Raw genomic sequence first — 70,375 nt, forward strand, 5'->3', positions numbered from 1 at the left:
AAATTTAAAAAAATATGGAAGCCTGGGCCCTCCCTAGACCACTTAAACAGCGATGGCTTAAGCTCCTCTGAGTCTGGGCGGCGCAGTTCTCTAAAAGGCTCCTGGGTCATGCTAATGCAGCGCTGGCTGCAGAACCACAGATCTGCTGAGTCACATGCTGTAATGTTATTTTATTCGTTTAAAAATATCCTCACTACTCAGACTTCTGAGTACATGTGCATAAAAGAACCTAAATTTCCCGAAAAATAATAAATTAGAGGCCATAGTGGATATATTATTTTTTTGTCCACTACAGAGCCTTTGAATGAATACATTTAAAGTTTCATAAAAGCTGTATAAAGATACTGAAAATTTAATTTTGTCCTGTTCAATTTCTGTTGAAATGGCTGGCAATAAGTGTGACCCCAAGTAGGATTCCAAAGAGAGACCGTGGCAGACCGAAGTCTGGAAGGGAAAAATTCAAGCACACTCGAAATTTGCTTTCAAACTATCTTCTCATTCACTTTAAAATCCAGAAATTACGTTCTTTAAATTATCCTTTTACCAGAAGTAAAATGGCCAGGAAATTCGTGTCATGAATCTTGGCCTCAGTCACTGCAAATGGCACACCAGACTGTGAAAGGGGGACGCGGTGGTGGTGGGGGCCAGGACGGAAGGCCTCCACAGGCTGGTGGCTCAGGCCCTGGGACGGCCCGCAGGTCCCGTGGAGGGTGCGCTTCCGTCAGGTGAGGGTGGTTTCAGTGCTCAGGCTCCTATTCCCACTTTGTAAACGCTGGTCTCCTGCGTGCACGTGCCCCCTTTACTGGCCAGAATGTTGAATTAATCAGAAGGCCCGTCTTACCGCCGGCAGCATAATGAGAGCTTGCTGGACGGCTGTGTGGGGTAGGCTGCGGTGGGAGGCCGTCGCCGTGATGAGTACCTGAGTCTGCTGATTGTCGACACGAGTGATTCACAATATCCCATCAGTCATGAGGGGAGCAGACGAGCTAATTGACCCACTTAACGGGCAGAGCTCCCGAAGAGGGCTGTCTTTCACGGCTGAAGTCCCATTAATCAACAGATGCTCCCGGGCTCCTGCTGTGCGCCTCGCAGGACGCTGGGGCTGCCGGGGGAGCCGGCATAAATCAAGACCCCTGTCCCGGAGGCTCTCTTGATCCCGCCGGGAGCGAGGGTGCCTGCGATGTCCCGGTGCCACACTGTGTTCATGAGGATGAGGAGCTGACCCGCCCAGGGCGGGGAGGAGGACGTGTGGAGGGAGCCCACGCTCCGGCAGAGCCCGCCCTGCAGGCCCGCCCGCACTCGGTGGCCGGGCCTGCAGGCTCGGAGCTCAGGGAGCAGCGCGGGCCTGGCTGCTGGCTCCTGTTACGCCCTCCTCTTAAGTTGCCTGCTTTTGTTCTGCGTTTTCTGTCCACAGGGTTCCTGCCCCTGGAGTGCAGCGGGTGCCGTCAGCACATCAGTGCCTTCAATCCGGGGAGCCGCGGGTCCACCTCAGCACACCCGCCCTGGACGCGAAGCCCCGCTTCAGAACAAGTCCCCTCCTCCGGGCGGGGTGGCTGCTCGCAGGAGCACTGGACACGGCTGTGCCTGCAAGTGGGCCCCTTTCTATGTCTGCTCGCTCACAGTTCTCAGACCGACGTCCACATAGTGACTTGTGTTCAGTGTGCACGACACCAACCAAGCACAGCCACTGTGCACCCTAGAGGTGTGACGGCAGGGTGTGTGCCCGTGACGGCATGGCAGCTGGGGGACCCGCCTGTGCCCCAGGGTCCTGTCACCTGTCTGCCACACCTGCTCCCTCATCCCAGAGCATCGTGGAGCTCAGTCTGGTCTGGTCCTTGAAGGTGGAGGAGGGACAGCTGCAGAATGCCTCTCTGACATCCCCTGAATAACTATGCATTGGTGTTTTGAAAGCACTTTTTTCAGAGAAATATTTTTCAAGGAAATTCTCTTTAGTGTGCACATGGGTGATGTGAGCATTCGTTCAAATGAGTAGCTATGAGCCATCCGCGTTGTTAGTGGGTGTGTGTGGTTGCGGTGTACACAGTTCCAGCTACTTTGGAGCAGGCAGAAGAAGTCACAGCAGGTCCGGGGAGGCAGGTGCCCCTGACCTCTTCTGGTCACATGCGCCCGGATTGCTCTGACTGTGCTGCAGAGGAGGGAGGTGGGCCCAGCCCATGGCAGGCTTGACACAGACAGATGAAGACAGCAGAGGCAGGACCATTTCAGAGAGCGCCGGACGGTCCAGGGAGGAGCTTCGCTGGAGGGAGGCCGTTGTGCCAGATGAGATCAGTCGCCCCAAGACAGCCTCCCTCTAGAGCTCAGCACCAAAATGTGTCAGGTTTCCTCCTCTTTTGTTTCATCCTGCTTCGTCTCCCGTGTGGGCTCATTTCAAATGCTTTTTATTTGATTTACAAATTCACTATTAGATTCTAGGTGCATTATGGACTCTAAGCTGGTGCCAAAACACCCATCAGCACTCTGCGGGAGCTCTCGGGTGACGTTCTGACTCTTCCTTGCCACCTTATGCTCCTACTGGGACACACCCTGAGCACGCTGTAATAGCAGGGACTTTGAGTTAGACCCAAGTAGTACGGTCTGACATTCTACTTGAGATATCTCATGTCCCTAAGAGTGTGTCAACACTCAGGGTGGCCCCCGGTGAAATCGGTCAGCTCTCCTAGACAGTTGAAGAATTTTGTGTGTGATTTTGTGTTCATTTAAACGCACACGTAGAAGATGCCCCACAGCAGTGAGAAAAGACAAGACGTTATCCTGGAAAGACGGAGCAAAGAGCAGGGGCTCTTCGTGGCTTGGCAGTGAGCACACTGAGGGTCAGGTGTGGACCCTCCGCCCGCGAGGCATGGGATACTTGAAGTGGCTTTACGCTCTGGATGGTGGTGTCTGTGATCCTCCTCGCTCTGCCTCCTGGGGTTCAGTGAGGGTTGGGGGGCCTCAGTGTCTGGCACGGCTGCAGCAGCCCGCAGAGAGCTGATGCAGGCCCTTGCCCTCCCCATCTGCCCGGGAGGGCCTTCTTCCCTCAGCGCTGCTCTGTCCCTGACATTTGATCTGAGCAGCGCTGCTTGTCAGGCCTCCCAGCTACCTGTCTCTCCCACACCTGGGGAGGCCCACAGGGCCCCAGGTGGCTGCCGTTGCCCTGCCATCTGCTCCAGCCTCCCACTCCCTCTCTTCTTCCTTCCCCGTGGCAGCTCAGCTTAGGGGACAGGTGCTGTGGCTATTGCGTGTGCCTCGTAGGAACATCCCAAATGATGATTCATACTGTTATTTTAATGTGGCTGGAAGAATAATTTCCGCCTCCCCTTTGTCCAGCTCTGCGGGTCCTGAGCACTGCCCACTTCCTTCTGTGCTCAGGGCTTCTGCAGCCGCCCTGGCTGTGAAATCGCCCTGTGGGCACTGCAATCCCTGCAGGCCTGCCTCCTCTCCCTCCGCCTCGCATCACTGGCCTCAGGTCTTCCACTCAGGGTCAGCTCTGGAAGGGTCCAACCCTTCGCCTGGGATGTAGGCTGTGTCGGTTGTGGTTGGTCCTACAAAGGACCCGCCACATGGACAATTTATGGTCAAGCTTGGTCTTCCCGCCCACCTCTCTCCCCAACATAATCGTCGCGTTCCGACTGTGTGAACTGCTGTTTTGGCCAACGAGCACTCCCTGAGTATCTGCACCCTCTCGCAGCATGGAGCGCCACCTCGGAGGGCGAGGATGAGTGTGTTTTGAGTATGTGTGAGTGAGTGGGTGTGAGTGCATGTGTGAGTGTGAGTGGGTGTGAATGGGTGTGTGCCCTTTTGACTGTGTGTGTGAGTGTGAGTGTGAGTACATGCCTTTGTGAGTGTGTATGTGAGTGTGTGAGTGGGTGTGAGTGCATGTGTGCATGCCTTTGTGAGTGTGAGTGGGTGTGAATGCATGCATGCCTTTGTGAGTGTGTTTGTGTGTGAGTGTGAGTGGGCGAGTGGGTGTGAGTGTGTGCATGCCTTTGTGTGCGAGTGTGTCTGCGTGCTGTGGGAGTGTGGGCTGGGTGGCGTGCAGGCTGCTGCTGACGGACGCGTCCCTGGGAGGAAGTCTTAAGGAGTGCCGGGCTTGGTCCCACTGGTCCCCTCTGGTCCGCTGCTCTGCTCTCCTCCCTCCATTATCACGCTGTTCTCGTATCTGGGCTCTGGTGGGGCAAGTTTCATCTTGAAATTTTCAGTTACATTTAAACTTTTTTCCAGATTATTATTTCACATTATTTTAGACACGATTTATCTAATTATAAAGATAGCCATCAGGCAAACAAACACAGCACTTTAAAGATACAAATGAAATCACAATAAATTCACAAGATAATTTGAGGAAAATTGATAGCATTAAGTCCCAAGGTAGCCACTGTGATATACATGCTGATTTTTTTTAGTTCTTTAATTCTTCCGTTGTGTTTCTCAGTTAAATTTTAAAATTTTCTTCATAAGTCTGACATTTTCCAACATGTGGTATATTTCCAGATATTTTGTTTTATCATAATTTCTTGCTAAGTGAGACATTTTCCATTGTATTTTTGTAAAATACAGAAAACAGAGAAATAATCCAAAATAAAAAAATGGAAATTACAAATATAAGAAGAGAAATAAAATTAAAGAACTAGCCCTAACAATAAATACAAATGGGTTAAACTCTGAATTCAATGTGACGCCTTTCATCAAGTTTCAGAGAGGTAAATGAACAGCATGCTTCTCACGAAACACACACCTGAACCAAAAAGTCACGGACGCTTAGGCAAAGATACAGCAAGCAAGCATGAGGGTCCAGGGGGCAGGCTGGATGGGTCAGAGCCTGCTGCCCAGGTGCCTCTGGAGTCGGTCAGTATGCGGAGCACTGAGCGCCCTGCTGGGGACGTCCAGCTGGGTGTTGGTGAAGGAGGAAGGAAGTCGTGGAGATGGAGGGCTGAGCCTGGAAGCCAGTGGAGCTTGGCAAAGCTGCTGCCCACACAGGTGGAAGCTGGAAGGGGTGATTGACAGCTGCAAGACCCAGCCTGCGGACTTTCGGCCAGGGCGCTGGGCTGCCACCCGACTTTTCTCACTGCAGTGGTACCACGCAAGGGGGGCCCTCCGCTGGCCAGAGAGCTGGGAAGCACCAGGCTCAGCAGCTGGGGACAAGGCTAAAACCAAGCAGCGTGCTGTCGGGAGAACCACCCAGGGTGGACGCCGGGGGCGGGGGAGGCCTCTGAGCAAACAGCAGGATGTGAGGTGACTCCTCCGGTTGAAGTCTCCCTGTGAATCTCTAGCACATTCCAGCTGCCTTTCAGGGTTCTCAAGGCAGAGGGGGGCTTGCTCAGTGGAATGGTGGCTGCTTCCGTCCAGCGGGGTGGATAACCTCCCCCCTCCGCGGTACTTGAGGAGGCAGGGAGGCCCTCTGCATCCCAATCCCATGTGCACAGAGGGTTCCTGGACCTCAGTCCTGGGCCCACGGCCGTGACAGAGGAGACGTGTGCAGGCACGCGCGAGTGGCGTATTTTGTAGAGGGGATGGCGTAAACAATCTGTGGCCAGGTCACCGTGAGGGTTAAGGCCACAGTCTTTGACAGCCTCCGGGCAGTGGGGCTGGTGGCCCTCTCAGTGTGGGTTGGGCTTAGTGAGCAGGGGGCACATGGGCTCGGCTCCTGCCTTGCTCCTTGTTGGGCGGCCACAGACCTTTGCAGGGTGTGGAGTGATCACACAGAGACAGAGGGGAAGGTTGGAAGGGAGGTTGGAGGGGGAGGCTGGAGGGGAGGCTGAGGGCTCGGGCTGACTCACCCCCACCCTTTTAGTGTTTCAGGCCAAGCACCAGAGCCGTGGGTGAAGCTCTGGTGGACTCGTCCTTGCCACCACCCGACAGCAGCCTCACCAGAGACCCTGGTCGGCGCTGCCCAGCGGAGCCACCCTGAGTTTGTGTCACAGAAGCAGCAAGTGGCGGTGACAAACCATTGTCGTAGCTCTGAGACGCTGGTTTGGAGGTGAACGGGGTGAGACTCTGGCCCAATTCCTGTTGGGCTGCGTTCCTGCTTCAGACTTCCTCGCCTGATCAGGTGGCGTCACTGTGCTGCAGACGCCCCTCCTCTCTGTGGCTCTCATCACCATGCACTAATAACGTCCTTTGAGGATTAGCTGAGACTAAGTCCATCTTACCAAAGCGTGGCTCGGTGCTGGCTTTTGGGCAGGGGAGGGGTCCTGGAGAGGAAGCGTTTCTCCCCTGCCTCATCCTTAGGAAGCCTCTCCTTTGGCTTTTCCACGGCTAGTTCTGCACTCCCTGCAGAGCTGATCTGTGCGCAGGAAGTGAGGTAGGGATTGAGTCAGTTTGAACTTACATTGTATCTAATTGTCCCAGAGCCTTCCTGTTGTTAGCGAAGTGACTAAATTGAAGGGGTGATTTCTGACTGTCAGTTCTGTCCTTTTGGTCAGATGTGCTTAGCGTTCTGCCAATGCCGCATCACATCATTTATCGTATCTTTAAAAGATCTTAATGTTTCACAATACGTCTCTTGGCTTCTTGTTTGTCTTCAAGAGTGTTTCAGCTATTCTTTGCTCTTTGAATTTTGTAAAATTTTAGAATGAGCTTGCCAAATTTCTTAAGAAAATAAACTTGGTTTTTAATTGGGCTTACATTTAGTATGCAGACAAGTTTGGAGTGAATTATTGTCTTTACCGTGTGTCTCCGAACCCACCCAGGCTGAGTCTACTTCCATTCACTTAGCTCTTTAAATTCCTATAGTGATACTTCATTTTCCACAGAGAAGTCTCACACCTCTCTTGTAAGTCACTCGCAGTTGTTGACATCGTGGATGTTGCTGTGAATGGCCTTTGTTTGTTCCTAGAAGAAGGGCCTAAGACAGACACAGGTGCAGGTAGTTTATTGAGAAGGTGACCTGGACGTGGGCCAGCGCAGGAGGGAAGTCAGCAAGGCATGCGTCACTAGACCAGCACCGAGTGGGCAGCTGAGACCCAGCCTCACACACAGAGAACAGGGCAGTCTCAGGATTTTCAGCCAAAGGCTGACAGGGCACTGCCGGTAGCCCCACGGCCGAGGGTCTCCGGCAGGGCTCTTTGTGCCAGCACCTCTGAGTGCCCGACAGACAGGGCGGACTCTGAGGCAGCAGGCAGACAGCCCACCAGTATGCAGGGTGGGCCCGCGGGCGCGGAGCTGTCCAGCAGGGCTGTGCTGAAGTTCACGGCTGCAGCTCGCAGCACGGGCTCGGCAGCACCGACACGCTGACCCTCCTGTTTGCTGCCAATGGGAAGACGTCCAGCTGCTTTTCACATTGACCACCACCCAGTAGCCCTAAGTCCAACCATGAATGCCAGCGATTTATCGAGATTCTCTTAGAGTCTAATTCCCACAGTGAAACCATCTGTGAATAGTGGGGTTTCACTTCTCCTACGGCAGTCCTCACACCATGTGTGTGCACACGTGTGTGCATGTGTGTGTGTGCACTCTCCCTCTGCAGTATCCAGACCTCCTGGTCCAGCTTGGGTGTACATGGTGAGGAAGGTGCTCTCCATGTCTCAGGAGGGATGCCCTCAGGTCTCACAGTGAGCAGGACACTTGCTGTGGGCTGCGTGGCTACAGCCCCTCAGGCTGGGAGCATCCTCTTCTACTCATGGTTGCTGGGAGGTTTGGGTTTTGTTTTTTTTTCTTTCAGCAAATTAACTTTCACTCTCAAGGAAACCAGTGGAGTGCTGATTCTACAAGGCACACACTTTCCGTCCTCTGAGAGCTGTGGTAGCGGGCAGGGTTTCCGCAGTTTCAGGCTTTTTGACCTTGAAGGAGCTCTGAAACAGTGGCCATGGTGGGTTGGGCAGGGGACATGCTTCAGTGTCATCTGGGTAAAGACTTATGGCCTGACACTCAGTTTTGTGAGCTTGTTGCTTGGAGGGTGCTTTTATCTTATGCAGCAGCCTGAACCACAGGAGGCACACACTGCGGAGTTCGCACCTCTTAAGTCTCTTGTTATGAGCATCAAAACTCTTTTGGAGCCATTTCCTCTTTGAAAAGTGTTTGAGTAGCAAGTTGTTCTTCTCTGTGGCTCCACCCCGTGCCTGAGATCAGCAGGAAGGCAGGGCCAGCATGCCCCACGTGGGACACTCTGGAGGGGAGCGTAGGGCTTGTGCATGTGAAGAGCCAGCTGTCCAAGGTTGCACATTTGAGGAGCTTCTTGAAGTCGGTGAGCCCTTGGGTGGCCTGTGTCTGCCATGTGTTAGCAGGATGTCACCTCTGAAGGCCCTGCAATGAGAAGCCTTGGCTAAAGACAAGCTCAGCCTCTTTGAAGATGTCTATTTGCTGATTTTCTCACAGGCGACTCTGACTCCCATAGTGAGCTCAGAACAAATAGACTAAGAGATGTCATTAATTTCCAGCAGTGAACAAATCCTTAAGCAATGAGGTGCCCATGTAGGTGCCCAGGCCCAGCTGGGCAGGGTGGAAGGTGCATGAGGCTCTTGTCTCCGAAGGCTTGAAAACAGAGAGGGGCGCTGCCTCTCCTCTGACTCAGAGAGTGTGCCTTGAACCTGCCTTTCCCTGGGCCCCCACCATTACCCCTGCAGCTGGCCTCCTGCCCCGCTGCCTAGAAGCTGCTCCCCACATCCCTGTTATTTCTAGCCTGTCTGGTTCCTCCTCACCTTGCGGGTACTGTTGTGGCGTCACCTGTCCCACCCCTGAGCCCCCTGGTTCTCTGTCAACGTCCTGCGGCATGTGCTGCTCGCCGACTGTGTCTTTTAGCTCCATGTGGATGTGCGTGTGGGCTACCCATCTCCCTGCTGGACTGTGAGCCTCATGGGGGAAGTGCCAGGGCTGTTTTGTGCTTGTCCACTGTGGACGTGCTGGCTTCAGGGGACCTGGTTCCTAAGTGTCTGTCGAGCTGATGAGAATTGCCCTTTTCCAGACTGCATTTCAGCTTCCGAGGCTGGGGTAGGAAGGAGCCCAGCAGCTCCTGGCTGTAGGTGCTGTCGCACCATAGTGGCCTCTGCCAGGTGCTCTCAGCTGTCTTGATGGGCACCCTCAGAGCCAATCCCATCCAGAGGGGCGGGTGCCAACTGTCCTGTGGGCCTCACGGTGCTGGCTCTGCTGTGGTGCACTGTGGCTTGAATTGCCTTTTTACTTCAGTTACTAGAAAGAATAAACCCAGATCCGCTGCCACATGTACACAGGGCTTTACAGTGTGCCATGAATGTATTAATGTGGCTCCTGCTTCTTTGTATTTTTCTGATCCTTACTCTCTTTCATTCTAATGGTAGTGTATATTTTTATGTATTGTATTTTTTCAAATGTATTTTTAATGTTGACATAAAATTACATGTGTCTATCATGAACAAAATGTTTTAAAGTGTACACACCAAAGTGGTTAAAAAGAGCTAATTATCACGTGGGTTGTCATGGTTTAAGAGCTTAAATGTCCCCAGGGGCTCATGTATTGAAGGTCCTCAGCCATGGGCACTATTGGGAGGTCTGGGAACCTGAGGAGGGAGGCCTAACAGACAGGGGAAAGCCACTGTGCTCTGGAAGGAGATGCCGGGACCCAGGGCTCCACTCTTGCTCTCTGCTCCTGTCACCTCCTCCACCGTGAGCTCCCTGCCACGGTGTCCTGCCTGGCCACAGGCGCAAAGCCATGCAGTCAGGAGTGCATGGAGGAGACCTCTGAGACCATGAGCCAGAGTAACCCTCTCCCTGTTAGGGTGATCTTCCTTAGGAGTCGGCCAGTGACAGCACACTGATGCGCATTCGATTTCCATTGCCTGGTTCTCACTGTAGCTTACTTTTTAAGTTTAATGTTCTGTGCTGTGTTCGCTGCTGGAAGCACTGTGTGCTCATTTCCTTTCTGATCAGAGTGCCTTCTGTGGCTGTGGGAGGGTGTGCAGAGTCCTCTCTGCCAGTCTCCCAGGTGCTTCCACAACAGCCGAGGGTGGACGCAAGGATGCCTCGCGCAGGTGGGTGGAGCCACAGTCCGGGTAGCAGTGGGAGGAGCGCGCGCCCTCCTGCGGCCGTCCCCGTGGGGCAGAGCAGAGCCCAGGCGCCATCTCTCCAGGCCACCTGAAGTTGACCGGGTGGGGCGGTGGCACCTCGTGCAGCCCTACAAACACCTCCCGGGTTATAAGGGAAGGTGCTTGCAGGAGTTCACCAGGACAGTCGTTGTCTGCCTGGCCTGCTCGCCCCTGTGCCTGGCGTGGGGCACGCCCCAATCATCAGCCTGCTCCGCATGAGCTCGCCCCTTCCTAAGTTCTGTGGATGGAGCCTCTGCGAAGGCTTTCTTTGGAGAAGTTTTTCTGGAGGTTCTTGGCATCTCTGTGCCTCCAGCCCTTCATGCTTCCCAACTGCAAACCAGGCTCCTCCCACCTGTTCTGGCAGATGAGGTTGGCTTCCCCTGAGGTCTAGCTAGACGTTGGCAAGGCCCCAGGAGTGTGGAGGGGCTGGAGATGGACAGGGGAGCTCTGCTCTTGGCAAAGAGGACAAATGTCAATGTAGTCTGTGGCCCTTAGAGAATTTGGCTGTCTTTCACAGAGAAGATGGAGAATTGAATTACATTTGTGTGATTTATTTTGGTAAAAAATTTACACCAATTTTTGTGGTGCTCTATAAAAAGGTATGTTACCTGTCAAGCACAGTATTGTTTTGACATAATAAATAGCATGCAAAATGTCAGGTTATATTTCCAAGGAAGCTGCTATACACACATGCACACACTACATTTCCTCCCACGCAGAGGAAAAAGAGATTTTTGCCTCTCTCTAGTACTTCATTCCATCGTGAAAGGCTTTGGGTTGGGAACGACACACATTCTGTAATCACTGTGGTCTTTAAATTCCAGACGTGCTTCTGAGCGTCCAGGTCTTCTGAACCCATGGCTCTTATCTCTGAAGTGCACCACTATTCATTCTGTCTGCAAGAACTTGAGAAGATCAGACCTTCTACTTGTCTGTTAACTTGGCCAAAATAAAATGAGACTCAGAGTAACATAGCCTCTTTCTGCTTTCCAATGGACATTTTATTGTGAGTTAAGAACTATTTCGATTTTGCAAACCCCTTTGGATTTTGGCACCTGATACTTATCTCTTGGTGTCACTATGGTCGACACCTGCTGAAAAGGGAGCATTTTTAGTCCAGACTCTGAGGGGACTGGTTGGTGGCTGGTGGGATTGCTGGGCCTCGTAAGTAAAGCTGCACATTGCTGTGTCTGTCCCCCATGGTAGGGCCCGGGCCCAAGGGACATGCATCTCCAGAGCCTGCAGGGTCACTAGTAAGGGCAGGCCCAGGATATCAGGAAGATGGCTGGTACCTGTAGCCACATCACCTTCAGGCAGGAGAATCCAAAGCAGCAAAGATCAGCTGTCTGCTGAGAAACCAGAGGTCACTGAGATGGAGGACGGGGTCCCCTGGACAGCTTCTCAGCATCACTTACACATGTCCCGAACACTGTGGAGCCACAGGCCCACCTGCCGGGCACACAAGGTCGGCCAGCTCAGAGCGCAGATCCTGGGGAGGAGGCCCCACGGTGGCCTCAGCTGCCTGTGGGATGGGTCTCTGCTCAGCACCGCTCAGGAGCCCTGGCTGCTCCAATGACAGCTGGAACCACACCTTGGACTCTGGCAAAAGCAAATCAGAGCACGGGATCAGGGTTGGCAAGGCGGGCGTCGATCCTTTTGTATAGAAAGGGGGACTGTTGGGATGACGGGTCAGGACTCACGGGTTCAGCCTTCCCAAGGCCTAGCTGGGCCACGGGCAGCAGGGCACATGAAGCTGCAGCGTGGGGCCAAGGCAGCTGCTGCTGCACTGGTGCCTTGGAAGCTGTGCTGGGCCGGCCGGCTGGGCTGCTGCCTGAGTGGGAGCCGGCCAGAGCCCACGAGAGCCCCTGGAGCCCACACTGACCGAGCGGCCTGGGCCGGGGGGCAGGCTCGGGGCAGAGCTGGGGGACCTCTCCTTTCAGGAGAGGCCAGGTGTGACGGCCACAGAGAGCAAGCCATGCACGTGCCGACACCTGCAGCCGGAGCGGGGTGTCCTTCCGTGGTGTGACGCTGCACTCAGGCCCTCCCACGGGAGGCCGCAGCTGCGGCGCTTCCACTAAGCTCCCAGCCACCTCAGCGGCAGGCTGGTGTGCGCCCTGGCCCCCAGCAGCAGCATGGCGAGGCACAGCTCCAGCTCCAAGGCTGCAAGCCCTGGGTTGGAGCCACTGTGGCTGCTGTTGAACCCCATGCTTGAGTCTTTCCGTCTACAACATGGGAATGATGACTTGGTCTTCCTGAGGCTGCGTGAGGAAGTCCACTGGGAACCCTGGGACTGGTGGTCGTCCTCCACCGGTGTGTTAGAGAATGCACAAAGTTGCGTGTCACCAGCCACACAAAGCCAGCAGGTCTGGGAGACGGGTGGTACTTCCTGTCCCAGGGCCCAGCCAGCTCTGGCAGCTGCCCTCGCCTTCAGCAGTCCATGCTTTCGATGTTGGAGCACCTGGTATTTTTGCACAATCTGAAGCTGAGTGCAAGACCAGACACAAACGTGGGTCTGGGAAGGGGTCGCTCAGGTGAGGCGCGGTGAGTGGGGGAGCACCCCAGGTTAAGCTGCCCCCTCCTCTGCTTCCTCCTCTCTGCAGCCAGGCCCCAGAGCAGGGCCTGGGGGAGGAGGGCACTGTGGCTTTCCACAGGGAGCCTTCCCATAGGACCGCGGGGCGGCAACCAGGCCGGACAGAGGCCAGACAGCTGAGGGCCATGCGCTGCAGGGTGGGAGTCCCTGGGGCTGTTCAGGGTCAGATGCTGGACAGTGAAGTGTGCGTCTCTCTGCTCTGAGCATCAGCAGCCCCCGCTTTGCCAGATGTGGCCGGGCCGTGGTGGGATCCATCAGTCTAGGTTCAGAGCTGAAAGGCTGCAGGTGGCGCAGTGTTGCCTGTGGCTGTGGACCTGACGCCAGCTGGGACATCTCAGTCCATGAACATCCTCAACTGCCTCTGTGGCACTGTGAGCCCTGGTGGTGGAGTCCAGTCCTCCAGGTTAGTAAGTGTGAGAAGCTGCCGGGACCGGGGGTGACAGAATTTGGTAACGGGGGGGTGGGGGGGTCATTGGGGCAGCCTTGCCAAGGCCGCTGTGTTTCCACCCACACACCCGGGCCACAGGGACGGCTCCACGTGGTTCAGAGCACCACACGGTTAACAGGAGCTTTATGGCCTCCTACCTCCTTCCGAAGGTGATCGAGGGCTGAAGGCTCGGGGTCGCCTCTGGTCAGAGCATGGGCAAACTGCTTGGCTTTTAGTGGTAAGGTTTCTGTGTTTTCCTTCAGAGTTCACCTTGTTCCTGGAATGCAGGACGGAAAGTTCAAGTGCTTTTTCTGTGGTCATGATTAAACAAAGCTGAGAGGCGCACAGGAAACACAAAGACGTGGGGACCCCCGGCATCGCCCTGGGCAGCCCTGGGCAGCCCTTCCCTTTGGAGCTAATGCTTCTCCTGCTTTGAAGCACGATGCTATCGCCTCAGCTTTTTCAAACGTCTGAGAGTTAAAAGCTGCCTCTTGAACCTGCGGTCCTTTAAAATTTACGGAGGAACATGCTACATCAGGCTCGACCAGGTCGCCCCACATAAAGTCAATACTTGTCTAAAAGCAAACACAGTCTTGGAATACGGGGTCAGAGCAAAAGAATGCCATCCGCTGTGCTTCCCGCCTCGCGCCGCCCTTCAAAGGCCGGACCGGGGAGCCGGCTCCCTGTGCGGGTCAAATGCGTGTCAGAGCAGACTCCGGGTTAATATTCAACCAGGCATTACTAGATTAGATGACTGTTACATGCTTTTAGTGCCAATTAATTCATAGCTGTTTTTCAGTCCTCTTTTTACAAGGCAGAAAAATATGGGGCAGCGTTTCCTGTGGCGAGTTCTCAGGTAGGTCTTTTGTGCTGTGACCGCCACCGGTGGAGTGGGCTGACACCTGTGGGCCCTGAGGCGCGGCCCCCGGCGTGATGTCAGGCAGTGGCCCTCCGAGCGGGCTATTCAAACCCACCGAGCAGGCTCCTTTTGGTGAGATTTATGCTACTTTATGCTAGAATAACAATGATGCAGTGGTATTTGTTTGAAAATGAAAGGATTATATGGTCTTTGTAAAACGAGGAATTTAGTTCTGGGGAGGGGCAGTGAGACGGTGATTTATTTTTTGTTTATGTTCCTATGAATCCTTTGATATGTCAGCTTCTGTCACTAAGTATTAGGACACTTGTAATTTCTTGAATCAACCAAGATGAAATACACACAGCCTCAAATAATTTATGTCAAAATCTCAGCTGTGCAATCTAAGTGCCAGGGCTTATTGGGAGATTAGATGGGGACGGGCTACTTGGTCTTCAAAGACTTGCACGTGAGGAGGAGCTGGGAGCCACGGTTGACCGTGTTGGCTTACAGTGAGGGTGTCGCTCCCTCTTCGAGTCTTGGTGCAGGGAGAGGACATAGGAGTCGTGCTGCCGGTCAGCCCTGGGCTCAGGGAAGCCTGGCCCTTTATTTTCCCGTGTTATTCAGTAACTAGAATATCTGAGTGGATGACACAGACTCCCTACTGCCCCTTTCCTTTGTCACACTGTCCTTTAACAAATAGACTTCAAATACACATTCTATGGAAGATAAGAAACGAAGCCACCGTTAGCTCAAAGCGCAGAAGCCGTTTGGGCCTGGGGAGGGTCTTGGCATTACTCAGTAGGGACCCGAGGTGCATGGGGTGATGGGGGTCCTGAAGGCGGTGAGGCCACCCTCGGCACCCCTCCTGGGACGCTCGCAGGGCCTGGCCTGGGCTTGTACTCACGGGAGTGGCCCTGGGCCACCGCTTCCGCGGGGGCGGCCTGACTGACTTCCTGGTGCAGGATGCCTTCCTCTGCATCGGTCACCTGCAGGGAAACCTAGACGGCAGGGTTAGCTGTTCGGGACAGCATCCATCTCAGAGATGGCTATTTTCTTTGGGAAAGAAAATTCATTATTGAGCCATCTGGGAATCAGAAATACCAGAAAATGGATTCTACATTTCCCACTATTAATTATGCATCAGGAGCGTATGGCTTGGGGAGCTGAGGCAGCAGATGAAGGCACAGATCTCATTTCCCAGCCTGAGAAGGACGATGCCGTGGCCTCGCCGAGACCCCCTCAGTTTATGCATCTCTAAAATGGAGGATGCTGATGTGATAGAGGGAGGACAAGGCGAGGAATGAGAAAAGTGGGTGATCTTCAAACTCTGAGAGTCGGGAGCCATGTTGGGCGTCTCCTCTTCAAGCTGACAGTGGAGACTCTAGGAGTCTCCCCAGACCCCTCATCCCATGTCCTGGAGCCATCCTTCCCAGAGCAGGTGTTTCAGTCATGTGTGTCCTGTCAATCAGAACAGAGGTCAGGAAGTCTGGGCAGAGAGAGCAACAGTAGAAATGGAGCAAAGCAATCTCCTTCATCTCTCTCTCGCACGTATGTGTACACAGATGTGCACACTACATGCACACAGATGTGCACACACCTGCATACAGATGTGCACGCACATACACAGATGTGCACACACATGCACCCAAGTGTGCACACACATGCATATAGATGTGCACACACATGCATATAGACATGCACACACATGCATATAGATATGCACACACATGCACACAGATGTGCACACATGTGCACACAGACATGCACAAAGATGCACACATACAAGCACTCATGTACACACAGTCATGCACTCAGATGCACATGTACATGCACACACATACACACAGATGTGCACACACGTGCAGTTGCAGGCAAGCACAAATCTCTGGGTTGTCATGTTGATTCCTTAACAAGTCATTCTCTGCTCTTCATCCTTTCCTAGCTGGCCTGACTATGGACAAAACAAAGCCCAAAGTATTTTTTTTTTTCACTCCAAGAACGCTGAGAAAGGCTGTAATTTATATCTAAAAAGAGCTTCACTAACAAGCAAAGAAATAAAATTCAAAGGAAGATTCGAAATGCAGGTACCTGCTCTCATCATGTCTGTGGGCCGCTGGGCACCAAGGACAGAAGTCCTAGAGCACTGCTTGAAGCCACCTCAGTAAGCTTGCCTTGACCCTTGGCCTCTGTCCTTGTGAGAATATGGTTCTTAGTCTCTTCAGGGTGAGATCATCACAGCACATTTTTAAATCCCTGAGCGACTGCACTTGATCCTGACAAAGCTGCTGGGGCCCTGGCTGCGCCCTAAGCCCTGGTCCCAGGGGAGAGAAGCCTTTTCCTCCACTCACCCGCCAGGCATCTGGCCCGCTGCCTGCAGGACCTGCTCCCGCCTGGCTGTCCTCCTGAAGACTCACGGCTCCAGGCCTCTGCACAGCTTCTTGTTACCCTGTGCCTATTTGCATTTAAAAATTCATCCAGAATTTATTGAATGATTCCATTTTAGAATTAACTCTGAAAAGATGGCATTTTCCATCTCATCCTGTGGAAAACCGCCCAGCAGTGAAGAGAACGAGAATGGAAATGCGAATGCTGTCTTCACACAACACCGGGAGACATCTGTAAGCCTGAAACACAATACACGAGGGAAGACTGCCAAGGAGAGAGAAGGTCAGGGAGGCCCAGCAGGACTGGGGAGGGTGCCCACAGCTGCAGATCTCGGAAGCACAGATAGAACTGTCCTCCCCAGAGTAAGTGACCCATCCCCGGGGAACACCAACAACCATTTGTTTGAAAAGAGGGAAGAAAATGATTGGGCCAAGAGCAGGTGTCCCTGGGCACAGTTTGCCATGGTCTCAAGAAGCAGAGAAGGCAGGGATAAAATAAAGACGTAGGCAGTAAGCTGTATTTCTAAAGATGCAGTTGGTGTGCAGGTGAGGCCGGGTGAAGAACTTCCACAGGAAACAGGCTTGCAGCACTGCTGGCTCAGCTGGAGCCCTGCTAGTCTAAATGAGTGAACTCGCATGAAAAACCCTGGACCCAGAATTCCCACTTGCTTGGTATATGGCTTCAGATTTTGCATGTGCAACTTCATCAAATGACATAGGAAGAAATACCCTTATTCAATAATAAATTATAATTTAAAGGCTATTTTAAAATACCAAAAGTAAGATATATTAAATTTACAAAACTAGCAGATGGCAAGTGAAAGCTCTTATTTGAAAAACAGTGCCAAATAGCACTGTTATGACCAAACAGCTCATCATGATGTTTTAAAATCAAGAGAGCAGTTTACCTCCATAAAACAAGAGTACAAAGGCAAGATATAAGAGCTTATGGAGAAATGTCTAGTGGAAGATAAAATCAACTATTGGTTGAAAGTTCAGGAACGAGCTGAGTAAATCTATAAAATCACTATAGGCGGGAAAGTCAAGTTGGAGTCTCAGAAGGAGGAAACCTCATGAAAACACCCTAAGGAACATAAAGCATAGGATCAAGAAAGAAATAAGCAAAAAGAAACCTGAAAGAAAATTTGAAAGGATAGAAAAAGGATCCATCCTATACATCACAGGATCTCTGAAGAAAATCAAAATAATTATTAAGTAAATTTAAAAATCTATAATTTAAGAAAATATTCCTGAGTGGAAAGAGCTGAACACTTCAAACAGCATATCATGACATTCCAAGAAAACTGGCAGACACTGAGAAATCTGCAACATGTCCTGCAACATCACGCACTTCAGTGGGAGGACCAGGCAGCCATGGCAGCAAGGACGGCGGGCTCCTGCTCAGCCTAGCTTTCCCTTGAGAGTCAGTGCCTGACCAGGAAGTCCTCAGGCTACTGGAGAAAGAAACCATAGGCAAAAGGTATTCTGAGTTTGAATCCACTTTAAAATGTAGCGCCAAAGTCTTGGGTACTGCCCATTGAAGGGTTGGGTGTATTCCTCCTGGAATCTGGGTGGTCACGGCTACGTTTACATCAGAGCCTGGCAGAGTGACCATGGGCAGAGCCCTGCCTGGGACAGTCACTGCTGGAGTCTGGGCCTCACTTGTCAGTCTCACTGTCTGGAGGAGCTGACAACAGGTGCTCTTGGTCAGCAGCCCCACTGAGCCAGTCACCAGCCCACCCGCCAGGACTGGCCGTGCCATGCAGGACCCACTCTGGAAGTGGATCCTCCATGGGATGTGGCAGTCCTGCCCCTGGAGTGACCCCAGTGGACATCCTGGCCTTGAAGACCAGGGCAGAGTCAACCCTGCAGACCTTTTGCAACTCCTGACTCAGGATCCAGGCAGTGATAAAGTGGAGGGGAACCCAAACACGGGGCGGCTGTGTACTCAGCACAGCGCACGAGTGAAAGGTGAGCTGAGGGTGAAAGGTCACAGTGCTCTGTGGCAGCCACACGCTCAGAGTACGCCTGTCCCCTGGGTCATTCTTAGGTACCAAGACGGGAGCCCTGACTGCGAGCACCGGGTCCAGGCAACACCGGCACTCAGTGACAAGCCACGTGGGCCCTGAGGCTGCGGAGTGTTTCATGGAATGGAGTGGCCGCCACATGGCCGCCACATGGCCGCCACATGGCCGTGAGAGCTTGAGGAGAGCAGAGGTGGGCGACACAGCAGGTGCAGGCTCGCGAAGGTCCGGAGCCTGTGCTGGGGTCAAGATGACCACTCAGAAGGAACCAGGCCTCACGCGCATGGGCACAACTGAAGGCTCGATCTCCCAAATTACAAAACCACGAGGGTAGGCCAGCGGGTGGACCAGGAAGGGTGTGGGGATGAGGGTGGTGTCCCCAATGGCTGGCAGACATGCCCTTTCTGTGCCCCTCCGCCTGCCAGGCTCGGCTCATGATTAATGGGCACTGATTCTGTACTTCCAAGACAGCAGCAGGCACATGTCTCAGACGAGGAAAACAGAAAGGCCGCGGACCCTGGCCAGTGGGGACAGAGTGGCCTGGGGTAGGCCTCTTCCCCTCCCTGCACCACAGTCCTGTCTTCAGGAGCCTGTGGAGGAAGTTCTAGTCACTGCACCTGGCTCACGGTGCTCAAGGGACACCCGTGGCCAGTGCGCCCTCTGACCGGGCGGGTGCCGGATGTTTCCTGCTGAGTGGCCGGAGCCAGGGATGGCTGGGGTAAATCAGAGCTGCCTCAAGGCCGGCACAAGTGCATGCTCATAAAGTCCACCATGAGAACGAAACCAAGGACATTTAAAATCAGAAGAAACACACTAATATAAGGAAGGCAAGACCGTCTACCGTAGGTAAGAGAGAAAAAGGGCTGATAACTAGGATCATCACAAAAAAAAACGGGAAGGAATGCGCTCCAGGCCCTGGGGTGCCGAGGGCCACCGCGCCTAGCAGAGAGACCTTCAGTCCTGCCACAGAACAGAGCCCTCCTGCAAGCCGTGTCGGGCCCTCAGGCCAAGGTCCAGAGAAAGCTGAGACTCCGCCTGGAGGCCAGGGGAGCAGCCAGGAGGCAGACCCGGCACAGCGCTGGCTGCAGAGAGGCACCTCTCGGACGCCTGGGGAATGGCCCAGCCGTGAGAGGCCGGCTGTGAGGCAGCGGGCGGAGGCAGGACAGACAGACGCTTGAGCAGACCCAGGGAAGCAGCGTGCAGCGAGGAAATGGAAGAGCCCCCCGCCCAGATCAAGGTGCCTGCTTCACAGCCTTCACGCCACAGGGGAAGTTGACGTGCCCGTGCCGTCCGTCATGGACCCTGCTCACTAGGAGGGACGGCATGGCCCCGTGGTGTCCCCCAGTTTTGGCGCTGCCTGCCTATGCCCAGCACGGTGGGGCCATAGCTGCCATGGGGCCGTGAGGAGGTGCTCGGGGTCAGTGAGCTGATGGCCTGCCAGCAGGAGGAGAGGCAGCCCACCACAGCTGTGAGAGCAGCCACGGGGCGTGCGTGAGGCGGTTGCCTCTGGGCGGGGCTGGGAGAGGGCCTGGGAGGCTGGCCCGAGGCTCCTCCACCTGGGGCCTCCAGCCTCCAGGACCGTGGCAAGTGAGCTCTGCTATTGGTGCCGCTGGTCTGCAGTCCTGTCAGTGCAGCTGAGCCAAGCAGGACGCCCCCAGCAGGGAACGGCCTTGATTCTAAGAAACAAGGGCAGGAGAGTACGTGCGATCTGCTGCCAGCTGCGTAAGAACGAACACATCTGCCTACGTGCTCGCACGCGTGGTCCTCACAATCTGTCGTTCCGCACCCGCCCGTCACCGTCAGCCACTCGTCCGCCACATCCTTCTGTTTTCCTGCCTTCCCACCGTGGGATGGCCCTGGGAAGGAGCGTTTCCTTTTCCCTAGGTGCTTTAGGACCTTCTGAGTTTGTGACCCACATATTATCTATTTAGGAAGTCTGTGTAATTAGCTTGGAGAATCCGGCAGCCTCCCTGGCTGAGGCTTGGAGGCACCATGAGCCTGGCCGAGAGTCAGGTCCTCACTCAGGTCGGCTCGGGGCTCGCAGGCGCCCCAGCCCTGCTCTGCTCTGCTGTCCTCTCTGCCAGCCGAGGCACACAGGGACCGCCTGGAGCACTCAGGGCTCCCGGGGAGCTCCGACTTCAGGTGGGGCCCTGGCCCGGTGATCCGAAGGCCATGCTGGACCCTGAAGTGGAGACTGAGTCTTTCCTGGTGCTGCCTGCCGTCTTGGAGCTGCAGATTCCGGACTCTACCATGGCTTCCATTCATCTCCTCTGCGGCCCTTTTTCCTGGAATTGACACACAAAGCAGCAGTTTTAGCAGGACATATTGCTGTGCACGTCCAGCGGCGTGAGGGCTGTGCCCTCCTCGTAGGGTGGCTCTGTCCTGACTCCCGCCTGGCGGCCCCTCTGTGTCCTGAACCCGGTGGCATGGTCTCAGCATCCCGCATCACCCTGAGCTAAGCCCGCTCACTCTGCAGCATGCGTGTTGCTTTGGGCCAGGGGCTGCCCCACACCCCACGCCAGCAGGGCCCCCTCTGCCTCTGCCTGTGCTGCTGGCACGTCCCTGTCTCCTCTCGGGGGACCCACATCTTATCCTTCTTTCCAGGACCACTGAGGCCTCACTTCCCCTCCTGAGGGTCTCTGGTAACCCCAGGGGACCCTCGTCCGGCCCGTCCAGAGCTCCGGATCTGCACAACTGCTCTTGCAATTCCTTTCTTTGGAGAGACTGCTCTCTGTCCAGTGGCAGGTGCACGGGCATCTCCTCTAACGTGTTCTGCAGGGTCCGGGAGGAGCGGGTGCAGTGAGCCGTGGTGCTGGCTGGTTGTGCGCACGCTTCGGGGGCGAGCTGGGGTGCGCCTAGCCCATCCGCAGTGCGCGGCAGTCTTGTCTCCATTGCGTTTAGTGTCCGGTGTTCTGCGGCCTGTGCGGTGTGATTCCTGAAGTGCTGTGCTGCCCATGGTTGATGTGGGGGCATTGGGTTAAGGTCTGGTAGTTGAAGAAGGGCGGCTCCGTGGTGGCGGACCCCTGAATGCGGAAGCAGTGACGGCAGAGACGGGTTTCCCTTACAAATGAAACCCTGAGCGAGGCGGAGCAGCCTGCCCCAGTATCCTCTCTGTCCCAACCCTTCATGGGTCTTCTCTAGAATACCCACCTCGTGGCAGTGCCCGCCACGTGGGCACAGCCTGTGTCCCAGAGCTGGCCTGACCTTTGCCTACGGCAGGACCTGACCTGGGAGGAGAGAGCCAGTTGGCAGTGGAAATGACCACCCAGCCGCTGATGTCCGCCCAGCCTCCCTCCTCCGCCCACCAGCTGTGCAGGGCACCCCCGAGAGGCTGACCCTGAGGAGGGATTTAAAGCAAACGTGGTAGGGTTTACACAGATTTCCTTACATTTCCAGAGAGAAAGACACGCCTGATGTTGGCGTAGATGGACCCAAAGCCTGTGTTATAGCAAAGCCCTCCCTCTTCTGCTTCTGCCTGCGTCCCGCCTGCCACCCACGTCTTCCCTGAGACCACCAGGAGCAGCGCAGTAAGGAGTCAGAGCCCCTGAGTTCACACAGGACGGAATTAGGGCCTGGGGGGGTTCCTGGGTTGACAGTCACCTGCAGCTCGTTTCTGGTGTTCCTGACTGGTCCCCTCTGTGGGTAGGGTGGGCCATCTGAGGCTTTACCATCCCGTCTTGCTTCTGCCTGCTGCCTTGTCCTCTGGAGGTGTGGACGGCTGGTGCGGGGATACTCCTATGCAGTTTTATCCGCCTAGTTTTTCCCTTGGCACTTGGTGCTGGTTGAACTTCTGTGAACACAAATGTCCTCAGTTGCCCTTGGTGGGGACTCTCCCAGTGGCCCAGTTATGCCTCCAGGCTGCTCCTTCCAGGTCATGCCTGTCTTCCGTTCTTCACTTTCGTATCGACGGACTTTCTCTTTACTTCGAAGTCACCACTGGTGTCCAACTTGGGAAGCGCTTTACTCAGCTACCAGTTCGTTTTCCATTTGTAAAGCGAGAACGGCATTCCGCCGGGGATGCGTTCAACAAGGACCTCGTGAGCACCCTCGAGGGCACAGTGCTAGAACGCAGGAGGCCTGGGTTTCTATTTGCACCTTGACCAACTGACTGGTGGCCTCAGATGGCCAAGCAAAGTCTTGGCCTCTTCTTTTTCTGTAAGACAAAGACAACGTGGATCCAGAAGAGCCGCGCTGTCCACGCAAGCCTGGCAGTGTGCCCAACCAACCAGGGCCCAGGGCCTGGCCAAGGCCCTCTGCCCGAGCGCCTCCTGCTGAGGACGGAGCTGACCACATCCACACAGGTCGTATGAGGACTGTGGCCCTCACCACTGTGGCGTGTCCTGGGGTTGCAGGGGAACATGCTGGTGCCTCTGGGGCCACCGCGTGGAGACAGGGTGTCACCCCACCCGCGGCTGCCAGGCCGCAGTCCTCACGCATCCGGGCACAGCACCTGGACTGTGTGGCCTCCAGCCTGGCCGCAGCTCCTACCTGGGGCTCAGGATCCGGGCAGGCGGGCAGTGCCCTGGCTGCTGGAGTGGAGGGTGGTGGCAGCAGCCCTGCAGGAGGAAGGCCAGCCCTGGAGCAGGGGTCCTGGTGCTGCCCCCACTGCCCACCCGCGTGGGGATTCGTGATCGGCGTGGACGGGGGTACACCTACTTCTCCCGGGTTCCCTCTCGTGGAATGAAGACCCTCTGTCTTCCTAGCCTCAGTTTTTAGCTCACAAAGAACGGTCCCTCCACAGCCAGAGGGAGAGCGTGCTGAGGGGCACAGGCCTGCCTCCGCAGGTCGGCGGAGACCATCCGGACCAGACGCTCTGTGCAGCCAGGAAGGGCCAAAGCCACAGCTCGCACCCACGTCTCGGGCCAAAAGTCAGCACTGCCCAGAGCCTCCCTTCAGGACATGTGCCCTGCCGGATGGCCAGCTGCTTTTCCCAGAATTGAAGCTGATGTGAGAGGCAGCCTGGCCTCGTCCTGACAGGAGAGCCTTCTCAGGCTGGCCACCGGCCCAGCTCTCCCTCTGCCCCATCAGTGTGGACCTGAGCGCGTTTCTTAATCCCTGTGCCTTGGTCTCCTCGGCTGGGATGTGGGGACGATGCCCCTGCAGAGGGTCATACTGGGAACAAACCCAGCGTGGGAAAGTTCCCAGTGTCCCTGGCATCACCCAAATGCCCAGGCTGCGTGGAGACCTCTGCGCAGCGGCTCACAGTGTCAGGAGTGGTGGGCAACCACACAAGAGCCCGCCCCGTCTTGGTGCAGCCGCGCCAGGAGTGGGCTTGGTGGCTGGGCTGGTGGCAGGGTGCTCGTGGGGTGCAGCTGGGAGCGGTGTGAGGGAGCGGGGGCCTGTGGCCAGGGCAGAGGGTGCCACCGGCCAGAGGGCCCAGGCAGAGCGAGTGCAGCACATGCAGATGGCGCGCCCGCGGGTCCCCAGCCGAGGGGCTCTGAGGGGAGTGGGGCCACGGCTGTGGAGTTTCTTCTGGGTCCGTGGCTTGTAACTCACACGCCTGAGCTCGTGGAAAGGAAGTGTGGATGACGGGGGATGGGCAGCTGTGGGGCCGAGTCACGAGCAACGCCTGCCTTGAAGGACGTCGGAGGAGGACGGTGACTGGCCGGGCGGGCAGTGGCAGCTGTTCTACGGTGGGCCCTGCAAGGGCTCTTGAGGAGCAGAGCCTGCTCAGGAGGGGTTGCACAGAGCCACGGGGACTCGGGACAGTCAGCAGGCGCCTTCTCACGGATCCAGAGCACAGCCCTGGGGAGGGCGGGAGGGCGCTGCCCTGGCCAGGCGCCCGTGAGCTGTGGGCGACATGTGGGACTGTACCCCCAAGCACTCTGTCCATCACTGACGAAGAAGGAGGCTCTGGGGCCTCTCCAGCAGTGGTCTGGACACTCTGAGCCAAGTTGCCAGCTCCCAGCCCTGGGCAGCCGCGCGTCTGTCCTTCCTCTCTGAGCATGGACTCTGCTCCTTCCCAGCATGGCCTCCACCGGGCCTGGCGTTCCTCCCACAGGCTCCCTTCCTGGGGACCCTCCTGGGTGCCCCCCCAGCCTGAGCCACTGGGGGCTAGAGCACATGGCCCCCGGTGGGGCTGTTTCCAAGCCTCCTGCAAGCTTCGGCAGGCACTGGCTTTGGTAGGCGCAGGACCCGACACGTGCTCACTGAAGTGCAGCTGCTACTGGATCATCCCACAACCACACCAGGGCACGCGTCTTCATCCGCATGTTGCAGGCACAGAGCTGAGGGGCAGGGTATTGTGGTGGGCACCCATTTCCCAGGGCGACGGGGGAACCCTGGTATGGACGGGCCTTCCTGGAGGGCTCTATGCCAAATGGGGGTGGAGGACACGCATGGTGGGTTCCTAAGGCGTCCAGGGGAACAGTGTGCCTCCCACAGGCGGGGCCGGCCACACGGGCTCTGTGGGCCCGATCACAGGAAGGTCTGAGGCAGATCCTCCTCATCCCGGCCCTTAGCCCTGCTCCTCCAGCCCAGCAAGGGCTCCAGACACGGCCCAGACATGGAGCAGTGAGGCCCCAGGAGCCCACCCAGCCAGGGCATGAGGCCCTCAGAAGCAGCCTCTCCGCTGGGAATTCTTCTCTTTCCTTCATGGCTTCTGGGATAAACTGCACAGGATAATGCCTGGCAACTGAGTAGGCATTTAATTAAGAGATTTGTGGCTTGCTTAATTAATTAGTAATATAGTCTAACGACTTAAGAAGTAAAAAGGCGCTGTTGAGCTGTGAAGGTCCGTCCACCAGCACAGGTCGCGTTGCCTCTGGACCACGCCCGAGCTGGTCTGTAGAAATGGAGAAAGCTGCAGATAGACAGCATTCCGTGAAAGTTTTTTGAGAACTGAGGTGTGTCTAGTAGTTGCCGGGTACCTGGTCCAACAGAGGGGCCCGGCCCGCTGTGGAGAGTCCGTCAGCGGTTTGGGCCATGGTGGCGTATCTCAGAGAGGCTGGGCTCCAGGGGAGGCTGGGGTCCAGGGCGTCTGTCTGCTGGCAGCCACGCCCAGCCTCCCAAGGGCACACAGGCCAGGAAGCACGGGTTGAGGCAGGGTCTGAAATCGGAGCGTCCGGGGCTGGTTGGAGGCCTCTCACAGCTGTGCTTTGCCATGGCCGTGGCTGGTGGGCCGGGGGTCTCACCATCTGGGCCCTCTGAAGAGGACTGCTCCGGGGGGCACTGAACCTGGAGACACCATGACACCTCCGACGTGCGGGGCCTGCATCTCTGTGTCACTTTGCTGCCTCAGTTGGAGCCCCTGCAGGGCCACCGGCCGGCCTCCCTCCTTTCCCCATAACCGGTGACTCTCAGGTTCTCAGGAGGGGATTCTTGCCCAGGGTCCTGCCACTTGCAGGGAGCGAGCCCTTGTGATGTTTAGGCCGTTCCTCCTAGACTCCTCTACATTCCATTGCTGAAAATTGATTTTCTTATTATTTGAATTTCTTATGAAAATGACAGAATTGGAATGACTTGTGTCCCACTATGGTCAACCTTTGAGCAGCCAGCCAGGCCAGCAGCAGCAGGAGGCCGTCTGGGAGCATCTAGCTTCCTGTTTAGGAAAACCGGCGCTGGGTTCAGGGCTGGCGCTGCAGGATGATGCATGGAGTCCCAACTGGAAGCCACCAGTGCTCCCTGCGCCCTGCCCAGCCATCGGAACTGCCCCCAGCCCTTGCGGCCACAACCTATTAGGTTGACAGGAAGGCCTGTGGCTCTTTTGTGCTTCCCACCTGGCGACAGAAGAGGGGGCTCACAGTAACCCCGTGATGGATCTTCTCTCTGATGTCTTCCGACACCTCTGCAGCGGGAGATGGCACTTCTCTTGCTGAAATCTCCCAAGCAGCACATCAACCCACCCAAGCAGTGAGGGACCTGGGAGGCTGCCTGACCCTGTCGCCCGTCAGTCCCGGGTGGCGGCTGGAGACACGCTAGACTGGCTGGTGGCGGTGCGGCTCAGCAGGGTCTCAGCTTTGGGGAGTGTGCAGAGATACCTCACGACCCCGGTGTGGGCTGTGTGCCCTCCTTGTGCAATGGCAGAGACCATGATTCTCAGGGGCTGCCACAGCTCTAACCAGAACTCTCCCCAGGGGACAGGGCACAGGGTTGGCAGGAGGGGACACTTTCCTCCAGCCTGAAACTCGGAGGAAGCACGGCTCCCAGATCCTCAAGTGCACAGGGGAGACCAGAGGCAGGACAGGAGAGCAGGAGCAGGCAGGACGCCTCCCCCAGCATGTGGGCGCTCCTCTGCATTGGAACCACAGCAGCCTTCCCTGCCCTGGGAGTGACCCCGAGGCCTGCCTGCCTCTGCGGAGCCTGCCGGCCTCCAGGCTCCACCTTGACCCCAGTGCCCTCATTCTTCCCTGTTCCTTCTTGACTCAGGGTTGGGCAGTGGCCAGGCTGAGCTGATTCATGTTGTGGGTGACCTTTCAGGGCGTATTTTCAAGTGGCACCTTTGATTTCATCAGCATCCAGCAGACTGCCTTCTGTGACGGGGTCTCCACAACACTGATGAGTGTGGGTGCGGTGGTTGCCAGACCTGGGGCTGAGCCAACTCATCCTGCAAGAATGGAGAAGACGGCGCAAACACAGGTCCCACTCTGTGCTCAGCTTTGCCATCAGTTTGGGCCAGCAGCAGAGACAGGCGCTCCACCTAGGAACCAGTGCAGCGAAACCCACCACCCTGTGGGATGGCAGGCATGGACTGGCCTCATGGCAATGAGTGCTGGCTTCATGGTGGGGTGTGGGATCCATGGTGGAGTGTGTTGGAGTCATGGTGGGGTGTGTGGATTCATGGCAGGGTGTATTGGTGTCATGGTAGGGTGTGTTGGAGTCATGGCAGGGTGTGTTAGAGTCATGGCAGGGTGTGATGGAATTATGGTGGGGTGTGTTGGTGTCATGGCAGGGTGTGCTGATGTCATGGCGTGGTGTGTGGATTCATGGTAGGGTGTGTTGGTATCATGGCGAGGTGTGCTGGAGTCATGGCAGGGTGTATGAATTCATGGTAGGGTGTGTTGGAGTTAAGGTGCGGTGTGTTGGAATCATGGCAGGGTGTGTTGGTGTCATGGTGATGTGTGTTGGTGTCATGGTGATGTGTGTTGAAATCATGGCAGGGTGTGTTGGTGTCATGGTGGGGTGTGTTGGTGTCATGGTGATGTGGGTTGGAATCATGGCAGGGTGTGTTGGTGTCATGGTGGGGTGTGTTGGTGTCATGGTGATGTGGGTTGGAATCATGGCAGGGTGTGTTGGTGTCATGGCAGAATGTGTTGGAATCATGGTGGGGTGTGTTGGTATCATGGCGAGGTGTGCTGGAATCATGGCGGGGTGTGTGGATTCATGGTAGGGTGTGTTGGAGTCAAGGTGTGGTATGTTGGAATCATGGCAGGGTGTGTTGGTGTCATGGCGATGTGTGTTGGAATCATGGCGGGGTGTGTTGGTGTCATGGAGGGGTGTGTTGGTGTCATGGCGATGTGTGTTGGAATCATGGCGGGGTGTGTGGATTCATGGTAGGGTGTGTTGGGATCATGGCGGGGTGTGTTGGTATCATGGCGAGGTGTGCTGGAATCATGGCGGGGTGTGTGGATTCATGGTAGGGTGTGTTGGAGTCAAGGTGTGGTATGTTGGAATCATGGCAGGGTGTGTTGGTGTCATGGCGATGTGTGTTGGAATCATGGCGGGGTGTGTGGTGTCATGGTGGGGTGTGTTGGTGTCATGGCAATGTGTGTTGGAATCATGGTGGGGTGTGTTGGTGTCATGGTGATGTGTGTTAGAATCATGGAGGAGTGTGTTGGTGTCATGATGATGTGTGTTGGAATCATGGCAGGGTGTGTTGGTGTCATGGCAGAATGTGTTGGAATCATGGTACGGTGTGTTGGTATCATGGCGAGGTGTGCTGGAATCATGGTGGGTTGTGTGGATTCATGGTAGGGTGTGTTGGAGTCAAGGTGTGGTATGTTGGAATCATGGCAGGGTGTGTTGGTGTCATGGCAATGTGTGTTGGAATCACGGCAGGGTGTGTTGGTGTCATGGTGGGGTGTGTTGGTATCATGGCGATGTGTGTTGGAATCATGGCGGGGTGTGTTGGTGTCATGGTGATGTGTGTTGGAGTCATGGCGGGGTGTGTGGATTCATGGTAGGGTGTATTGGGATCATGGCAGGGTGTGTTGGTGTCATGGTGATGTGTGTTGGAATCATGGCGGGGTGTGTGGATTCATGGTAGGGTGTGTTGGGATCATGGTGGGGTGTGTTGGTGACATGATGAGGTGTGCTGGAATCATGGCAGGGTGTGTTGGAATCTTGGTGGGGTGTGTTGGTGTCATAGTGGGGTGTGTTGAATCCATGGCAGGCTATCTTGGATTCATGGTGGGGAGTGTTGGATTCATGGTGGGGAGTGTTGGATTCATGGTGGGGTGTGTTAGATTCATGGCAGGCTATGTTTGATCCATGGCAGGCTATGTTGGATTCATGGTGGGGTGTGTTGGAGTCATGGCGGGGTGTGTTGGAGTCATGGTAGGGTATGTTCAGTCCATGGAAGGGTGTGTTGAATCCATGGTGGGGTATGTTGGACTAATGGGGGGGTGTGGGCTGGATCCATGGTGGAGTGTGTTGGATCCATGGTGGGGTATATTGGATCCATGGCAGGCTGCGTTAGATTCATGGTGGGGTGTGTTGGATTCATGGGGGCATGTGCTGGTTTCGTGGTGGGGTGTGTTAGATTCGTGGTGAGGTTGTGCTGGCTTCTTGCTGGAGGTTGGGGCCTGGTCTTCCAGTGTGTCCCTGCAGCTGTTTAAGAATTACTTGTGAGAACTCTCTTTCAGTGGAGGTCTCTGCTGCATGTGGCCCTGGCAGGAAGGAGGCTACAGAACCACGTAGCCTGGGGATATTGCCACTCTAGCAGAAGTTACTCATCCTTTGTTTTTGCTCGGTGGTCATTTTAGTCCCCTAAATACAGCTCCTGTTCTGTAAGATACCTAAGAGGTCCTGGCAGAGCTGGATGGCTCAGAATCCTATTTTTAGGAGCTATTTTGTGACTCAAGTGTTGACTTCATGGAAATGATGTCATCCTGAATGTTGCCTGAAAATGGACTCTTCCAAAATCTGAACACATCTCCCTGTTGACTTGTATAATCATCTCGGAGAAGGAAATCCTACCCTCATTTCTGATTGATTTTCAATCAATATCAGCTACTAAGACTGAAGTCTTCTGCCTGATCCTTCGGTGAGTGATTAACAAGCTGTTTGTGCGCAGAAGGTTCCTTGTTGGTTTGCTCCTTTATTTGTTCTGTGGTGCTGGGGATCGCACTCAGGGCCTGAGCGTGCGAGGCCAGCGCTCTGCCACCGAGCCCCAGCCCCAGGCCCAGCCTCAGGAGGGAAAGGGAAGAAAGACGGAGACAGGCATTTTGTGAAGTACGATCCTCCCGTTTACCAGGGTTGCTCTCTGAATTGAAGTGACAGCCTTCAGGCTTCCGCGGCCCCTGCCCTGGAGTGGCAGCCACCGATGTCCTGCTCGGTGCACAAGGCCTCTGGCAGCCGCTGTCACTGCCCCTGGCTGGTGGCCGCTAGTGTCTTCTCCTCAGGCTGGAGCCGCCCAGCCCATGGGCCCCGCCCAGCGCAGAGGCCTGTGAGAGGCCCTGGGTGCCTCCTTGCCCTGCGCCCGCCTCCTGCCACGGTGGCCTGCTCCTCGAGGCCCAGTGCCGCCTCAGGGGCCCTCGCACTGTCCCTGGCTCTAGCTCCCGGGCTGGTCCTCCTCCTTGGCACTGTGAAGTAAAACAAGCGCGATGAACCTCACGTCTCCTGCGGCAGGCGCTGGGTCGTGGCCTCTGCTCCTCCATGGGGCTTCTTGTCTCTTGGCGATGGCCCGAGCTGACCCTGAGTTCCAGGCCAGGGGCCCAGTTTGGGGCGGCTTTTCAGCTGGATCCCATCTGAACCTGGCTTCTCCCGCTGGCCGGGCCCTTAGGGCCTGAGGGTCTCCACGAGTCCTGGCCCATGGTGGCTCCTGGAGACGGAGGCGGGACTACGAGGCAGCTGCCTCCTGAGCCCGCAGCTGCTGCTTCTCAGGCCTTCTCCTCCCTCCCTGTCATGTTCACAGAGGGCCAGCGCAGTCCTGCAGGCAGGGTCAGGAGACAGCCCATGCCATGCCCTGCCCTCTGGCAGGAAGCGACACGGCAAGAGAACTGGGGGAGACGCTGCCTTGCTCTGAGTATCACATGGCTGCTTCCTAAATGCAGGGCCTTTGGTGGGGTCCAGCTCTTCTGGATATGGTTTCCCATGCTGCGAATCAGGAAGGACACTGCTGAGCCCCCCAAGGGGCCGTGTGCATTCTCTGGTTACATTTGGATGTTTAGGGCCTCGCCTAGTGTCTGAGCGAGTCCGGTTTATCGCCTCTGCCCGAGCTGCATGTGGGTTAGTGGTGTGTGTCAGTTGGCTAAGCCACGGTCCTGGGGGTTGCCTGGGAGCCCTGACCAAGGTGTGGTGGACATCTGCAGTGGGTCGTCTTTAGAGGTAAGTGACCCTCTCCAGGGAGCTGGGCCCTAAGAGCAAAGTGGAGGTTCCCCAGGGAAGCCCGCTCTGCCCCAAGACTCTGCCCTGAGACTCCCTGAGGCTGCGGCATTCACCCTGGCCCAACCCTCCAGCTCCACCTGCCCTTGGGGTTCGAGGTGCGTCTGCCCTTATGGCCATCAAGCTGATCCTTCAAGATGAAGTCTTAACATGGGCATGTATCAGGCATGCCGAGAGGGAAGTGCAGAGTGCCTCCATGGCCTTACGGAGACACAGCCTGCTGTAGCCCAGGGCCACCCTTACTGCCTCCTGGGCAGCAGCAACCTGCAGTCCTTCCTTGCTGCCCGAGGGGAGGGCTTGTCTGTGCGAGATTATACAGTCTGTCTGCAGTTTTCCTGATCAGTGGAAATGCGGACACACGTCTGTCTCCTCCTCAGGGACCTGCTTACCTGCCGATGAGAACCTAGTCAAGAACTGAACCTAGTCAAGAACCTGGCACATGGTAGATCCTCATTAAATTCTGACTTTGGCTGGCATTTGATTCATGCAGGTGCTCGAATCTGCACCATGCTGGTCTTTGATTCCAGGGTGTAAGGATGCCCCCGCTCGGTCTCTGCTGCCGGTGGCCCTGAGCGCTTCCTGCGTCACGCCACGCCCCTCCTGTGTTTCATCTCCAGGTAGCTGCTGCCTGTGGACGGACATGCCTGTCATTAAGCCATCCGTGGGTGAGACTAGCCGTCTGCTGCCAAGGCCCCCCATTTTGAGGTCCGAGGACCCGTTTCCTCGGCGGTTATTAACTGCCCCACAGCAGTGCCTGGATCTGATTGAGGTGCCGGGCTGCCTCCCCCAAGATCTCTGCAGGAGATCCAGAGTCCGACGGGCTGATGGGGAGCCACCCTCCCTCTTTCCTCCTCCCACCCATCACCCTAAACAGCATCCTGCTCCTCAGGGAGATGCATGTTGGGCATGTTTCCTCTTTGCCTGGGGGAGTCAGAAACACACAGGGAAGGAGGCCTGTGAGGAAGGGCGGCCGGCATGGCCTCACGTCCCCAGACATGGGCAGGAGCAGAGAGCAGGAGTGCAGGAAGCCACACTGTCCAGGGGGCGCTTCCTCTGCAGCGCCTGGCCCTGCCCCCGCAGGACGCCATGCCAGATACACCCAAGGGCGGCCCTGCCCTGACCTGACCCCAGAACCCGTCTTCTCCCCCACATGTGCCCAGCCTCATCTGTCTGTCCTGTGTGCCGTTGCAGGAGCTTGAGTTGTTCTTTCCAAAAATTCACTGTGAAGGAGAATGAGGTAGGGTGGGGTGGACACAGAGTTTAATGAAGAGCAGCAGTGACCGATGGGGGACGCACTCCAACCGAAGCTCTGGCCGGGGACCGTGGTAGAAACAGCCTGAAGGACCGCTGCCACTGTCTCCTTTTAGAAAGTCGGGAAGAGAGCACGGCACTCGGAGTTGCTTCGCTTGCCCGTGCGTGACCAGTCCCTAGTGACAGGTGGTGTTTCCAATCATCTGCTCCGTTAGCTATTGTCACAAGACCCCTCCACTCCCGTTAGGTTCTAGGCTGGTGGATTTTGGCGGCAGACTCCAGCTGCACGGGGTCAGGAGCGTGCACTGAGGGATCCAGGTCCGTCGGGAGCTCTGCTTTCCGACTGTGACAGAAACATGATTCCCACCCCAGGGGTGTCCTGAAGACACGCGGGGAGTCCGTGACGAGGCCCTCGTGTACCCAGCCTCACTTTGCCCTACGTATTTGCTGTCGGATGCTCGGTGAGCGAACAGCTTCTGCCCTTTTCTACTGTGTCTGGAGTGGGTTCAGGTCGGGTTTAACCTGCGCTCTGGTGTGTGGAGCTGGACTTTGTCTGTCGTAACTGGTCCTCTGTTCTGCCACAGGCCTGCATGGTGGGCTCCTTGAATCGGTCACTCCACTGACCCTCAGGGTTGTGTGCATCGGGAGCTGAGATGGGCTGGGCTCCTGGCCGCAGGAGCCAGCCACTGGTTCATGAGGCAGGAGAGCAGGCTGCTCACAAGCCCTTGACGGGCTGCAGACACGCTCCCGGGGGCTCCTCCCAGGCTTTGCCATGCCAGTGCATCTGGATCCATCACTGGTTTTATTGCTGCCTCTCCTAACTTCATGTGTCACCTGAAGTTTGGTTGAACATATATCATTTTAAAAATAAGGCTGGTCTGGCTGCAAAATCTTTTCTCCTTCGATTGCCGGGGTTGGATCAGCCTTTAAGGACTGCAAGCAAGCATCCTGGGAACACCTCTGATCGCGCTCCCTGGGAGCCCAGGAGCTGAGCTCTGTGAGGAGCTCTCCCCAGTCAAGGACAAGTCCTGCACAGAGGCAGTTCACAGGAACATGGTCATGGACCACGGGTGAGGGCAAAGTCCTGCCACATGCCTCCTTCCTCAGTCACCTGCCTCCAAGGACTGAAATTTGTGTATTCAAGGTTCAGCCAGCTGAGAATCCACCTAAGAGTATCCAGACCATGGCGTCCTCTGTCAGATCCTGACAGAGCCTCTGCAGAGCTCCAGACACGAAGGCGAAGATGGGAGAGGCCATGATGGCAGCCACCTCTACCCAAGGTGTCACTACGTTACCATAGGAACCTACCTGTTGAGTACACTCATCGTCCCTCTTGACAGGTGGGGAAAGGAGACTTAGGGAAGTTTAGGAACTCTCCCAGGCAGGAGGGCTTGGGCACCCCTGGCCTGGACTCCCACTTGCTCCTGGACCAGGGCTGTTCTCAGGATTTGTACGAAGTGTTTTAAGTGATACTGACTTACCCTGGAGAGCGGTCAGTTGCTTCTTCTGGAGAATGTGACATAAGAGCTGAAAGGCACCTCTGGAGGAGGGTTAGAGAATGCTCCTGCTAAGGACAGGGCCAGAGAGAAACGTTACTATTTTATTCCAGTCTAAATTTCCCTTTTGGTTTTTTCCACCCAGCTGCCGCACACATTTCATGTCCAACATAATCACCAGCGGTGACTCTCTCCCTTTCAAATCAAAGAGCAAGTAAGTCAAATGCAAAGAGGACTCAGAGGCTTCCTGGGGTCTCCTTGGAGCTGCATCCCTGTCTTTCACCACAGTCCCCAGCAGAACATGCGGATCCCACCTCGTGGTCAGGCCAGTGCGATGGTGAAGCTGAGGATGTGACCTTGGACCACACTGAACACCACAGCAGAGAGCCACTGCAAACCCATTGGCTGGGTCATACTCACAAGCACTGACCCAAAGGAGGAGAGGGTGTCGCCTGGCAATCGCTGGGCAAGGCCTGTGCTGCTGTCAGATGTCCTTCCTCCAGGCTGCCTGCTGGAGGGGCCCTGTCCTGCTGTATCCCTCCCTGCTGGGGGTGTCCTCCTGCTGTATCCCTCCCTGCTGGGGGTGTCCTCCTGCTGTAAACCTCCCTGCTGGGGGTGTCCTCCTGCTGTATCCCTCCCTGCTGGGGGTGTCCTCCTGCTGTATCCCTCCCTGCTGGGGGTGTCCTCCTGCTGTATCCCTCCCTGCTGGGGGTGTCCTCCTGCTGTATCCCTCCCTGCTGGGGGTGTCCTCCTGCTGTATCCCTCCCTGCTGGGGTGTCCTCCTGCTGTAAACCTCCCTGCTGGGGGTGTCCTCCTGCTGTATCCCTCCCTGCTGGGGGTGTCCTCCTGCTGTATACCTCCCTGCTGGGGTGTCCTCCTGCTGTAAACCTCCCTGCTGGGGGTGTCCTCCTGCTGTATACCTCCCTGCTGGGGGTATTCCTGCCCTGCTGTATACCTCCCAGCTGAAGGTGTGCCTGCCCTGCTGTATACCTCCCTGCTGGAGGTGTCCTTGTCCTGCTGTATACATCCCTGCTGGAAGTGACCTTGTCCTGCTGTATACTCCCTGCTGGAGATGTCCCTGTCCTGCTGTATACCTCCCTGCTGGGGGTGTCCTCCTGCTGTACACCTCCCTGCTGGGGGTGTCCCTGCCCTGCTGTATACCTCTCAGCTGAAGGTGTGCCTGCCCTGCTGTATACCTCCTTGCTGGAGGTATCCCCCTCCTGCTGTATATTTCTGTCAGTTCCATGGCCACTTCAGCATCTTTAGAAATTTCACAGTGGGGTAGGTACTGTGGCTCATACTGTTGTGTCAGGCATTCTGGAGACTGAGGCAGAGGGTGGCTTGAGCCCAGGAGTTCAAGGTCAGCCTGGGCAGCATAGCCAGACCCTGTTTCAATTTAAAAATATAAAGAAAATACAGGAATAAAAAGTGACTCTAAGAATCTGACCACATTGATGAGAGTCTAACCCATTAGGAGAAGACTTTTCTTTGGCCACACCTCCATTACTCAGATCTTGATTGCTCAGATTTTGATCCCCTCAAATTGTCTCCTGTTGGTGCCACGTGTTGCATGAATTTTAAACCCTTTGACAAACCGGTTTTTATCAGAGAGAATGTCAAGTGCTCTCCATCTCTAATGAGTTGGCATTTTCTTGAAATTCCTCAAATAGTTATAATTACCCAAGACATAGTGAGACATCTGGCATCTGGAAATGGTCCTCCAAATATCCCAGTGAGCAGGCCACAGAAACCGTAAAAACCAGGACATGGACACTGACCCAACAGGATGGCCCAGGGCATGCTGGGAGGCCCGAGGACACTTCACCTCCTGCCTCCATCCCTGTTTGCATCATCGTCCTTCATTAGCAAAGACGCCGCTGCTGACATTGTCATTTCCTGGGCCAAGAGGTCCATTTAGCGTGTACTTAGAGTGCATCTTTGCTGTGGGGGCTAGCATGGCGAGGCTGAAAGATAGCTCATATTGCAGGCCATGCTCTTGAGTGCTGGGATTATTCTGGGAAGGCGTCCTGCAAAGTGAGCCCCACCAGCGTCCACCCAATGTCAGCCGAAGGCCATGGAAACAAGAATATGGGAACATTTGTTTTTCTTTCAGAGACCTCAAAATACTTGACCTTGTCCTTGAGTTTATCAAAGCAAGCGTGCTTTATCTCACAGCTTTCTAAACGGTCTGAAACACCTCCGGCTGGGTTAGAAGGCTGTGACTCAAGGAAAGGCTGTCATCCCATGTGTACACCCTGGGCCTGGCTCCAACAGCATGTAACGCGCTGGTGAAAATGGTGTCCTATTCCCGGTGCCCCTGCACGTCCAGGGTGAAGGTGGGTAGAAGGCCTTCACTACTCAAAACCGAAGACAGATGGCCAGCAGGGAATGGGGCTTCCAAGTTGCTGGCTGTGTGGCAGCCAGTCATGACTATAGAACTCTTCAGAAAGTGCGTTAGATGGAGAGCAGAGGAAATGGACACGTAGACATTGCAATGCAGTTTTGGAGTTACCCAATTCAAAGTAGATACAAGAAGAAAATGCATTGACTTATCACAGAGCACACTGAGTTGACACATTTGTGACAGGAACAGCCCTCAGGTGACTGACTATGGGACAAGAAGCTGCAGAGCATTAGTACTGAACCAGGACAGTGCGTGGACAGTAGACCACACCAAGTTGCCACAGGAGGAGAGTCATCCTGGTAGGGGGCGAGGCTCTGGGGTCAGGGAGCCTATGGACTTGAGAAGGGAACCTGAGCCACGTGACATCCACAACATGCACACATGAACCCGCCTACTCAAAAGTCCGCACCTGGAGATGTACATGTAGGAACTTCATAGTCATGTTTTATTTCAACACTTAACAACTAACTTCACTTTTTATGGATGTATGATCAATAATATTGATTCACAGAGGAAAACCAAAGCAATAGAACTGAACCCATTCCACAGTGATCATTCATTACGCACCTCCAGACTCTGGGCCTTGCACAAAGCACCCAACCCCAGCTTGCCACTGGAAGCTCAGTGCAGCCTACAGCGTGGGGTTGCCTGGAGCGTGCTGGCGTGGAGAAGTCTCTGAACAGTAGCGGAGGCGACTCTGAAGAGTTGATGGACACTGTTAATCACCTTGTTGCTGTGACCAAAAGGCCTAACAACAGCTTAGGGGAAGAGATTTATTTGGCTCATATTTTCAGAGGTTCAGTCCATGGTTGGCAGACTTCACAGCTCTGGTCCTGAGATGAGGCAGAATGTCATGGTAGAAGGACAGCAGCTCAGAATGTGACAACCAGGAAGCAGAGAGAGCTCTATCCACCAGCGACAAAATATAACCCCCACAGGTGCACCTCCATCTCCTCCAGCCGCACCCCACCTGCCTACAGCTACTGCCCAGTTAATCCATAACTGTGGACTAACCCACTGATTAGGTTACTCCTCTCCTTATCACATCACCTCTGAATTTCCTGTAATGTCCTACACAAAGCTTTGGGGACACCTCATATCCAACTACAAAGGCAGCTCGCTGAGAACCTGACAGACAGGCCAAGCACGTGCAAAATTTTAAAGTCATTCTCTTTGACAACTTTGGAAAATATTGACAAAAGTCCCTACATATAAATAGTAATGATACTTTTAAAAGAGCCACGTGAAAAAAAATCCCAGAATAATCAAAAGACACTTGCTGGTATTTCCAACACACACTCACAGAGGATAAGAAAGCAGGACTCCTGTTCCGAAGGTGTCAGGATTCTGGGCACGTCCCCAGATGACATCACACTGAAGCAAAGCAAACACGAGAACCCAGGACTTCAAAGTGAGTCAGTGCCTCTGGGCCGCTGGGTGCTGAGGAGTGTGCTGGGATTGTGTGTGGCCCTGGGCATGATTCTCCCAGAAGCTAGTACCTCAGACACCTGCCATGTCACCTGGGCTTCTTTATTTTTTAAGGAAAGCAAGTAATCTAAATGTGAGGTTGTTAAGCCAAAAGAAATAGATGGAAGATTTAATCTGATTAAACTGTATGCATAATTCTACATGTAACTCTTCAGTGAGGTCTTAACTCTCATAGGGTCCTGCCTAATTTTTGTGACATTTTGGAAGTCATGGAGAAATCAGCTGGAAGTAGACCTCGAACACTTTGACCTTCAAACACGTTAAGAGCTCCTTTGCTGGGTGGAGGGTGAACACTGGAAAGCATTCTTTAATCTTGTATCTACAGCTCGTCTGTAAAAATGTGTTTATTTCCCGGGTTCTTTGAAATAGTTTGAGGGAAACATTCCATGAGATATTTTTTACTTTAGTTCAGTTTAGGACAACATCACTCTGCGCTGACACTGTAGCGGATGTGGGTGGTGCCGACATGGCGGGGGAAACAGCCCTGCTCCAGGAGCAGGGTCACGGACGCATGGGCGTTCTCTTCCAACCAGAGGAGGGCTCAGGGACAGGGGCGTGTGTGTGAACCTGTGAGGTCACAGGAAGGGGCACTTAGCTCATGCGGAGGCACACGGAAGGACACCAGGAGAGGCGCTTGTGAAACTTCTAAGAGTGAGTCCATGTTAACCAGGGGCAGCTGGCCAGGTGCTTGTGGGTGTGTGGATACCTGTGTGTGTGTGACTACCGGGCACGACACAGGGAAGACTCAGGAATGTGGTGTGGTTCCGACCTGGAACCACACCAGTGTTTGTGCAAGGACCATAGTGAGCACTGGGAAATGTGGTCATCATGGGGCAGGGTGGCCAGGTTTGGCCTCCGGTGATGGGGAGTCTTTGAAAAATGGTTTTCACACAGGCAGTTGATGAGGGCCAGTTAGCACTTTGGCGAGTTCACTGACAGGTACTCATTAAGGGTAATGGACTGGAGGGAGTGGGGACAGAGAGAGCAGATTGAGAGAGAAGGGGGCGCTGGGCTGCGTCTGTGGGCAAGACTGCAGGAGGGGGGTGCTCGCCCCGCAGGGTGGTCCATAACATGGGCGTGGCTAAGGACTGCACTGGAAGATTAAGTGGGGGCACTGACCACTGGCCTGGTGGGGAATGGAGACCTGCTGGGTGGAGGTCATCGAGAGGACATTTACCTTCTATGGCTTGGATGGTTTGAATGCAGGTAAGTCCTGAAGAGACTTTCCACTAAACCATCACACGTGAGCATTTTTTGCTGGTGCACTGTGATTCTGCAGTTGTGGCACTGTTGTGACACATTTGTGCATGCACATAACGTGATGCTGTCCATCTCCCTCTGCAGCCCTCCTTTTCCTTCCCTGATCCTCTTCCTCTGCACCGTCTCTCTTCTATTTTCATGAAGAAAGCTTTCTTTCTCTCTCTCTCTCTTTTGCCTTTTTCTCTCTGATTCACACTTGTGGAGAGAACATTGGATCCTTGACTTTTTGAGTCTGGTTGTTTGCTCAACATGATATTCTCCAGTTCCATCCATTTTCTAGCAAATGACAGAATTTCACTCCTCATGGCCGAACAAAGCTCCATCGTGTATATACACACCACATTTCTTTATTCATCTGTCTGTTGATGGACATCTAGGCTGGTTCCATAGTTTGGTTATTGTGAATTGTGCTGCTATAAACATGGGTGTGCATGTATCACTATAGCATGCTGATTATAGTTCTATTGTATAAATACCAAGGAGTGGGATTATGGTGGTTCCATGTGTGGTCTTTTGAGGACCCTCTGTACTGCTCTCCATAGTGTTTGTACCAATTTACAATCCCACCCACAGTGTATGGTTCCTTCCTGCTACAGCTGTGACAGCTTTCACTATTGTTTGCAGGCTTGGTGATTGCTATTCTTACCATTGGGAGATGAAACCCGAGCGTAGTTTTGGTTTTTATTTCCTGATGGCTAAAGATGTTGGACAGTTTTTCTTCTATTTGTTGATCATTTGAATTTCTTATTTTTCATGTTTTTATTAGTACTTTATGATCACACATAATAGTGGGGTTCATCTTGCCACAATCACACTGCGTGAGATGTAGTCCGCTCCACTTCAGTCTCCGAGCTTCCTCTTCCCTTCCTCGTCCCTCCTCTGCTCCCCTTGCTCTACCCCACTGGTCTTCCTTCTATTTATTCATAGCTTCCTTTTAAAAGTTAGTTCAGCCATACTGAAATGACATGATGGCATTTGCTGGTAAATGGATGGACCCCAGACTCACAAAGTCAAGGGTTGAATGTTTCCTACATGTGGAAGTTAGACCAAAACAAGGAAAAAGAAGTGGCTGCGCGGGGTGGGGGTGTTCCAGAAAAAGAGAAGGGAGATCAGTGGAGCAGAGGAAGGGGATTGGGGGGGGGGGGACTGGAAAAGGAGGAATGGTGGAATGAAACTTCCAAACTTGACAAATGAAACTTGACAAACTGCTGTGCACATATATGAATATCCCACAGCAAATTCGCCTTTATGTATCTCTATAAAGTCCTAATTGATTTTCTTCTTTTGAGAAATATCTATTTAGTTTGTTTGCCCATTTATTAATTAGACTATTTGTTTTTGGTGTTAAGTCTTTTGACTCTTTATGTATTCTAGATATTAATCCTCTGTCAGAAGAATGGACAGCAAAGACCTTCTCCCTTTCCGTGGGTTCTCTCCACATTCCTGATTGTTTCCTTTGCTGTGCAGGAGCTCTTTCATTTGATGCCACCCATTAACTCTTGGCACTATTTCTGAGTTTTAGAGCTCCTATTGAGAAGGTGTTGCTTGTGGTGAAGGTGTTGCTGGAGTGTTGACTTTGTTTTCTTCTCTGAGTAGCATATTTTCTGGTCTAATTTCTGGGTCTCTGGTCCATTTTGAGTTGATTTTTGTGCAGAGTGAGAGGTAAAGGGTCTAGTCTCATTCTTCTACTCATGGATCACCAGTTTTCCCAGCTGTTAAAGGCTGTCTTTTCCCTGGTGTGTTTTTGGCACCCTTGTCCAAGATCGGATGACTGCTTCTGAGTCATTTGTTCTGTTTCCTTCCTGTACCAGTGGTCTGGGTCCGTGTTTATATCGATACTGTGCACTTTTGCCACCTTAGCTCTGGAGTGTAATTTGAAATTGGTCACTGTGATGTCTCCGTCATTGCTCTTTTTGCTTGGAATTGCTTGGTTATTCTGGGTCTTCCATTCTTTTCTTTGAATATTGGGACCGTGCCTCTCGCTCTGTGAAGAATGTCACTCGTATTTTGATGGGGTTTGCATAGGACCTGGAGATGGCTCTTGGTAACATGGCCCATTAGATTGTAAACATTGTTAACTTTCCCTCTGGATATTAACCAGCTATATGTTTGTTCCTGTAACTTTAAAAATAACATTGGCTGTAAACACAGGGCTGAAAACCTCTGGAAAACTCCTATGTGTGTTGTGCTGCGATCTGCCCGGTTGCAGGGAGGTGAGTGTCCAGATTGTCTCCTAGCTGGTCTTCTGCATTGCAGCCTGTGATTCAGAGAATGCACACAGCACCTTCTCTTCTTGAAAACTGGATACTAATAATTTTATTTAAGAAAAATTCGAACACTGAAAATTGAAGAGGACAGCAGGTTAAATATTAAAACACCTATCACCTGCACTTAATAAAAGTGTGTCATATTTTCTTCAGCTATTTTCCCGCAGAAGCATTTCAGAGCAAATTCAGACACAAGGACGATTTGTCCCTCATCACTTCAGTATGTGTCTCTAAGACCCAAGGGTGAGTCCCCAACACGCTTTGGGTGCCTCCCTGGTGCCCACCTGGGCATATCCCCAGAGGGGCACCTTTTACTCCCTAGCAACCAACTCCACTAATTTTCTGCTTGTGGCAAAATAACAAGTGTGATTTCATTTCCAGAGATAAGGGCTGCACTTCATTTTGATAAGAAATTTCAGTCCCATTAAAGCTTTAATCAGGCAGCAATAAACAGCCACTGGCTGGCGATTTCCACTTACTTTCTTGGCACGCTCCACGAAGGCCTGCAGGCCAGAGCGGGTGCAGGGGTCTACAGACAGCCCCGCACGGGGCAGCACCCCCGTGGGCCAGGATTCCCGGTCCTGTGGACTCTCCCCCGATGGCTACTCTCTGTTGTCAAGGGATTGGTTCAGACTTAGTATGAAACGTGTAGAAACCTGAACATTCTCAAAGTAGCACAGGTAAGATTCTAGCTTCTCTCTTCAGAACTCGATCCTGGGCCTTGTTCCAGAGGACGTGGGTTTCGGGTTCAGGGCTTACTCACGCCACGTTTCCCCCATCTCAGCCCACGCTGTGGGGGTTTGTTTTCTTCTTCTCCCCTGGTTGACAAGGCTTCTCCAATTACGGAAGCTGTCTCAGATGTGTCTGAGAGTCGCCTTTCCATATGGAAAGACTGCAAGTCCAGCCTGCGGGTCTCCAGCGTGCCCGGCCTCCCATCTCAGCACCTGCAGGCCGAGGCCGGGGCCGGGGCGGAGGGGAGATGGCTCACTGAGGGAGTGTGTGGGGCTGTGCTCCTCCAGCTCAGGCAGCCTCCCTGTCCATCTGGAAGGCCAGGAGCTGCTCCGAGGCACCAGTGTGGGCGCGGTGTGACCGGAGGAGGCTGCAGGGAAGCCCATGGAGAGCCTGGGAGGGTGTGGACAGCGGCCCAGGGCCCAACGAGCGTGCCCGGGCCTCAGGTCAGACCTCCTCCCTCAGACCCCTGCTGGCGGCCGCGTTAAAACTGCTCCCCAACATCCCCTGTTCTGAGGAGCTGCTGCTCTTGCGTGGACTTCAAGCCTGCCTTGTCTTGATCTGGCTGCCTGTCACCCGATGTGGGTCTCCATGGCTCCACATGAGGGTGGCACCTGTCTGGTGGAGTCCCCCTGGAGAAACATGACTTTTAACACAAGCACGCCTCCTCTGGCACGGTTGGGAGCGTGCCTCTGTCCCGGGAAGGGCCGCCTCCTTGAATCATCCATCGTGTGGCATTGACCTTGGCTTTGAACCGGGGATGCTGGTTTGAAAATCTTGCTGTTGTGAAAGTGCAGAGAAGGGAGAGCAGAACGGGGACTGAGACCTGGGCCTCGAGGATCGCTAGCTCCATCTCCTTTGCCAAATTTCTTGAGATGCTACAATTCAAGAGGCCACGAAATGTTCGCCTTGTTGGTAAACTCAAGAGACACCTGAGATTCCACCTCAGCGACCACTTCTTAGGGCTGCTGAGGCACCGGTGCCTCCTCGTTTTCTAGGATTAATGGGCCATGCGGGACCTTCAGGCCTTGTCCAGTCACAGTCCACACCAGCCCTGTCTGAGCGGCAGCCCGTTCCTGTGAAGGAGGGGCTCAGAGTTAACCCAAGGGTCACTTTTGATCTGTTCCAGTTGTGAGTGGTATGGATCCCTTAGTTTCACTTACATTTATATGTTCTGCAAACTCCACTTGAGTCTTCATTCTGGGCCAGGGTTAGGGTTAGGGCCAGGGTCAGGGTTAGGGTTTGGGCAGGTTTGAACCTGACTACAAACCTGCACTCTCTTGCAACTACGTAAATTGGAAAATCTTAGAGTTGAATCTAAAAGCAATAAACACACACATGTGCTGACCACACAGCAGACACCGGAGAACATAACCACCCCTGCTTCCAGGAGGATCTGGCCCCCAGGAGGGAGAACGCTCTGCGTGCATCACCTGGAGAGCCAGTGTGGCCAGTGAGGACGACAGGATGATGGCCTGGGCTGGGAGCCATGGACTCCGCATGGTCCAGCCTGAGGAGCCACTTGAGCTCTGGTGCCCTAGGGGTGGTGGTGCTGGGGCTGAACCTTCTCTCCAAGGTCAAAGCCAAGGCCTCGTGTGCACGGAGCAAATCACGTGTTGGGAATGCAATCCAAAAGCAGCAGGGTCGAGAGCGGGGCCTTCAGAGTGGCCAGGCCCAGGGCCGAGCCCTGCTTGGCCTCTCCGTGCCTCCTGACCTTCACCCCTCTCCTCCTGCACTTGGTCTCCCACTCCCTTCACACAGGACTGATGGTTCTTCTCTCCCAGGCCATGGGGCTCGGTAGCAAGGGTGGGGCCGGCTCTGCCCTCCGAGTGGACTGTGTTGTCAGAGAGCAATGTGTCCTCTTCTCCCTCTCTCTGCCCTCCTGCCTTCCCCAGTGGGCTGCTGCAGAAGGGAGGCCCTTGTCAGGGTGCGGCCCTTGACCTTGGACTCCCCAGCCTCTGGAACTGTGAGAAATGGATTTCTGTTCTTTGCAGAGGACAGTCCTCAGTGTCTGTGTAGCAGTACACAACAGGCCAAGGGGGGGTGCTCCTTCCTTCTGTTCCGGGGCCCTTGCCAACTCCTGGCTATGTCTGCCCTTCTGCTGACGAGCGCTGTGGTGTTGTTCACGAGTTTTCTCTGTCTCCCTGTCTTCACGGAGCCCCGGGTCATCCGACCTCTGCCATGCCTGCGGGAGCCCTGAGCCTGCAGTGCACCCCTCCCCTGTGCAGCAGGGGCTCGGGCACGATCAGCGAGCGAGATCGCGGGTCGGACTTTGAAAGTCACTTTTTGTCAGCGGAGGCACGTTTCAACACCGGCGTGTCCAGGAGACAGCTGGCTGCTGTAAAGATGGATTTAATGAAGGTGTGCATGTCCGGGCTTGCCTGGCGGCTGCTGGTTGTGCAGGCCGGCCTTGGACTGTGCAGGGGGACGGTCTGCGTGCAGCTCGCCCTGGCTTAACTTCACCATGCCCTCACCGTCCCGAATCCCTCCAGACAGGAGCTCGCGACTCCCAGGGCAGAGGCCCACACACACCCGAGCGTGCAGTCACCACACTGGAGCCCGTGCCTGGCTTCCCGGCCGGCAGAGGACAGCACCAGCTCCAGGGGAGGCCCGATCCAGGGAGGCTGGGCGGCTGAGGCTGGGAATCTTGCTTTGTACAGCCTCTGGTCCTCAACTCCGCCATGGAAATACCCAGTTCTGTGCGCAGTTAAGATCCTATCTGTTCGAAGGCGTCATCGTGGAGGGAAAAGTAATTTTGGCGAGCCTGTGAGCAGCGTGCCCAGGACGCCCTTGCCCACCTTTCTTCTCTTGTGGTCCATCCTTTATCGAGGCCTATCTGCTTTCAGCATCTGGCCCGGCTGCCAATGCTAAATATCATTCTGATAATAATAACACGGTGGCTCTCCAAGCTCCCTTTCATCCCAGGAGCCCAGAGCTTACGCACGTTAATTAAGTAAGCTCCGTGCAGCACCCTTGAAGGCAGACGTGCGGTGTCTGCAAGACGGTTCAAGTGGTTCCCTCCCGGGCTCGCCCTGTGCCGCTCGGGCGCAGGCTGCCCTGCTGCCGGGTTCAGCGGAGCCCCACATGAAAGGCCCCTGCCGAGAGCTTTCTGGGGTGGAGTGTTCTGCCAGCGCTTCACCTCGGCTTCTGCAAAGGCCTTTTGTGTGCGGTCCGAAGTGTGGGTGGATCTGCCCGGGCCTCCAGCCTCCCCTGCTGGGCTCTCCTGCCGTGGGCCTGGTCTCTGCAGAGGAGACAGCAGCGACTCTGGAGGCCAGGCTGCTGCAGGTGGAAGCAGAGGCCCAGCACACTCCCGGGGTGCGGTGTGGGGCCGGTGAGCCTCGCCACAGCAGGTCAGAGCCATGTGGACACAGCACGTCCGCCCAGCCTCCTAAACACCCTCAGGTGCTGGCCGCCCGGGAGGCCGGGAGCCCAGGCTGCTGCGTGCTCCCTCGTCTAGCCTGTGTGAGTGGCTGCACGTCCTTGGGGATGTTTCTCTGTGGCGGCCCTGAAGGGAAAGGTGCCCAGCCTCCCGCTGGGCTCTCCAGGGCCAGGGACGGAGGTGTTTCTCGTAGCAGTGACCTCGCTATCACAACTTTGTTCTAGGGACGTGTCCCCATGAGTCCAGGTCAACAATCTGCATGTCATGGTTCAGATGAAGGTCCCTGAAGCTCACCTGTGAGACTGGGCAAAGGTCTGGAGAAGAGATTGGGCACTACCTTGACCTAATCAGAGGATGGACCCCTGAGGGTTAGTTGAGTGGTGACTGGAGGCAGGTGGGGTGGCGGGAGGACGGGGCTCCCTGGGCACGTGGCTATGGGGTGTGTTTCGCAAGTGGAGAGTCCAGTCTCTCGCTCACGCTGCTTCCTGATCATCGTGTGAGCGGCTTCCCTCTGCCACACTCTTCCGCCATGATGTTCAGCCTCGCCTTGAGCCCTGAGGAGTGGAGACTGCTGTCTGTGGACTGAGACCTCTGAAACTGTGAGCCCCAAATCAACTTTTCCTCCTCTCCAGTTGTTCTGCTGGAGTCTGTAGGTAAAAGTGTGGAAAAGCCAACTAAAACAGAATGGAATTAAAATGCAGTGGCTTCTCATGCCTGGGCCTTGACCCAGCTGAGAGGAGGAGCAGACGAGCAAGTGGCCACTGGGGGCATCTGCTGGTGACCAAGGGGGCGGGGCCGCAGGAGGGCTGCAGTCAGGTGGAGCAGTCCCTTCCTGGGGTGACTTTGGATGTCCCCGTCTAGCCTGAGGGCTTCTGTGGGTGCAGGTGGAGGTGCTGAGGGCTGTGTCGTCCCGGTGGCCGAGGTGCGTGTGTGTGAGGACGTTTGGAGAGAGTGTGTGTGTGTGAGCAGTGTTATGTGTGTGTGGCTGTCTTTGTGTCTGTAGGGCCACTTCCTTGCATGTTCCCGGGTGACTCAGCAGGCATAGCCGAGCACAGAAGACCCCTCCCTCGGTGGGGCCAGCATGGAACTGAGGACACGTGTCACTGGTTGGGCAGGCCACCACTGGACAAAGCACAGTGAGGGCAGAGGGCTGCCCGTTCAGCCTGTGGCCCCTGGACCTTCGCGGCATTTCTCCTGAAGCCCGATGCCTCCTATTCTGTCGCCAGGTATGTTCTTGGTCTGTCAGCAACCTACCCCACCGGCCGAGCTCAGTGGGTTGTGGATGTGACACAGGCCCCATCCAAAGCTCCTAGTTGGACATGCAGTTGTGGCCATGCATGGAGAGAGCTATTGCCTTGGTTTGGACGCTGAATGTCCCTCAAAGACCCACGTGTCAGTCTTGGCCACCAGGACACTGCTGTTGTGAGGTGATGGAGGCTTCGGGAGGTGCTCTCAGTGGGAGGCCCTCGGGTCACTAGGTGTCTCCAAAGTGGGTGGTGGGACCTCAGTCTCTTCCTCTCTCTCTATTGCCTCTTGACCAGGAGGTGACCAGCTTTGCCATGTCCTGCCAAGAGGCACTGAGATGCCACAGGCCAAGCAGCAGCCCAATCCATCACGGATGTGAACCTCTGAAAATGTGAGCCCCCAAACCTTCTCTCTTTGTAAGCCGATTGCCTCAGGCGTTCTCTGACAAGTCCTGAGGGCCGTTTAGAGTGTGGGCCTTCCTTGGCCTGGGCACAGGTGTCAGTCACAGGTGCTGGTTTGGACTTACTCTTGCTGCTCTCGGGGTTTCCTGAGCCACAGGAGTGGAGTCATGGCCTGCTGTGTCCACCCCTGGGCCCTGGAGCCTGTCTCCAGGGGTGTGGCTAGGTCCAGCAGGCTGTGGAATGTTCTGGCTCGCCTCCTCCCGGGTGTGAGCGGTGCCTCTTGTCGCGACGCTGGGTGAGTGGGGTATTCCTGTTGTGGAGCGGGGCTGTGGAGGGGGCCGTTCCCAAGGGCGCCAGGCTCCTGCCGCGCCTGGCTGCGCCTCCAGCCACGTGTGCTGAAACTGCTTCTGAGGGAAGGCCAGGGTGGGGGAGGCCAGTCTCCTCTTCCTGCTAAATCAGACCCTGCAGAGGAGAGAGGCCCGTTGGACAGACTCTACTACAAGGGTGAACTTGGGGGACCCCTTGAGAATGGGGTTGGCCTTGTCCTGTGGGTGCTGAGACTAAGTAGATGCCACGGTCTCTTCACAGAGGTCTCCCTACCCTGATGTTGGCATTTCCCTGTCCGGGGAGCCATGGAGGGAGGGTCGCTGTCTGCCAGGTGAACCGTGGTCCCAAGGGGCAGCGCCGTGCCCAGGGCTCCGGGGCCTCTGGTCGGATTGCCCATCACTCTCCTAGGCAGGCCCGTGAGCTGCGTCTGGGGTTCTGCCTGCTGTGCCCGGGTGCCCTCTGCGGGCAGGCTCAGCGGAAGGAGCGGCGGCACCAGTGGTGGAGGAAGCCTGAGCGTCCCACCCCATGAGGGTGTCTGTGCTTAGGAGGGGCCCAGGAGCCTCGGGCCACGGTCCCCAAGAGGGGACCACGCAGCCATGGTGATTGTTCACTGGCCGTGTTGGGGCTCTGGCTTCTTCTTCCCGGGCAGTGATTACTGAAGTATGATTCATGCAGGGAGGCGCACCCTCAGCGTTACGAGTCCTGACACACGCATACCATCCCGTAACCACGGCGACCACGGCCCATCTAGAAAATGCCCTGTAATCCCCCCAATTTCCTCACGGCTTGTGCAATAAACTCCCTCTTCCTGCCCGAGACCCTGGAAACCACTGGGCTGGTATCTGTCCCAACAGTTTATCTCTGAAACGCTCCAACAGTGCGAAACGTGGCGCTGGCGCTCTCGCTCGGCAGAGGCTGGAGCCCTCAGCGCTGTGCGGAGCGCCCTGGGCCCTGGGGGCCGGCGCTAGGTGCCCTCGCGTGGGCCTGTCCCTCTCAGCGGACGGGCGTCTGGGGTTTTCAGTCTGGCTTTGTGAATGACAGAACGGCAGCCTGGGCTGGGGTCTGTGTGGAGGGCGCCCATTTCTCTTGGGGAGATTCCTGGCGTGGGTTCCTATGGCACAGAGTACGTTCAAGTCGACAGGAGGAAGTCAGATTGCTTTCCAAAGTGGCTGGGCCATCTGGCACCCCCACCTGGAGCAGGCCCTTGCCGCGGCTCCAGGAGGCCTGTGGGATGTCTCACTGTGACCTAAGGCACTTCCCTAACGCCGGGCGCTGGGCGTCTGCTCGCGGTCTGACCCGCTGTCCGTCCCTCCTCCCTGGGAAGTGTCTGCTTGCATCTTTTGCCTGCCCCGCTTCCTTGTAAATCCCGCCCTTTGTCCCATGGCACCGTGGAAGCTCCTTGGAGATGCCGACACAAAATCGGATGCCTGCTAGGCAGATGTCCCCCTTGGTGGCTCGCCTTCTCAGCTTTCCTCAATAGCATCCTTCAAAGTGGCTGATTTTGAAAAAGTCCAACGAGTATCTATCCACTGACTAAGCAGCTCTTTGATTTTCCTTGCAACACACTATTCCCACAGTGGGTGCCAGCAGCAGTGCCCTTCCGCGTTCTGTTGGCCTAGTGGAGAGCTGTTCCTCCGGACGCCCAGGCTCACGGGGCGGAGTGCTGTCGCGCGCCCACCTTATCCGTTTACTCCGGGACTGGCCGGGTCCAGGGTGCTCCGTGTTTTCTGGTCACTTGACTTTCCCTTTCCTCTCTTCTCTTCCTTTTAGCCTTCCTTCCTTCCTTCCTTCCTTCCTTCCTTCCTTCCTTCCTTTCCTTCCTTCCTTCCTTCCTTCCTTCCTTCCTTCCTTTCTCTTCCTTCCTTCCTTCCTTCCTTCCTTTCCTTCCTTCCTTCCTTCCTTCCTTCCTTCCTTCCTTCCTTCCTTCCTTCCTTCCTCTCTCTCTCTCTCCCTCCCTCCCTCCCTCCCTCCCTCCCTCTCTCTCTCTCTCTCTCTCTTTCTTCTTTTTCTTTCCTGCAGCACTGGGGATGGACCCAGGGCCTCTCCCTTGCCAGGCACACCATAGCCAAAGCTGTTCTTTCTCCTGGGAAGTCCTTGTTCTGGCCCTTCACTGATTTTACTTTCAGTCTCTACTGTTTTTTTGTTTTTTTTTTTCCTCTTGATCTGAACAGAACTTCCAAAAAAGTATTGATGCTAAGGAGCTACTTATTTGGTCTCTATTTTCAATGAGAGTACCTTTGTTACTTTTTTTTTAAGTAGCTAAACTTAAAGCTTCAAATATTAAGTTTTGAAAAATGTTCTTTGAAAGAAAAAGTCAGCAATGCTCACCGAGCCTTGCCCTTTGGATGTGTGTCCAGGGTGCTGCGCCTGCTTTTCTCCCCTTCGGCCTGGCTTTTCCTAGCTTCAGAGCTGTGTGTTCCTAGATGGCCGCGGTGAGACCATGATGAAGCTTACTTTCCACGTGCTCATGAAGCTTGTATTTGTCTTGATAACCAGTAAGCCTTCCTCTATGTCAACATGCATCTAGAAGCACTAAAACAGGAAAATCATGTGGTCATCTTGATAAACGCAGGAAAAGTTTTGACAAAACTGAGCACCTATTGGTGACTTTAAAAGAATCTCAGCGGACTCCAGTTTGAAAGGCTGGCCTTAATCTGATAAAAGGTGTGAAAAATCTACAGCTCACCCTCTCTTCAATGGTGAAGGATTCTGTGCTCTCCCCCCATGATCCAGGAGAAAAGAAAGGTTTGCTTTCTATGGAATGCTGAACTTGTGACTGTAGCTGGAGGAGTAAGGAAAGAAAAGTCAGTAAGTTTCTTGCACACAGGGTGGAGGAACTCTGTTTATCACAAGCAACGTGACCATCCACGTGGACATGTTAACGGGATTCATGAGAAGTGTGCTGGAGCTGTTAAGTTGAGCCAGGAAGATAAGACCACACGCTGCTGCATTTCCTTATTCTGGGAAGCTGGAAATTGAGACTAAAAACAAGGCCATTTGGGTAGCATCAAGATTCGGAATCATGCCTAATGGACCACATGCCCTAGTCACAGGTAGAAAACCACCACCCGTAAGGTGGTGAGCACAGAAGCATGGCAGCACCCTGCCCACCAAATGGCCCACATGGACAAAGCCCCACAGGTATCAGAGGGAAGGAGCTGGTGCTCCAATTGGTACAAAGTTCTAGAAAATAAATTTTGTAATGTGTACAAAGAGTTCACTAGAGTCAACTACACCCTCATTAGACACACAGCTGGACTTTATGAAACAGGGAACTAGAGACACAGACGGAAACAGTGCTGCGATTCTCTCTCCAGGCAATGGCGCGCTGCTCAGAAGCACGGAAGCGCGTGAGCCCCGGATCAGGACACCTGGACACACGCTGCCAAGGTCACGCCCCGGAGGCTGAACCTGAAGGGCAGAGTTCTAATTCTGGCTTCATCAGTTAACCAGCTGTGTGATCTCAACTACGTAATTACATGTTCCAAGCTGCAGGTCCATCACCTACGATACAGCAGGGGAAGCATGTAGAATTGCTGAGGTAAGGATCAAGGGTTAGATTCACCGATGACGACACACAGCGAAAGCTAGCCCTCGTTATTCTTATCATTCTACGGAAATGCTGTGAAGCATAAAAACTCAACTGTCTGGTAGCAAAGTAGGTTCAGTTAATAGTTTGATTTCTTATTTGTACGTCTTCCTGTAGTACGAGTTTTCTTATGATGGTTATTTTGTTTCTGTAATAAAAATTAGTTGTACTTGGAAATATTTTAAAGATTTTTTTTTTTTTTTTTTTAGTACTGGGAATTGAACTCAACCTCTGAGCCACATCCACAGCTCTTTTTTGTATTTTATGTAGAGACAGGATCTCACTGAGTTGCTTAGTGCCTCACTTTTTCTGAGGCTGGCTTTGAACTCAAGATCCTCCTGCCTCAGCCTCCTGAGTCATTGGGATTCCAGGCGTGGCTTAAAGTAGTTTTCAATAATGACAAGCTCATGGTGGAATTCAAAGTGAAAACACGGCAGGAAACAAAACTGAAGACAGACTCTGAGCCTTTAGGCTGGGGGTGTTGCTCAGTGGCTTGCCCAGTGTGTGTGAGGCCTTGGGTTGCTTCTCCAGTGTCTCAATAAGAGTAATACAAAGAATGTTAACTATTCTAGAACTTCTTTTTATTTAATGTAAAAGCATAGATCAAAGGCTAAATGGAAAAGGAATAAGATCATCTCTGAGTAATAAGAGTAGATTTTTATTTCCTTTTTAATGCATTCAGTTAAAACTGTTTCTTTATGCATTGTTTTTATAATGAGAGAAGTCAGACGGATCAATTGTCACACATCCAGTCAGCCTCAGGGCCCCTGGACTCCATGTCTATGAGTTGCCTACTTGCTGAAGTTTTTTCTGTGGCCCTCAAGTTGGTGTCTGTGTGGTTGCTTTGGTTGCCCAGGGACGTGAGGCGTTTGGAAAGCTGACCATGTGCATGCAGCAAGGTGTCTTTAAACAGATACTCACCAAGCGAGATTCCGCAGGGAAGAGTTGAAAGAGCAGTGGCCAGCGCTGAGAACCCAGCTCTGCGTCCTCTGGAAGCAGCCTCCACACCTGCTGACCCAGTTCACTCCAGCTTTGAAGAGCCCAGTTCCAGGATCGGGGAGCCTCACCCCTGCATATTTTTGGTTTAATATCCTAAGTCCCCATGGTAGGTTCCACGAGCTCGAGAAGAGTAAATAAGGAGCCTTAAGTACTAAAGCAGGGCCACCTGACTCCGTGGCCAGGGCTCAGCCCCCTCCCTGCAGGCCTCCTGCCTCTCCTGCTGTGGCCACACCGTCAGTCTTGTTCCTTATTTCAGTTTCCACTCCTCTGTTTCATGTCTGCCCCAGTCCCTTTGCCCCGCGCTTTCCCCTGTCTGGAATGGGCTCCGTTATTTCCCTCCCCCACTGCTTCCTCCCCAAATGCCATGGCTTCTGGTGGCCGGCTTCCGAGCTCTGAGGTGGCAGATACAAAGTCCGTTTCGGCTGAGCTCGGAGCCTGCGCTGCTCCTGGCCACTCTCCAGCCCTGGCCGAGGAGCTCTTATGTAGCTCTGTCCTGCACGGGCCTCTCCCCTCCCCGGCGGGGCTCCGGGTCTGAGGCCCAGCCCCCTCACTGTGGCCAGGGCCTGGCCTGGAAGAACATACCAGGAACTGTCACTCATGACCGTCACTCATGGAGAGGGTGTGATGGGGCTGAGCCTGGGCACAGACAGCAGGGATCTGGGAAGGCGGTGGCAGGCGTGGGCCACAGTGCACACGGCCCTGGGAAGCGGGCCCCAAGTCGGGCTATGGGGACAGGCCCAGTGGGACACGGCCACAGCTCTTTTGGTCTGGGGCCCATTGAAGGTTTTTGAAAGCCGAAGAGAAATTGGGTCATCTCATGTTAGGAGGTAATGTCGACAGGGAGTCTGGAGTCGGGGCTTCCTCTTTGAAGCCAGGCCTGCCTGCAAGACCTGCAGCCGCAGAGGGCATGTCACCGTGGCACCTCTCAGCCCAGGACAGTGTCCAGACACTGGAGGATGGCTCCTGGCCCCCGTCCACGGAGCTGCACTGACTCCTGACTACACATTCCCATGGCCGAGTGCCGGTCAATGTTTTAAAGATCTAAATTCATATGTCTTAATATTGGCATTGGATTAACTGAATATTGTCTTTCTAGGGAGTAAGTAGAAGACACCAAGTTTTGTGGGTTTCTCTGTAAGTTAGGGGAGCTTAGTCTTTTAATGTTTATTTTATTTTAGAACTAGGAGGAAACAGTTCTGAATGGGCCATGTAATTAGTGGTGTCCCTCTAGCTGGCTGGTGGCTCCCTCAGTGAGCCATTACTTCATTATTTTGTGTGTGTGGTGCCAGCGACTGAACCCAGGGGTGCTGTGCCCCTGAGCCACATCCCCAGCCCTTTGTATTTTATTTTGAGACAGGGTCTTGCTAAGTTGCTGAGTCTGGCCTTGAATTTGTGATCCTCCTGCCTCAGCCTCCGGAGTGACTAGTGTGTGTCACCATGCCTGGCTGACTTGTTTTCTCGTCTCTCTGGTGAGGAGGGAGGAGATGTGGCCTCATCACTTCTGCCACTTGATGGGGTATTGGTGCACAGAGGGTTTGAGGTTCTCCTTTCCTCCTGAGCACAGAGCGGGCGGCTGCCTGGAATGCTGGACGTCTGTGAGCCCTGCGCACGATGCCGAGTGGGGGCTTCGGCACATACTCTTGCACATGGGAACACATCGGGGACTGAGCAGGCTGAGTCCCTTGCGTCCTAAGTAGCCTTCTGGATGGCAGAGAATCTCCTTGAGCTGAAGGGCAGGAGGGAAGGTGCTGAGCTCCAAGGCTCCACCCTCGCCCCAGGACGTCCACTCCAGGTGCTGAGAGGGGGACCGAGAAGCAAGTCTGCGCAAAACAGCCTGGGCTGCTCCATCTCGAGGCTGAGGAGCGGCATTTCCTGAAACAGGAGGTGGACGTCTCCGTCTCACCCACAGCGGAAGGGAGCCTGGGAGGCTCCGTGGTCCAGAGCGTGAGAGACTCCACTTGGAAGTGCCGTCTGGGAGCCCTCGTGCTGAGGTGGGCGTGGAACGTGCCCCACGGCAGCTTCGCTCAGGAGCAGACCGGGAGGTGCTGCCGGCCCTGGAGCCGCGTGCGCTGGGAGCGCCCGGTGCCTGTCCTCCCCGGGGGTGGCGGTGCGTTGCTGCCCTGCTCGGAGCGCTCCAGTTCATTTTTGCTGCTGTCATGTGCGCTTGATATCGCTGTCCTCGTGATCTGCTTGATTTAAGAGCACGGAGAGCACACGGGGTGAGCTATTGGGGAAGTGATCGTACTCAAACCCCAGTCTCACCGACAATAGAATTATTTGTTCTCTGCAGCCAAGAAGCAGCCAGGAGCCCTTCACATCCCTGCTAATCGCTGCAGACACTTAATAATGGGCTGACTCGGGAGGCCGACAAAAGTCTTCTCATAGGGTTTCAATATTCCCTAAATTTGTGTGGTGAGCTGCGAGCATTTGGTTTAGAGAAGCCTCCCAACTACAAAAGGCTTTTCTTTCCATTTCTGTGCTGCACCTTTAAAGGCCCCAAGCAGCTCCCACGCCCATCGACGTGTCTTCAGCTGTTTCTGCAGTTTGCTTTCTGCTTTGAGGACATTAAAGGACACTTTCAAGTCAAACGTCTGGCAGGAGCATGTGAGAGGAGTGGCCCCGTGCCACCCTCCAGAGGACCCAAGGATTGTGTGGAGGGCTGTTTTCCTTTCCTGCCTGAAAGAGCTGGGCTCTGGCTGCAGAGGGAGCTGGGCCCTCCCAGCCAGCCGGCATCGCCCCTTCCCCCACCCGTCTGCCTTCCCAGCCAGAGAGGCCCTGAAGTTTTCTTTAGCTTTTGTTTGCTAAAGGGGGGTTCAGGCCTTGTGTACAAAATTGGCCCCTAAGTCTGACATGGTTTCTCCACCGGGAGGGCGGCCCGAGAGTGGAAGCCAGCTTTGGGCTGGGCTTTAATTGCCGCTCTTGTAATCCCGGGACGTTGAATGCTTTCTTGAGGCAGACACAGGCTGGGAGAGGGGCCTTTTTACAAACTAAGTGCCCTGCTAAGCTGCGCGTGTTTTCATAAGAGACTCCAGGGAATGTGGAGCTACAGTAGCTCGAGCTGCTCTGGTTGGGTGGAGATGGGCTTTGTAAGACCCCTCTCTCTGGCCATGGGCTTGCAGGCTAGTTGATGGGGATTAGCTTCACAACGGGCCACAGGCAGCACGGGGGTTCCCCGAGAACCGCCACACTGAGGTCTGGAAGGATGACGGTTCTGTGGGACACGTCAGGGAGCGTGAGCACACCCCTGCGCTGGCTCTCCCTTGGCTGTGGCCTCACCAGCCAGCGCAGGTCACTGGCCTGTCCTGAGAAATCTGCCACTGACCTGGGAGGGTGGCCCAGAATCCATGCAACAGAGGGAAGGAATTCAGGGTGCTAGCTTTTGGGATAGAGCTTTTGACTAGGGCAGGGGCACGACCCTGCGCATGTGATGTGTGTGCTCAGGTGACAGCCCTTGTAGCTGGTGGTGTCTGCATAGCGCCTGGTGGACTCTGGCTGTCTGCCGGCATGTGTTTGGTATTGTTGGCACTTATTGGGTAGATGCCCATGGGACGCATCACCTCTGACAGTATCCGATGTGCTCTATTGGTGTCTTTGGGTACACGTTTGGTGTCTGTTGCTACCTGGGTAGTGTGCCATGGTGTCTGATGGACTCTGTTGGTGTCTGTGCGTGTGTTGGACATCTGATGGAACCTGTGATAGCTGAGTAGTATCTGATGGTGTCTGGTGGACTCCGTTGGTGTCTGTGGTACATATTTGGTCTCTGTTGGTGTCCTTTGGTATCTGAGCAGTATCTGAAGGGCTCTGTTGGCATCTGTGGGTACACATTTGGAATCTGATGGCATCTGTTGGTATCTGATGGCATCTGTTGGTGTCTGATGGTGTAGGTTTCTGTTGGTAGGGGCTCTTGGAGCTACTCCAACTGTGATGTGTAACAGTTGAGGTGCTGTGGTGATGGACGTCTTTGGTGAAGTTTCTTGGAGCTGCTTCCTTTTGACTGGCTTGAAAGCTGCAGATGGACGTGTTTCCAGCTGCTGAATACGGAGCTGGTTTTGTAGAAGGGCATTTTGTACAGGAATCATCAGTGAGCTACGAACCAAACCAGCAGATCTGGGTTCCAATGCTGGTTCTGACACATTCCTGGTCACTTGAACATGAGAAAACTACTTAACACAATTTTAAGAAAGTTTTTTGGAATACCTACTTGTTATTTTCTGGGAGAAACAAATATCAAAGAGATAATATTTTCCTGTAGGAAACTCATAATGCGACTGGAGATATAAATGGCCAGCAACCACTCGAATGGTGGGCAGTTGCGTCTACATGAACAATGGCAGAACATAGTGAAGTTGGGAATGATCAAGGTCAGGAAGCATTTGGGGCTCACAGAATAACAGGTGATTGATTTCAACCGGAAGGCTTGTGAAAGGTCTCATGGGGGAGAAACCTTGCTGGTGTTCAGGGCAGAGATAAGCGTGCTGGGGGCTACACTTTCGAATCTCCAAGCCCAAGCTCCAGGCTGTTTCAGTTCATGTTTGCACACTGAGAGAACCGAAGCATCCTCTCATGTATGGGCACCTGGGCTGTTCTGCTCATGGCAAGATTTCAGGGAAACTTTGGGACTAAATCAAATACTACTTTGTAACAGAGAACCTGAAACTGGGAAGACCGTACATGCAGGTGAAGGTGCAGCTTGGGTTCAGCCTGGTGTGCCTGGGTCTCCTCTGCAAGCTTGGAAGTCCCACAAAACCTCTGGAACAGGGCATTCATTTCAGATTGTGGGCCACTCCTGTGCACGTTCTATTTTTAAAAAACTCTAAATCTTATTTGTCCTGATTAGTTGTACCTGACAGTAGAATGCATATTACCCAGCTTTAAAGAAGAATGAAATTCTGGCACTTGATGGTAAGTGGATGGAGGTAAGTGAAATAAGCCAATCCAGAAAACAAAAGGCCGAATGTTTTCTCTGATATGTGGAAGCTAATTCACAATGAGGGGGTGGGATAGGGAGCCATAATCTATTTTTTAAGTTAAAAATAACCTATATACATATATATTTGGAAATTTAACTTGAAAATACAACAACTTGCTTTGTACTGCAGACCACGTAGACTCATTTTTGAGAGATCATGAAATAATCATGCAGACCTATATATCAAGAAAGCCTCTTCATACGGTGCTTAAAGGACTCTGGTGTCCACAGAGGCCTCTGAATCTGATAACCTGAGCCATCCTGGAATCTCGTCTCCCAGGCGACATTCGATGATCACCAGCACAGAAGTTTAGATTTCCGGCTGCGTTCTGGGGATCTCTTTTCATCAGACCTGGGAGCTTCCCTCGCCCAAGGCTCTGAAATTGTCATAAAGTTAGAAGAGGTTCACAAACACGTACATTTGGGCACTTAGCTCCCTTGTTTTGCCACCTCACTCATTACTTGAGTTCAACTATATGAGAGGTGGAATCTGAGGCTCCAGATGCAGCTTTCTGCAATCCAAGAAATGTTAATGAGTTATCTGGGGAAAACCTTTGTCAGGTCTACCTTGTAGGAAGCTAAGGAACAAGAAGGAATGGGGCTGTCACTGGAAGAGTACTGGCTCCAGGACACGCTGGACCACGTACTTCCCACGCATCCCGGGGTTCCACTCGCACACAGCACAGGAGGTCGCTGTCCACATCCTGTTTTACAGGCAAGCAAACCGAGGGTCAGGTGGAGCAGGCAACGGGGGGGGGGGGGGGGGGGGGGGGGGGAGCTGCACGTGCTGCCTTGGAACTCTCTTCCCTCCGTGGGCTGTGTTCTCCTCCGTCACCTGTGGCAGTCAGCTTTGTGTCACTGGGACCACAGCCCCTGACAAGAACAACTTAGAGGAGGAAAGACTTCATTGCGACTCATGGTTGCAGGCATGGTCCTGGCTCCTTGCTCTGGGCCAGCGGTGAGGCAGAACATCATGGCAGAAGAGCGCAGAACAGGAAAATTGCTCAGCTCCTGGCAGCCAGGAAGGAGAGGGAGAGAGAGGGAAGGAGGAAGAGGGGGGAACAAGGGGCAAGGGAGAACAGTAGACCTCCCTGGGCACGCTCCCAGGGACCCCGCTTCTCCACCAGGCCCACCTTCCACCAGTCCATTCGGCCATCCGGGGATTAAGCTGCCAATGAGGTCAGCGCCCTCATGAGCTCCTCACACTCAAAGGCCCAGCTCTGAACCTTGCTGCACTGGGAACATGATCTTAAAACCAAGATTTGGGGACATTCTAGATCCAGAATGTGGTGCCCTCCACGCGACTGTTCTCGCGTCTGTGAGACTTCCTGAGGCTCACGTTAACACTCTTCTTCCTCCGGGAGCTTCCGGGCCCCCGGGAGAAGCTGGGAGCCCCCGCACCTCTCCCATGGGTGTCCGTGTTCTCCACGTGCTGTCGGAGACCCCAGGGGATGCCAGGGCCCTTAGATGGTCTGCAAGACACACAGTGGGTGAAAATGCTGGCCCTGGGCTGCAGTCACAGTCCCCGCTTCCGACACCGTCACACTCCCCAGGGAACACGCCGACAGAATACCAGCTCACTTAAAATTGTTTTGACAAGGCAGTGAAAGCTCGTGAGCGTCTTAGACATCAAACCCTGCAGTGCACATCTCTGCGCTATTGGGTGTGAGGTCGCGGGAAGCAGCCCAGCCCTCCTGCATCTGAGTGTGATGGTGGTCTGAGAAATGCCCCTGGGGACAGAGTTGCAGGGTGGGATGGTCTTCATGTGGGTCTCCAGTTGACCTGAAAGGCCAGCGCACACTGTGGTTGCTGAGACTCTAACATCTGGTGATTGTTTTTCTCTAAACAAGCAGAGTGACCTTCACTGCACGGAGAGCAGTAGAGGTGTTTATCACCAATGATGACACCCAGCCATCCGAAGGAGAGCTGGAATCCTGGAAAACTTGATTTGCCACATGAACTTGACAACTCTCCAACACGAAAAGACATTTCCGATGCCATCAGTGGAGATTTCGGCACATGTGATTTTGGGATATTGTATAATGATAAGAGTGGACATTTAGAAGATCTGCTGAGCTCAGCTGATGAGCAAAAATGTGCGAGGCCACAAAATCATGGGTCAAAAACAATTCAAGTTAAATGAGGGACCAAGGGACTTTATTGGAATTGTTATATGTTGCAACTGGCTTTTTTGGGGGAGTGGGTACCAGGGATTAAACCTAGGGACACTCTACCACTGAGCCACATCCCCAAGCCATTTTCATTTTTTATTTTAAGACAGGGTCTAGCTAAGAATGAGGCTGGCCTCATACTTGTGATCTTCCTGCCTTAGAATCCTGATTCATTGGGAATACAGGTATGCACCACTGCACCCACCTACATTGCAACTGATCTTTAAAAACTGATTGCTTATTTCACTTAGCATGATAGTGTCCAGATCCATCCATTTACTGGAAAATGTCATAAAGTCATTCTTCTTTAAGGCTGAGTAATATTCCATTGTGCACATATGCCACATTTTCTTTATCCATTCATCTGGCACCATAGCTTCGCTGTTGGGAATTGTGACCCCCAATAAGTTGTGGGGGAGGGGAGGATAGAAGTTCAGTGGATTAGACAAAGGGGAATGAAAGGAAGGGAGGGGGTAAGGAAAAGGAAAAACAGTGGAACGAATCTGACATCATTTTCCTGTGTACACACCTGAATCTCACAGTGAATCTCACCATTGAGTACATCCACAAGACTGGGGTCCTAATTAGAATAAGTTATACTCCATGCTTGTATAATTACATCAAAATGGATTCTACTGTCATGTATAAGTAAAAACAACCAACGAAGTTTAAAAAGGCTTACTTGTCAAGTTTTGGTGTAGCATCAAAGGAGAGACTGACGGTCTGAAAAGGCTACTAAAGGATGGGGTCTTGCCCTGACACGCCCCTCATGAACTGAGACATTCTGAATGGGAAATGCACGTGACACGCCTAAACACTGAGCACCACAGCTCAGCACCCCGCGCCTGTGATGGGGGCCAGCTCACCACTGCTGCCCAGCCTTGTGGGAGGGGATGCGTGCCCAGGAAGAGATCCAAATTCAGGCTGCGAGGGTGGTTTCCACTGAGCTCATGGCGTTCTCACATCGCAGTATAAAGTGCTAACAGGTCCCACCTTGAGCCACCTGCACGGGGACCCTCTGCACAGAGCTGGGAGCAGCCGGGCTTTCCACATGGACTTCAGAGGGAAAAATGCTTCTCAGCAGCTGGAGCGCACGACCCGGGACCCGGCCCGCCTGGCGGCGCACGCGGGCCAGTCTGTGAAGGCCAACACGGCCCCTCCTCTGCGTGATTTCCATTTCGTTTTGGAAATGTAACTATTTACTAAAAGAATATTATGTAACTATAAAGAAAATATTTTATATGAATATTTAAAATAAATTTACCACTATTCTGAGTGTTTCAGATTCTGGTTTAAGTTGTAACGTGGTAAATAGTCTCCATAGCCCCCATCCAGGCCAGCAATCTGGTCCTCGGTCTCCCAAAGGTGACGGGGGCAGAACTGCCTCCGCTGGGCCTGGATGCTGCCTGGCCCACCGTGGCCCCTGAGCATCCTGGGAAGCCCGTGCTTTCCCGCGGCCGTCTCCCGCGCCCTCCAGCCTGCCTGGGCGCCATGCAGTTTGCAGAGCCGGCTCAGGCGGCTGCAGCACTTGGTGGTGGATGCACATCTAGGTCCTGGCTTAGCTCTTGGGACGTAGCTGGGCCTCTGTTCCTGTTCATCTCTGCTGTCTCCTGTGGCACCTGCGATTCAAGGAAGAGCAGCGAACCCGCGTCTAATTCCCTTGGCTTTGGTTCTTCCAGCTGGGTCCCTTGGAGTATCAGAGCAAAGTTTGCATTGAACAAAAGACGCTCTGCTGCAGGAAACAATGCTTGCGGGGTTTTCTCTTTGACGTAGACATGTACTTTGTCTCTGACACTTTTAAAAGGGTCTGCAAGATCAAAGATCTCCACGCAACACCTGTTCCAACACTGCTCTCAATGGCTATTGACCCATTCTTTGAGATTTTTATTTTGCGCAGGTGCTTTCTTCCAGTGAGATTATAGCATTAGACTGAACAAACCTGGAGTCGGCGTTCACGTGGAGGTGGATGTACACACACACACAAGCACAGAGCTTTTAGAGCGCATTTCCAGAAATATTAGAATTAAATCCTGGCTGCTACCATGCTGAGTTATAAATGCTCTTTTGATAATCTTCTATGAACAGTAAACTAAATGACTCTGAGGGATTAACGCACAAAAAGGAAACAAATATATGAGAAAACGCCTGCGTGGCATGAGCACTGCACCTGGGCGTTTTGACCTGAGTGTTTCTTGTTCACATTTGATCAAAGAAAAAAAAAAAAAACAACTTAAAATTTTTCAATTTCAATTTATTTTTAATGGGTACATAAAACCATAAAAATGTACACATTAATGGGTAGATGTGATATTTTGATACATGTATACATTGTATAATGTTTAAACCAGGTTACACATATGTAACACTGCATGCGGAACATTTCCTCTTGGTGAGAATATTCAAAATCCTTGCTTTCAGCTCTTGCAAACTAGTACTTCATACTTGTCCACAGTCATCAGCTGCCCAACTGCAGGTCAGAGCTTACCCTTCCCACCTGACTGACTTGAATCCCACTGGTCAGCCTCCCTGGCCTCTCTCCCCTCCCTTCCTCAACCTCCCTTCCCCTGCCTCTGGTAACCGTCCACTCTCCACTTCTATGAGACCGACCGTCGTAGGACCACCCCTGGGATCATCTCTCTGCCTGGCTTATTTCCTTGAGCACCAAGGTCTTCCATCCACACTGCCGTATGTGACAGGATCTCATTCTTCCCTGTGGCTCCCTTCCATTCTGGGGACAGGGATGGATGCTGCCTTCACCTCTTGGCACTGGTGAGTGGTGCTGAGGACTTGGGGTGCAGATGTCTCCCTGGCGGACGCTTCACTTCCTCAGGCGCCCAGGCCCAGGATTGCTGGGTGACGTGCTGGCACTAATGGTCAGGGAAAGCCCCGTCAGAACCACAGTGAAGCACCGCCTCGCTCTAGTGAGAACGCTTGTTATCAAGACGACAGGCCAGTGAGCACTGACAGGGCGGGAAACGGAGCCCCGTGGCGGGGCCAGCCGAGCGGCCTTCGGAGGACCCCGCAGGCTGCGAAGGCAACAGCCCCGCTTACAGTCTTGACGCCCTGCGAGGGTCTTTGACCACAGAAAATCAAGCAGGCCTGTTGCTGGGCACCACTAGCAGAAGCCCGCCAGCCCAGGGTGCGTGTTGGATCAACAAGATGTCCCCATCGAAAGTGCGTCCTGAGCCTCTTGGGAAGGTGGAGAGCTGCTGGCTCTGCACGTGCGAGGCGTCTTCACACTGGACGTCCATCGGCTCCGTCAGAGCAGGGCGTTGGCCCCACACAGCAAACAGCCAGGACGACCACAGCAGGTCCTAAGGTCCCTGATGGCAGGGCTCGGCTGAGGGTCGTGGAGCCTGCTGGCGCTGGAGCCTGCTGGTGCCAGAGCCTGTTGAAACTAAGTGCCAATGTCTGCTTACGTGCGGACGTCTTCCTCCTACTTGTCCTCCTCCTCCTCCATCTTTTCCTTCTTCTTTGGGCGGGATGATGAAATCATGCCATTTATTAAAGTTCTGAAGTGGTCCTTGGCTCAGAAATTCTGCAGCCGAGTACAGTCTGTAGGGTCTCTGCCTGATTCTGCAGCCCTGCATAAAATTGGAGCATGCAGCGGGCACGACTTTGGTAAAGAGCCTATAGCGACGGGGTGGCGCACTGTGATCGTGTCTGGAGAGCCTGAACTGCACTAGTCCTACCTGCGCATTTGATGAAGCAGAGTCACTGATAAGTAGACTATGAATAAATGCTTTTGGGAAAGAATGATTTAAGTTCACTTATTTAAGTTAGATATGTTATATTCATGACCTCAAATCAAGTTACTAGTCTCTCACTATGTATGTAAACAAATAAAATTTATTTTTGTGCCAATTTATAAACATATGTTCTTGTACACATGCATGCACGTGTGTGCACACACATGTCCCTGTCTCCCTCATTTGGAGGCTGATTTCCAGGTAGCTCAGCTGTGGTGAGGGAAGAACTCTGGGAAGCTCTGGGAAGAGGGGATTGCCCAGAACCTGGGAAGTGCCACACTGTGCCAGATGCCAAGTCCACTGGCTGGCATGTAGTGGCCATGGTGCCTGTGAAGAACAGGGGCATTGGGCAGGGGCCCTTGCTACCAGGGATGTGCGTGTGAGGTGTCGCAGTATGTGCAGCAGGAAAGCGCGTGCGGTCTCAGTGACCCCGCACCACCGCTGCTCTCGGGGAGCTGGCCCTGTGGTTCTTCCAGCCTCCTGTCTCGGCCCGCACCCCGGCTCCCAGCACATCATGGGTGGAACATGGGCGCTGCCCTCAGTCTTCAGGCCCGACTGCAGGGCTGGCAGCCCACACAGTCCGAAAGGCCTCTGGTGGGTTGTCTTCCCAGCGGACGCGGCTCTCAGAGACAGAGGCAGGCCCTCTTGGCCCCAGTCCTGACTGCAGACGTGGGTGGTGTCCACGCGGAGGCTGGCGCTGCTCTGGCCTGCATCCCCTTCTCTGTGCAGCTCCGGCTGGGGAGCCCAGAACCTGTGCGCGACACTCAGAAGACGTGGTCCGGCGGCCTCGTGGGAGAGTCAGCTCAGGGCAGAGCGGCGAGGAAGCCTGTGGCTCCCACCCGTGGGCCATCCGTGCTGGTGTCGGGTAGCTGCCGAGCACACGACAGTTCCGGCTTCTGTCAGGTGGATCCTCCTTCCGCCCTGAGGCTCCCAGGCCAGTGTGTGGTCAGCCACAGGCAGAGGACACCGGCTTCTTCCATAGGGTGCCCTTCATGAGGCTGCAGGGGTGTGCAGGTCCAGTGCTGGTGGGGTCCAGCCTGGCCTCTGCGGAGCCGTGCCTCCTATCCCCACTTTGTTTTCAGCCGTCTGCCCGAGGACTGCAGGGTCCAGACCAGAGGCAGAAGAGCATCCTCCTGCACAGCGTCCAGCCCGCTCCCTGATGTGTGCAGGCCACTTTGCCAAGTCCCTGGAGGAGGAGGCTCCCAGGGAGTCTGCTGCTCCCCACAGCGTATGAGGGCCAGGCTGGGCCCACTGCTCTGTTGCTGTGCTCACAGCCACTCAGTGTGCGTGGGAGTCGGCGTCCTGGGACACCCTCAGCCCTTCCTGCCAAAATGCCTTCTCCTTCCTCAAGTTCCATAAGAACACGTGTTTTGTGTGCCTGGCTTCAGTGAATCCTTGTACTGATGATTTGACGTTCTCATGGTGTGAAACTGGGTCAGCCCTGGCCTTGAACATGCTGGGCCATGCTCTGTGCTGAGCCGGGCCCTCCCCTTCTTTGTGACTGAGTTGATTTCTACCCTCCAGAGCTCTGGCAGTTCTTGGTCTCCCTCCCTCCCTCCTGCTTCTCTCTCTCTGTCTCTTTTGCTTCTTTCCAATATCTGCCACCTCTTGAAGAGTCTGTTTTTTTTGTTTTTTGTTTTTTTTAATATTTCCCACCTCTTTTGCTCTAGGGGCCTAGTGACCATATTCTACATATGGACACTGAAAATCTTTCATAAACAGGGAACTCCTCCGCTCCTTGACTCATCCTCAAAGTGACTTGAGGACCTGGGAGAACGACAGAGGAATCACGAAACCATAGCTTCTCCTTTAGTAGCAGAGAGATCACGCGGATACAGAAACAGCTGACTCTTACTGTTGGAAGATACCTTCAAAAAGGCCAAACATTCAGGATCTTTCCGTCAGCAAATGGCAGTCGCAGCGGAGGCTGTTAGCCCTGTAGGCAGAGGGAGACCTCTGCTTCGTGGTGTGACTTCACCGTGACCCGAGCATGCGTCAGTGTTGGGGCTCAGTTGGAGGCCAGTGTCTTGGATCCAGGTTCCTCGGTGTGGAATGCCCAAGCCCACGAGTCACGGTCAGGGCCACCGGCATTGCAATGGGACGTTGTTCTTTGGTGGTTGGTGTGCTCCTCTGAGCTAGACCTTGGTTGTTACAGTTCTTGGTGTCTTTTGGTGATAGTGACGTAGCGGGTCTTGTTCAAGGCCAGACCCCACATGGGTCACAGGAAGGGGTAGACCAGACCCTGAGCCAGTTGAGCCTCTCCCACAAGACTACTCTTCCCATGAGGGTGATATTATCTTTTGGCCCAAGGAATTTCTGATAGCTCCCATTCTGGAAACCAGACAATTAAATCATGAAAAAGTGATAATTTTACATCCATCAGATGCCAGGCCTCTTGGGTACAAGGCAAGGTACTCCATGGCCAAACACAATCAGGTCAGGGTGAAAGTGCGCTCCACCACCTAAATTTTGCACAGACGCTGCTTTTCATTACACCGCGGCCGCGGAAGGATATGTGAAATGCCGAGGGGAGGAGCTGAGTGGAGGAGGTTCTCCTGGAGCTCTGCCTGGGAATCAAGCGCAGAGCCAGCAAGACGTGTGAAGGGGACATTCTAGCCTCTCACCCAACAGGAACACTGGTCTTGAAACCCAGGTCAGATGAGTGTCGTGGTGGTATCTGGAGCCAGTGGAGAGGATCCGGCATCCTGCATATCCAGGAATAAGCACATGGGAAAGGGTAAGAAGAGTTTCCCTTTGGCCATTTACCTCCGCCTGAAAGTGGCAGAGCTTGGTGCCAAGAGAAAGTCGTTCTTTCCAGATGCTCAAGAGGCCTGCTTCCTTCTCGCCCCACCCCGGACTGAGGGGATTGGTGTGGCTCCATGATCTGGAGGCAGCCAAGAGCAGGGAAAACGGACAGGGGCTCCCAGCGGCTGGGGCATGGCACTCCACAGAGGCCTGCGGTTTCTCCTGATCCTCTCACAGACTCTACCCAGAAGCCTGCCCATGATTCATGTCGTGCACGACACTCGTGGATCTCCCTCTAGGCAGCCCTGCATGACCCAGCATTCCCTGTTCCTGTCCCCATGGCCCTCACAGCTGACGATTTGCACAGTTTCCTGTGGACTGTCTGCATGAGTCTCTGTGGACCATGCAGACAGCCAGTCTAATGACAGGTTGGGAGGGTCATACAACCTTGCACATCCTGAGACAGGCACCAAGGAAAATCAACTGGGGCTCTTAGCACCTGGCTTGGCAGATCAGGAAAATAATGCATGAACAAAACAAGAAGTCCAAAAAGACACAGAGACCACAAAAAGGACCAAATGGAAATTCTGCAGGTGACGAGTAGAATAAACTGAATGGAAAAATGTGCAGTGTCAAGAGACTTGTCATGTATGAAAGGACACTCATAAGACTATCAATGGAGTTTTCGAAAGGAAACTTGCAGGCCAGGAGACTGGGATGGTACAATCAGTGTTTGTGCTAGGGTCGGGGGGACTGCCTAGAGCTCTCTATTGGCAAAGCTGTCCTTCAGAAATGAGGATAAGGACGTTCACAGGCTGACAAGGCTCAGGAGTTCATCCACAGTAGCCTCAACTTATGGGAAATTTTAAGAAGCATTCTTCAAGTTGAAATGAAAGATTTAGTATGATAAAAGTTACGAAAGGCCAAAACTCATTGGTGAAGGTAAGTACGTAGTCAGACTCTATTACTGAAATGATCAGGCACATATGATTTTAACTCTAGTATAAAACTCAGGACAAAAATGTTAAAAATAGCTATAGCCACATAATTTATTAATGGATAAATAAAATATGTAAATCGAGACATCAATAACATAAAAGTCTTGGTGAAAGAGAAGTAAAACTATAAGGTTTTGTATGTGATTGAAATTAAGTTGTTATCAGCTTAAAATAGACCATATAACCATAGAATACTTTGTGTAAACCTCACAGTAACTACAAAGAAACAGTCTATATAGATACAAAAGATAAAGGAAATACACATCATCACAAAAGGAAATTCATCAAATAGCAAAAGAAGGCCTTAAAAAGGAGGAAAGGGACACAGGGTCTACAAACATCAAGAAAATAATAGCATAGCAATGGTAAATCCTGATTTAACAATAAGTACTTTAAATATCAATGGGTTCACTCTTCAGTCAAAAGACACAGTTTCCGAATGATCAAAGCAAAAACAAAAACAAGATCCAACAATGTGCAACCTTCAAGAGATTCATTGTAGCTTTGAGGACACAAAGAAGCTGAAAGTGAAGGGAGGGAGAAAGCTATTCCACCTGAATGGCAGCCCAGATACACGTGGCTATAGTGGAGTCAGACAGAATGGACTAAGTCAAAAGTTGTCACGAGAGACAAAGAAGGGTGCCACGCCAGCAGCACGGGACAGGTGCTTGAGGATCGTGAATACCCACACACCATAGCTGGGCACCGAGATCTGGGCAGCAAATACCAACCGAAGCAAAGGGAGAGCAAGCAGCCTGTGGGGACAGCAGCGGTCTTCAGTGCCCTGCAGCCAGCAAGGGAGCAACCACGCAAACAGAAAACGGGCAGCAGAGGCCGGTCCTGAACAAGACTGTGGTCCAGATGCGTCTCTCAGAGACAGGGCGCTGAGGCCCGTGGGAAGAGTGTGCAGTTTCTCAAGGGCACACGCCACATTCTCCGGGTCAAAGCACATGTTGGGCCACATCACGACGTTACCGTTTAAAGTACCTTTTCTCAACACACAGTATGAAATAAATACTGGAATACTGAAAATAAATATTGGAATATTGGAAAATTGATAAATCTGTCAAAATTAAACAACACACTCTTGAATAAATAATAGGTCAAAGAATAAATCCAAAGAGAATTTCTAAAAATAACTTGAGACAAATAAATACAGAAACACACATACCCAAACTTCAGGGATGCAGCAGAAGCAGTTCTAAGAGTGAAGTTACAGCAGTACCTTCTATGTTAGGAGACAAGAGAGGGCAATCCAACATCACACCTCAGAGAACTGAAAAAAGAACAAACTACACCCCAAATTCAGAGAAAAAAGGAGATAATAAAACCTGAGCAGAAGTGAATAGACTAGAATAAAACAATAGAAAAGACAGAAAAACCATGAGTGGATTCTTTAAAAAAGATAACATTAAAAATACGCTTAGCTGGGAAAAAGAAGACCCAAATACAGAAAATTATAAGTGAAAGAGGAAATATACATGAAATCACATAAAGAATTGTAAGAGCCTCCTATGAATAATTACATGCCACGCAATCCACCAAGACTGAACCATGAAGAAATACAAAAGCTGAACAGAGCAATAACCAACTAGATTAAATCAGTAATAAAAACCCTTCAACAAAGGAAAGCCTGAATTATGTGGCTTCATCAAATATTCTATTCTACTGAATATTTAAAGAAAAATTAACACCAATCATTCTCTGACTCTTCCAAAAAAGCCGAAGAGGAGGGAACACTTCTAAACTCATCATATGAGGTCATCTTTACCCTGATAACAATGTCACGCAAGAACAGTCAAGAAAAGAAAATTACAGGACAGTACTCCCGAGGAACTGTTAGAACTAAGAAAGTAGTTTAGTAAATGTCCACACCACTCAAACAATTCTCAGATTGAATTCAATCTCTATCAAATTCCATGATTTTTTCACAGAAATAGGAAAGAGACTCTCAGATTCTGATGGATCCACAGAAGACCCCAGATAGTCAAAGCTATCCTACCAAGAACAGAGCAGAGGCATTACCTTACTGCTCTTAAAATATATTACAAAACCACAGTAATCAAAACAGACTATTACTAGCATTAAAACAGACTAGAGACCCCAAGGGGGCAGAAAAGCCCATCTAAGGTCAAGGGATCTTCAAAAAGGGTGGTAAGCCTACACAACAGAGAAATGGTGGTCTTCTTCAACAGATGGTATTTGTAAAACTTGGCATCCACATACACAAGAATGAAACTGGGATGTTTCTTTTATCTCACACTATATACAAAACTCAACTCAAACGGGTTACAGACTTACATATAAGACCTGGAATTGTAAAGCTGGGTCAGAAAACAGAGGGGAGAACTTCTTGACAGTGGTCAGAGCAGTGCTGTTGGACATGACCCCAAAGCACAGACAACAAACGGAGTAGACAAGTAGGAATTTCATCCAGCTAAAAAGCTTCTGTCCAGCCAAGAAAACAGGAAAGTGAAGACACACTGTGGAATCATTTCATATTTGATAAGGTGTCAGTATCCAAGATATACAAGGAACTCAAACAAATCAGTAGCAAAAACCAGATCAAACAAATAACGCACTTAAATAACGGTCCAAGGACTTGAATAGATATTTCTCCAAAGACATGTGAACGGCCAACAGGCATAGGAAACATACTCAGCATTGCCAGTCACCAAGGAGACACAGATCAAAACTGCAGTGTCGTATCAAGTCACGCCTGTTAGAAGGGCTCCTAGAAGACAGGATGCGGAGAGAAGGGCCGCTGCGTGCCCTGTGGAAGGCAGCCTGGTGCAGCCACAGTGGGAAGCCGCACAGCGGCCTCGGCACGTGCGGACAGCACTGCTGCTGCATCATCAGCAACCTGCCTCCCTGTGTCTGCCCAGAGGAAGAGAAGTCAGCACGGCAAGGAGCCACCCACACACCCGGGGTTGCTGCGGCACTCTTCACCGCGGTGAGTGGATGGAAAGGGGGCCCGGGAGACCGGGGACCCCACCCAGCCACACAGAGAAGGAGAAAATAGGCAGACGCAGAAAAGCAAACCCTGCCTGGTCTCACTTGTGTGCAGGATCCAAACTCTGAGCTCTCAGGAGCCGAGGAGAGCAGTGGTCCAGGCAGGGCCCGGGAATGGGCCTTGGGGGCCGCGGAGTTGGCGCGGACGTGCGAGTGAGTGGTTCAGAGGCCGATGTCCAGCTAACCGCACAGCCTGCGGACCTCCACGAGAGCCTGTCTGAGCTTTCTCGCAGAAAACAGGAGGCGAGGACGTGAGGCTTGGAGGACTCCATGGGTGTGATCCTGCTTCACAGTGTATGTCAATTACACTCGAATACGGACAGTTCTAATCGTCAACGAACACCCCAGCACAGCTGGAAAAGTTCCGTTTTAGAACCGTAGTTGTGGAAATCAAGAAGTGCGTGGAAAGACACCCTGGTTTGCTGGCAGCTGAGGCTCACTGGGCGAGCCTCCCACCCGCCACTCGGTGCCAGCGCCCCATTATCGCTCCCTCCCAGCCCGAGGAAGCAGCAGTTCCTTGGGAGGTGGGATCTCGGTCCCACCGCTGCCCAGAGAGGGGGGCACAGCCAGTGTCCCGTGGTGGAGGCTGCTACTTCACTTGGCAGGCAAGGGAGTAGATTTCCGTGTCTTCGAGTGGACAGAACGATTTATAATGGTTCCAGCAGATCACAACGAGTAGCACGCTTTCAAAGCAGAGAAGGTCAGCGTGTTCCCAGAGAACGAGCCGCTGCCTCTCTTCTCCCAGGGCCAGAGCCCGGCTGTCAGCTAGGCTGAGCGGCAGGCAGGGCAGCTGGCCAGAGCCCCCTTGGGGCCCCTTGGCCTTCCAAGTGCAGGGCTCCTTCTCCTGAGCGGGCGGCCGACAGCCTGAGCTGGCCCTTCGCTGCTGAGGCAGGTGGGCACACAGAAGGCACATTGGGGCATCGCTCTGGGTCGGTGCCATGGAACCTCACGTCCCAGCTCAGCTAGCAGAACTCCGGGCAGCCCACATGCAGAACAGACCTGCTGTGGAGTGAGAGGGAGGCAGGGCAGCCCCGTCCTGCACTGGGGTGTCCCCGGCTGCTGCCATCCACATTT

At 53.7% G+C, this 70,375-nt stretch overlaps 2 long non-coding RNA genes across 5 annotated transcripts; both read left to right on the forward strand.

Moving 5' to 3' along the window:
* The first annotated feature begins 32,633 nt into the window (after nt 1-32,633).
* On the forward strand, nt 32,634-35,195 carry LOC306667455. Of its 2 annotated transcripts, none has more exons than XR_013765554.1 (3): nt 32,634-33,413; nt 33,715-34,101; nt 35,178-35,195. It is a non-coding gene; the product is annotated as an uncharacterized lncRNA (long non-coding RNA). The 2 variants fall into 2 exon arrangements; XR_013765555.1 differs by lacking the exon at nt 35,178-35,195 and having other exon boundaries at nt 33,715-33,783; nt 33,858-33,995.
* A 10,892-nt stretch (nt 35,196-46,087) lies between these two features.
* LOC306667308 lies at nt 46,088-59,689 on the forward strand. Of its 3 annotated transcripts, none has more exons than XR_013765494.1 (4): nt 46,088-46,322; nt 46,638-46,732; nt 56,303-56,573; nt 57,188-59,689. It is a non-coding gene; the product is annotated as an uncharacterized lncRNA (long non-coding RNA). The 3 variants fall into 3 exon arrangements; XR_013765495.1 differs by having other exon boundaries at nt 57,201-59,689; XR_013765496.1 differs by having other exon boundaries at nt 56,303-56,559.
* Nucleotides 59,690-70,375: the final 10,686 nt, after the last annotated feature.

This window comes from Sciurus vulgaris, assembly GCF_902686455.1.
Source record: "Sciurus vulgaris genome assembly, chromosome: 8".
NCBI classification, from domain to species: Eukaryota; Metazoa; Chordata; class Mammalia; order Rodentia; family Sciuridae; genus Sciurus; species Sciurus vulgaris.